The following is a 72,089-nucleotide window of genomic DNA, read 5'->3' as shown; positions in this document are numbered from 1 at the left end:
GCTTAACATCTACAGAGGGAAAATATCTGTCACATGCAGGTGCTTCTTCAGTATAACATCTACAAAGAAAATATGTACATTCACATTTTTTATTCATACGCTTACGTATAGAGATCGATGATTACTTGAGCTGGTTTTAATTAACGTCCATTTTTTAATTATTGAATAATTGACTAAAGGTTCGTACGTTATAGATAGATTTAGTGTTCGAGGTAGGCATTATGGTGTAGCGTTTAAAGTCTAGGTTTGGCTTTAGACTAGGCTTAGGGGTTAGGCTTAGGTTTGGAATAAGGTTTGGAGTTCGAAGCTCAGTGATCACGTATTCTTTTCGTCTGGAACCAATTATGAAAAATGTTTGCCGCGCTCTGGTACAATGTTGAAGATTATATAAGGTGCAACTCGCATGTCAAGGTGTAGATCTCGTACAAACGTAGATTCCTGAGGCGAACATACGTCAAATTGGTGCCAGGGACGCTTGCCTTTTTTATTTCAGATTTGACCTAGTGCCGGATCCATCCAAAAACTCACACGGCTCTCCATTCATCACGCATACCGCCTGTTCCCTATCCATCCTCGTCGAGCGTTGAATCTGTAATTGGCAGCTGCTCGATTCAGATTGACAGCCTGACTTAAGTACTACTCCTCCGACATCGTTTTACCGGCTGCGACACGACGATAGCACTTAGCAGCAAGGCGAGGGCAGTAGGACAGCGCAATTCGATGGGGGAGGGGAGGTTCGTAAAAGAACAAGTCACGTAAATGAACGGCGAGAATAGGTAAGATATTTCGACTGGAGTTGATCGAAAGTGCGCAGATATTCTGCGTGGTGGAATGGCGCGGGGTTCTTGTAAAGAATAGTGTGAGATGGATACATGAGTAGATATGAGGATACGGGAGGCATAGTGAACAGTAAAGAGAAAGCATGTAGGTATATATGTGTGCAGTTTTTTTTTGGATAGTAGATAGCACATGTTATTTGATAAAATCATAAAAAATGTCTAAGTTTTACCAGAGCTAACAAAATATTTTATTTAAATAAATATGATACAATATGTGCTCATCTTTGAATTAAGATGAATCCAGTTTATTATGTGTTAGATGTATTCGTCAATCCCGCTCCGAACAAAGGGTATAAAATTAAAAGCCTTTAAACTACACACACACACACACACACACACACACACACACACAAACACACACACACACACACAAACATATATATATATATATTAATGCAAAATACTACGCCGATTTATTCGCTAACCAATATTCATATAGATAAACAACATATTCATTGCTTATTCTTTCGACAACGAAATAATGCCAAAACTGTTGATAGGCCGTAAAGCGTATTTGGGCACGAATGTTGAGTATATATTCGTCGCCCATGGCAGAAGATGTGACACAAGTGCTGGAAAGTAGGATTGTAGAGCCAACGTATCAGAGGAGACCAATTCAGTTTACAAAAATATAATGCTTGTGTAGCTACGTCGTAATATCCTTGGTAGAGTGCCTCAAGCGATTAGCAATAAACGAAATACTTCAGAAGAAGAAGATAAAGGTTTGGAGATTGGACTAAAACTGCTTAGAACCAGCAACATGAAATTGAATTTCAGAAATAGTCTAGACTGTGGAATTTGATAGCGAGAGAAAAGTCTTGTAAGTGATATACGAGCTGCCTTCAATAAGTCTCCAACATTCATTGTGCAGGTATTTAAAATTGTCGCTGACTGTTAAAAATTCAGCCTGTTATTGCTATGGATATTTTGAGATCACTGACCGATTTCTATGATTTAAGGTTCAAATGAACAGCAACACCAGGAAATGTAATGCATCCTACTAAAGCCCTAGCACGTGAATTAAAATGCAATCTGAATGTGAGGACACTTTGAGAAACGATATGCAATAAAATTCTGTTTTAAACTTCGAAAAATGCCAGAGAAACCTGTATAATGCTTCAGACTGATTTGAACCATCTTGCATGAACCGAGCATAAGTGTTTGAGTGGCATAAGAGATTCAAGGAGGGTAAAAAGTTAGTTGGGGATGGTGAGACGTGTGGAATGGAGTAAGGAAGTCAAAAAACCAGAATTGATTGGCGAAATAAAAATTTCATAGATCAGCACCGTTGTTTGTCTGTATACATTATATATATATATATATATATATATATATATATATACATATGTATATATATATATATATATGTAAGAACAAGTAGTTAATAAAACACCTTTAACCTAATAAGTTTGTTTTAATAATTTTTAGACAAAATGTTTAGATTTTAATATAATATTAATGCGACAAAAAATTAAACTTGATATATATATATATATATATATATATATATATATAAGCGAGATAAGACACTGATAGAAATTCAGATGAAAAATCCTGATAGATATTACTTGAAGTAATACTTTCAAGGAGATCCTAGCTCAAAAGGAAAAGCTTAATATTTAAGAATACTGCAATATATAAGTTTGGTGGCTAAATTTTAAATTCTAAAAAAGCAACATATAGTGACATATATTCGATTTCAGAATTTATTGCTTGACAAAAGTCATACATAGAAAGGGTTATTTTAATTTCCTTAATCCATGGATTTTCAACAATGGCTCATATTATCAGCGGAAATGAAATGTAGTTAGCAAAATTTTCAGCACAATTATTCAAAATAGGTTTTTGAGTGGTTGAGGAGAAAATTATATGAAAAGAGAAGTTGATACAACCTGGGTAATCTATTATAGGAAGGAGTCCAATGTCGTTCGGGGTTATAAATCCAAGTAGGCAGAAAATAGGTCCATGGGAGAAAGTGATATTCCCATATAGCGAAAGCGTATTGTTCTTTTTGATTTTTCGAAAAGTATAACGGGCAGCCTTATTCGTTGTTGCGTTGATTGTGTATTGGTTGCTGTAGTCCAAATGCTTTCTCGGTGTTGACAAAGTATATCCGAAATTCGGTGGATATACCATTCCATTGTAATTATCCCCGTGAGTAATAGAAATTGAGCATTTAATTAAGTGTGCAATGGACCTCGAAATCAATATGTAGTTATCAAAATAGCAAAGATAGCAAAATAATCCTAGATATGATATTCAGAACGGTGCGGTTGAGTTCTTTTAATTTTGAGTGTATATTTAAAGGTGATTTGGTTAGTTGAGATAAGTCAGTTAAATACGTTTGGTGTCGTAGTTTGATCTGGTTTAATTATGTTTGTTTAAATTTCATTTAAAGTACAAATATTTCTGTTTGGAGGCGATCTATAGACGAGTTTGTTTTGTTGTTCATTGAGTTGGAATTGCTGTTTGAGTGAGTGCTTTATATACTGTGGTTAATTAGATATTTTTATAAAGGGGAGAGTTGATTTAAATGTGGGCTGGGTATGTGATCGCCCAAGCGTGGTTAATTTTAACTATTTATATAATGATTACTTGTATATCCATCTGTCAAACCTAAACATAAGTGCAAATATAAGCAGATATATGCCCACAGACACACATACATACGTACATATACATATATAGGCATACACATATACATATAGATAGTACAAACTTACGCACAAACACCGATCCATACCATGTTTACATAAATACAGACTTATATACATACGCATCGTTATACTAATGCACATGTGCACTACATTATATATATATACAAATCATAACGCGAACACGCATATAAGAGGACAAAATATATATAGGTATATGTCATTGTGTTTATATGTGTGTAAATTGGTTCCGTCCGGATTTTCAAACGGCTAGGCCAATTTCTATTACATTTCACACAATGATATTTTATGTGCCTAACAGTATCTTTAAAAAGGTTTTCCATCGGAATGTTTCCGATAAGGATCGATAATCGAAATATTTCGATGAAAGACAGAACATGCGATTTTAACAAACGTTAATACCTTACACAGTCAAGCATTACAAGTGTATTTGAGAAGTTTTATTACCACAAAAACTGAAAAGCACAAGATGTAAAACCATAGTAGGTTCCTCGATATGATAGGGGCGAACGTGTCTGTTAAAAGTAGAACTGAAGCATGATACCTGACTTTCTCATTATAAACTTAAACTCAAGGCTTTCTCACAGCACAAGCAGTAAGGCCAGGCATATAAAATCAATAGTAGATTATTTGATATGACAAATACGCGTTGGAAATTAATGTTTCTGTTTAAAGCACAATTGAAGCGTAATACTTGACTTTTTCATTTTAGACTTTAATACAAGCTATTATATATTAAAAAATTATAAAATAAACAGTAGTTTCTCTATAGTGCAATGTAGACCTAAATGTATTGTGGAGTACGTCACGTTTGGCAGACATGTAAAGCTTCGTCCTGGTGCACCGTGATGAGCACCCAACTAGAGCAGGAAATTACTGGATTTGGATAAACAATGGGCGATTTTATCGGTTTTGTGAGAATGGTGTGTGAAATATTCGTTGATCATTATTCAATCTCGAGAAAAGTTGGCTCTCCCTGCTAGTACACACACACACACACAAATATATATATATATGTATATATATATATATATATATATATATATATATATATATATATATATATATATAACGAGGTTAGATAGAAGAAGAGAGTAAATTCAATTCTATACGAAGAGACTTAGCTCAACAAATATCAATGGAGCTTATATAGAAGACAATAGGAGCAGAAAATATATTTTCCAATATATAGTATTTTGGAATTCATTTTACACTCCAACTGTCTTCTCTCTCTTTCTCTTTCTCTCTCTCCCTCTCTCTCTCTCTCTCTCTATATATATATATATAGATATATATATATATATATATATATATATATATCCGTAAAGCTGTGACACAGAGTTATAACCCTTGAAAATGGACACAGAGAAAGTTATATAATAGTAACGATAATATTGATATATTTCATTTTTTTTCAGTAAACAGAAATGCTAAGAAACTAAAAAAATGTTGTGCCCCACCGATGCTGGGCTAAACAGAGGTTAAAGATAACGAATGTTTTATGTACGATATGAAAAAAAAAGAATATTATGAAAATGTCCATTATTTCTATAAGTATATGAGCAACTGAATATATATATATATATATATATATATATATATATATATATATATATATATATATATATATGGAGAGAGAGATAGAGAGGGATATATATATATATATATATATATATATATATATATATATATATATAGAGAGAGAGAGAGAGAGAGAGAGAGATAGCCGGTGTTTCCATTTCGAAACATATTGCGGCGCGGAGTGTTTCATCACCTATTATTTACTATACACTCAATATCTTAATTCATATTAAGATCCACTGGAAGTAAACCATATGCTAGTATTATAAGAACATTAAACACACTACTCTTCGTCGAATGAAAATGAAGCTGGCAATAACTTTCCGTTACAATTTTACAGAAATTGTCTTATTTATTAGCGCTTCTTCCGTAAGTAAAATTATCTTGTATATACAAATCCATATCTCTTTCTGTTTTATCAATTTTTTTCAAGCTCAAATTGGGTAAAATGATTGCATTTTTGTGAACTGTACTTTATGGATTATTAGCTGGTAAGCATAACACCTAAGGAGACACAATTATAAGAAATTGAAACTTGACAGATGTAACTCGACTTGAATTATCTTTGTACGCATGCGCATGTATATACATTTATACGTTACCGTTTTCCCCCCTTTAATATACAACTAATGGTTGCTGAAACGATAACTGCTAAGACAGGAGCGCTATATGTTTTGGATTCGATTTTAGCTGATGACACCAAAGCATACGCATTTATAATAAGATTCTTAATTAATGTAGAAGGTGTTGCAACCTCATTGTTGTATATGTTATGTTCGTTAAATTAATAGACATGGTTTGAATTGCGGATTTTGATTAGAATGGAGGTTGAGCCAATGTATGAATGTGTTTTAATTGGTACTGTTGAATATTAATTATATGAGTACTACTATTAAAATTAGGCAAAGAAAAGCCGTTAGTATTTGTGTTGTTATGGATATTTCGGGCTGGGGTGGTGGTTGTAGGAGAAATCGTTATTGAGAGTTATTTAAGTTGCTATTTGAATTGGATGAAGAATCTAGACTAGTTCTTTTTTGTGTCATATTATGTGTGTTTACGGAGTAAAAGCGCTTCGGTGAGGGTGACTTTAATTTTCTTAGAATATCCTAAATTTAATAAGGCATTATTAAAAAAGGTGGAGTATTGGTCGACAGGTTTTCTGCCGGCTGATAACTTAGAAATTCTGTTTGAAACCGTGGGGACTATTGATTTTATAATCGAATTAGGGGGGGTTGAAAGTTTATCGAAGAGAGTTAGATTAGGTTTATGGTTGGGGCTAAATGATTCTGAAATTAAGTTTAGGGTGACGTCTAAAAGTTTGATTTTTAAATTATCAGGATCTTTTGTTATAATGAGGCCGACGTTATTGAAAATGAGCTTAACTTCTTAGTGGTATCATTATATTCCTTAGGTCTATCTCTAATAATGACTGTATCATCTCTATACAGTCCTCCGCGATTAGATTTAAATACGTGCTTGAGTTTTTTTTAACAAATATAGGCTTACTATATATATATATATATATATATATATATATATATATATATATATAGAGAGAGAGAGAGAGAGAGAGAGAGAGAGAGATAGATAGATAGATAGATAGATAGATAGATAGATAGATAGATTGTGTGTGTTTTATTTCGATTCATCGGACTACTGTTCTCATCTTGTGTGTGATTTTCACAACGTTTCGGTTCGAGGTTAAATCGACCGAAACGTTGTAAAAATAACACTCAAGATGGGAACACTAGTCCGATGAATCCAAATAATACGAATAACCAATCCTCATCTAAAGAATTAAAAAAATATATATAAATATATATATTAGCATAGTACATATATTGCCACCGCGAACCGATTGCTCCGCCGTATCACCGAATTTTAGTGTTGTTAGAATACTATTAATTCAGGCTTGTTCGTAATCTGGTATCTTTTTTTTTAGTGTCCGAGATTCTTTTGACTATGGCATAAACATATGTCAGAAATGAGAAATCTTACAGTTTATAAACTATATCACACATTAAAAAGAGGTATATTCTTTTTCACGGAGAGCTCAACATTATCGTCCACGGTAGTGCTCAAGCTAGAAAGATGGGGCGGATATACGTAGTCATCAATCGGCAAACTCTTTGGCGCTTCACTTTTATTGGGCGTTTCTAATCATGCAAATCCTTCAGGACAAGATTTCAATCATGTTCTTTTTTTCTTTACAATATGCTATCGGCAAAATCCGAATAGGGAAATATTACTTCTATAAACGATATCAACTGCCGAAGACTGTTTATGAATAGCTTTATATTATCGATAATGGAGGCCGACGATAATACTTACAGCATTACTAAATATACGATATAAGTAAATAATGATGAAGTAAACATATTGATTTTATTTTCGAATACTTGTCTATAAAACGATCATGTTTCGTAGGAATATTAAGGAAACACTTAATAGATTTACGGGGCTAGGGACATCCACAAAGAGAAACATGAAACCCGTGTAGGATTCGGACATTTGCCTATGAAAAACACTTTCTTTGTTCAGAGAGAGAGAGAGAGAGAGAGAGAGACAGAGAGAAAGAAAGAGAGAGAGAGCGAAAGAGAGAGGGAGAGAGAGACAGACAGAAAGACAGACAGACTGACAGACAGAGACAGAGAATGGGTAGAGACAAATATACATCTTTGCTTATGGAGAATGGCTGTCTACGTAAAGAGAGTAAGAGAGAGAGAGGGGGAGAGAGATTGGAGGAAGTAGGGAGGTATAAAATAGATACATTCACAAATAGTCAAAATATATGTGCTTTGAACGTCTGTTTGTGGAACGAAAGAGAGAAAGAGAGAGAGAGAGAGAGAGAGAGAGAGAGCGAGAGCCGTGAGACATAAAGTAGAAGAAATCACAAGTACAGAAAAATTCTTTACTTATGAAGAAGGGTTTTCTATGTGAAGAGAGCGAAAAAGATAGTCAGAAAGTGTGAGAGAAGTGGGAGTAAAACATGAAGTAAAGAGACCCACATGTGCATATAGTAATCTATGATAAAATACAATCATGCCAACCATTAACTGGTACAGCCCTTAGTGCATATCTTTCTAGAGTATAACACGCCGTCGACAATCGGTCCGACAGAGATGGGGTCATTTTTGAATAGGGTATGACGTTTTAGTGCAGTTCTAGGTGGTTAGGTTTCTTAGCGTGTTACCTTCCTACTTTAGAAAAGAGGTTAATTTATTGCTAATCGTATAAGCGGACGTATATCGAAATGCCGAGGGGACAGCTAAGGAATATTGTAAGCCAGTGTGCACTTCTAGTGTGTTCTCCTTTAAAAACCTTGCCCGGTCTCGTGTCTAATATTCAGGGGAACTAAAGATTTATCGCAAGGACTAGAGACTGTAAGATCGTCTGCTAATCGAAAACTGAATTCTTTTAATGTGTTTTTATTTATATGAGTAACATATTTCCTCTGGTTGTGTGTCAGGCAAAGAATAAGATTGCCTATGATCAAAAATATTTTTACCGTAGGATAAATAACGGTTTATTTAATAATCGTGATAGTGGAGGAATAAAATCTGTAAGTTCACAGATGTTATCGAAGCCTTGTTTGTGCGAACTCCCGGGGCGTGTTGTGAGATTCTTATGAGCAATCATTGGGTAGATCTACTTACCTAGTCAGCCGCTTTCAGATGATTTTTTTTAATAACAGAAAGCATTTGAATATCAGATAAAATAATTTTATGGACATGATGTTGATTAACAATTGCTATTAAAAACAGTCTTATATGAAAGACACACATATATATGAGAAGAAAAAAAGAAAGGAAGGAGGAATTTAAAATAAAACACAGTTTGTATTGTTTGGATTAATCGAATTATTTTCGAATTATTCAGTATAAGTTGCCATGTAAAACATAAAACATGGCGACTTATATACATTAAAATGATCTAAGGTTACATCGATGGAAACGTATTGCAAGAAACATTCAAGATGAGAACAGCAGTCCGATTAATTTAAATAACATAAACACTAATTTGCATCATAATAATTCAGAACTACTTTCTATTTATTTGAATGTTTTCATTTTTTGTTTATGAATATTTGCTTTATTTCGCCTTTTCATCTTGTTTTTTAATGTTTACTACACGTATCTACTATAGTCTAATAACTTTGGTTTGTCCCCTGTCTCTACCTAAAAGTAAAGTGCAATATGTGATGCTACACATAATCTCATTTGTTTTCGGTTACCGACGGGGAAATCCGTCTAGAATGGGGTAAATTTTATAACTCTCTCAATGCAGTGTTCCCTATTGGTGATTTAGATTCCGCCTGCATTGAAAACTAACAATGTGTCTAACTCTTCTCTCGTGATAGCAATCGGCAAAAAATGGGGAACAACCTTATTTCCAAATATGGCAACCTACATACCTGGAAAAGGACGGAGGTTGCTTGAATGAAGTCGGATGAAACATTGTGCAAATAGAACTCTGATGTAATGGAATAATCTAACATCCCTTCATAGATGAAATGAACTATACCCTGTCACGTGACTGAGAGAGAAGGAAAAAACAGGAAGAGAATAAGACAAGATGTCGAGTAACTCTTATGTCACCTGTATTCCCTTGTAAATAAATTCCTTTATCTTTCACACATAACCTTGTGTTTCTTGCTGTATTCTTATTTAAAGTAAGGATATAACAAATGGCGACAGGATTCGAACTCACAAAAAGGGAACTTTCAGCCAAAAATATTGGAAAAGGAAGAGAAGAAAATACTGCACGGATAAATTCAACTACTGACAAAAAGCTAAGACACACAAAATGTAAGTTATATTTTTTAAAAATTCACTCTGTTACGGTCCTACTGAAAAAAAGAGAAATTGACATTTCACAAAGCATTGAAAGGAACAATTTTTGGAAGTCTCCATTTTAATTTTTTTTGTTTCATAAGAAGAAAAAATACGTCGGAAAAAGACACATGTACGCTTTGCTTCAGTGTCAATTTCGTGGGTGTTGCAAAAACATTGTCTACAAAAGAATGTTTTTTGTGGTTTAAAGATAAAAACTATTCAGCGAATTTATTTAATGCTTTGTGCAGGTACTGTTAACCTTGTTTTATTACTGTGTTTAAAAAAAGTTCTTCAACATGGAACAACTAGCCGAGTTTTCCAAACGATACAATTAACACTGGCAGTTCAGAAAAGTCACATGGAATTTTTACAAAAAAAAACAGTTAAAACAAAATGACGTATTAAAAACAATATTAATGAAACAAGAAATAAGAATTGATTGTAGGTTTACTCCGGACGGAATTGCAAATTCGCGTACAGAATTTCTATATGAACCAACTAATGACTCAACGTTTCCAGCATATTATCGTAGATACGAAAATATTTTTCCAAACGATGTCAGACGTGGTCGGATGAAGAAAACATTATTTTACTGTTGAAAAAACTGGGTTCCCATGAAAATACCAAGTATGCAAATTTTATACTCCTAAGGAAATCCGAAGATATTTCTTTTAAAGAGACTATAAGAATTTTATCGAACATTTTCGGGGAATGGGATAGCTTATTTTATACTCGTTATAGGTGTTTAAATATTTTGAAACAAGATGATGAAGACTTTATCGCCTATGCTGGGAGAGTAAATGCACAATGCAACTTATTTAAGTTGCAAGACCTAAAAGAGTGCATGCTTAAATGCTTGATATTTGTGCAAGGGTTAACATCTTCGAAGGATAAGGAGATTCGTTGTAGGATATTATCCATTATGAACCAAGACATAGAAATAACCTTACAGCAAGTTACTGAGGAATGCCAGAAACTGTTAAATTCCAAACAGGATAATTCTAGTATCGAAGAGAAAAATGTTGACAAAATACAAAGGTAAAGGCAAGGTGACCACTATGTAAAAAGATACTGTAAGACGTATGGAGGAAAGAATCACTTCACAAAAAAGGGCTACTTCAAAAGAAAAATATGCTATAAGTGCGGGCGTAAAGGACAACAATGTGCAACAAGGAGAAATATTTAAGTAAAGACCGTTGATTCTAAAAAAGAGTCCATGTATGGTAATATATATATATATATATATATATATATATATATATATATATATATATATATTGAAGTTAGAATCAATGGCCGGAAAGTAAACTGCTTTTTGCATACTGGAAGTGACATATCCTTAATTGATGAAACAACATGGAAGAAAATTGCTTTTCCAAAGCTGCAAAACATAAAGAAAATTGCCAGAGGAAGGTCTGGAAATAGATGAAAATTTTAGGGTGAATTTTATACTAATGTGACCCTGAATGAACAGACGTTTAAATCTAAAATGTATGTGATACCTGGAAAAAATTCTAATCTATTCGGTATAGATTTTAGTATTCTTTTCAATTTATGGGAGAAACCAATAAACTCATTTTGCAAAAGAGTAAATGTAACTGGATCTGAAAGTCCCAAACTGCCAGGAAACTTTGTTGAGGATTTGAAGAAGGGTTTTTAAAATGTATTTTCTGAAGGGTTGCTGCACTAAAACTGAAGTGAAATTTTAACTGAGAGATTAAGAGAAACCGGTGTTTAATCTCAAAAGGAAGATTCCTTATACGGCATTAGAAACAATCGAGAAAGAATTAAATAGACTCGTAGACATCGGAGTAAAAAATGGACTACTCTGAATAGGCATCACCCACAGTTTATGTGAAAAAGAAAAAGAAAAAAATCAGGGTATGTGGACATTTTTCAATTAGACTGAGTGATTCCTTAAGGGATCATAACTATCCACTCCTTACCCCTGAGGAAATATTTTTTAAGTTAAATGGAGGAAAATTTTCACAAAAATGGACTTGTCAGAAGCATATTTGCAAGTCAAAATCCACGAAAATTGTTCTAAATATCTGACAATGAATACTAATAAAGGATTATTTTCCCTAAAACGATTGCTGTTTGGGTTGAAAGTAGTACCAAATATTTATTGCAACAAATTATGGATGACATGCTAGCAGGCTTGGATTTTTCAATGGCTTGTTTAGACAACATTTTGATAAGAAACAAAAATGTTGAAGAACATAAAAACATATTCGGAAGGTATTCGATAAAATAGAAGACTACGGATTTAAAGTGGCTCTCGACAAATGTAATTTTAGTATGGACAAGATTGAAAATTTGAGACAAATAATTGATTGGAAAGGTAGAAGACCTTGCTCAAACAGTACAGAAGCAATTAGAGATATGCCTAGACCAGACAATGTAGTGAAGTCACAGTCATTTTTGGGTCTAGCAACCTACTATAATTCTTATATCCCAAATATGCATGAAATAAGAGCACCATTAAATGAATTATTGAAGAAGAATAAAAAATGGCTCTGGACAAAAGAATGTGAGGAAGCATTCCAAAAAATTAAAAGATGTTTGTTATCGGATCTAGCGTTAGCACATTACGATCCGAAAAAGGATCTGATTGTAGCGGCAGATGCGAGCGAATACGGTTTAGGAGCGGTGCTTCTACACAGAATCGAAGATGGATCTACTAAACCAATTTCTCACGCCTCGAGGGTTTTATTATACGCTGAAAGAAAGTACAGTCAGATCGAAAAAGAGGGTTTGACGATTGTTTATGCCGTGAGAAAGTTTCATTGATTCATTCATGGAAGATCTTTCGTATTGGAAACGGATCATAAGCCATTATTATCGATTTTTGGTTCGAAAAAAAGGATTCCTAATTATACAGCAAATAGATTACAGAGATGGAGTATTATTTTGCTTAACAACGATTTCAAAATGAAACACCTAGCATCTAGTAAAATTGCACATACAGATGGTTTGTCGAGATTGATCCCCAGTAAAACTGAATTTGAAGAAACTGTTATAGCAGCACTAAAAAAGAAAATGAACTAATAGATATATTGATAAATACTGTTACGGAACTTCCTGTTACACTTGAGGAAATAAAGAAAGCAGCGAAAACATATAAATATTTTAATAACATAAAAAAAACAAGTGGGACAAGACGAAAAGAATAGAAAAGGATTAAAAGTGTTTCCATTTTCTATGTTTGATTAAACTCTGATGTACGCAGACAGAGTGGTAATACCGCAAGTATTACAAAAGATAATCCTAAAAGAATTCCACATGGGGCATTATGGAATCTCCAGAATGAAGGCCCAATGAGAGGATTCGAATACTGGCCTGGAATGAATCAGGACATTGAGAAAATGGTGAAATTATGTAGAGGTTACCAACATGCCGCAAAATTCCCCCACCCATACGGACGCAACCTTGACCTAAAACAGATATACCCTGGACACGCATCCATATCGATCACGCAGGACCTCTGAAGGGATATTATTACCTAGTAATCGTAGATAGTATGTCGAAATGGCCAGAAATTTTTAAATACAAACACCCTACAGCGGCAAACACAATAAAAACGCTGGACGAGGTATTTAGTCGGTTCAGAGTTCCGAGAACAATTGTTAGTGATAATGGCACTATGTTCACAGGTCAAGAATCCAAGCACTACTGTGAGGCACCGGCCATTTAACACATCAGAACACCAACTTTTAACCCTCGATTAAGCGGACAAGTGGAAAGATTTGTCGATACTTTTAAACGGGCTTTAAAAAAGAATAACATCGACACAGAAGAAAAAAACATTAAAATATTCTTAGCAATATATAGGATAACACCAAATACAAATGCTAAATTATCCCCAGCTGAAATTATGTTTGCCAGCAGCTACGTTCAGTGTTCGACCGGTTAATCCCAAGAGAAAAAGTAACAGTATCAAGGATAATGTAAGGTACAAGACTTACACTAACGGTGAAAAAGTTTTCTTCAAAACTTATTGGGCACGGAAGAGTTTTTTAGAAGAAGGCATAATCTCAAGAAGAATCAGGAGAATGGTTTACATTATAAAAGGGCAGACTTTTTCCACAAAAAACATGTAAACCAACTGAGACCCCGATACATAGAAACAGTCAGACCTCAAGAAGTGCTATATGATACTTTCCATATACAACCTCCAAGCGAGGAAGCACCAGTAACTTAGAAATCCAGTCACTTTCCAAAGGTAAACATTTGGCAAACACAAATAGTGAGGAGAAATGGAAGGAAAAGGAAAAGGACCGAATTGTTTGGACAAAGTCAAAAAGGAAAAAAAATTGTAGAAGCAAAATTCTATGGAAGAATTTAGCTTGAAGGAAGGGGATGTAATGGAATAACCTAACATCCCTTCATTGATGAAATGAACTATACCCTCTCAGGTGACTGAGAGAGAAGGAAAAAAAACCAGGAAGAGAATAAGACAAGAGACAAGTAACTCTGTATTCCCTTGTAAATAAACTCCTTTGTTTTTCACCCATAACCCCGTGTTTCTTGCTGTATTCGTATTTAAATTAAGGATATAACACACTCACTATGACAACATTAGTCAAATTAATATAAATAATACAAATTAAAAACTGTAAAACAGGGTTTATTATAAAAATAACAAAACAAAAATTGTTATCTGCCTCTATTTTTGGAAGCCTCACACAATTATATAACGATTAAAACCCAAAACGAAATACGTAAGAAGATATGAAGTTAAACGCTTAAAAGAAGTAAGCATTTAAAATATCCGATAAATTCTACAAATCTTAGAAAATGATAAATTAATGTTTTAATTAACTCTGAAAAACGCTGAGAGATATTAATAACAATTCTGTTCAGCATAACGAAGTGAAAGTTTTTTCTCTTCGCATATCGCATATAGCACAAGTATTTTCCCGACAAGTATATTTATGGTAAGCAAATAATCTGCTGCAGCAAAATAATATGTAACTGGATAATATAATAGCAATTGTGCATGCGAACAGTTGTGGAAGTCTCATATCCGTTTGTTTGAGTAGAACTACCTATTTAGTCAACTGGAAGTTATAAAATTATTTTGTTTTTTAATGTAAAGTCCTTGTAAATACTGTAAAAAGAAAGAGAACAAAGACTGCGTGTTGAAGACTACTATGTAGCTATGGAAGTGTTCATTTATTATCAGAGATGATATGCATAAGGTGTTATTAAGTTTGCTATTTTTTTTAGTTATATATAGCTTTATTCAAATGGTAGGAAAAACGAGATGAAATCGCTTCCTAAAAATCCGAATGTTTCCGAATTGTCTGAAATTCTTAAAAATACGTGCTAGATGTACATAAATAAACGCGTTTCAGGGAACATTATCACGAATGGCAATTTTAAAATTATAATATTGTACTTTGTTTCTTAAGCTTTTAGATGGGGATTGGTTATTTGCAATATAACTGTTGTTAGTTTGAGTGTTATTTTCCAAACATTTCGGCCGATGTAACGTAACGTCTGATCTTCTTTAGGTATATCTTGCTGTACTGCATAATTGTTCTGCCGAACTCTGGAATCTACACGCAAATTAAAACGAGATTATTTATTTAATTCTCGGGTTGTCATGCGTTCCTTCCCTCCGCCGTGATTGAGTGAGCGTATTTAAAACTGCGATATATTTAACATTTTATAGCCGGTCATAACTGACGATACGAAAGCAATAAACCCGTATGGATTAAATAAAACGTTTCGCTTCAAATTCTGTGTAGATTCCTAAGTGCGACAGAGAGATTCTTGCGTATGATACCTGAAGAGGGTCGGAGGTTACCTCGATGAAAACGTGAGAATAACAGGGAAAATGATTGCAGCAATTCGAATAATTCAAATACCAATATTCTAGATTTGCATTGACTTTGATCCATAGTGATTATGCATAATTAAGAAAGATTCACTAGAGTTGAATTTCTTTTTTAAGCCTTGAATTTTAAATGTTTGCTCGAATCAACGTAATATAATGGATTTTGATGAAATTTGGAATACAATATCCACACATGATTTTAATCTACGCGAAACACAGGAACTTCTCTAGTTCTATATATGTGAATCATTTATAACTTATTCAGTTCTTAGAAAATGATGCGTTCCCAGCGCTCTCCAGCCAAAAACAGACGCGACAAAACTTGTAGAAAAATAAATGTTTTTATTTCTTTTCCAAAATGCTGCGACTACTGAAATCAATTGTTCACGTGTAGCAACGAGAAACTTAGCGACGACGTGGAATAGAGAGGGCGCTGGTTGACGGTGGTCGGTGGATAATCGAGCTGTGTCCCAACAACCAGGCGCGTGTCTGTTTTCTCTTTTACTGCTTCTGACAAGCTACCAGCTTTGTTTATATCAGTCTCGAATTCCCCGAGGCACCTGTGATGTCAACGGATTTAACCTGTGACCCCACCAACATATACATCCGGCCTCCGCTATCGTTGACAATCCAGCACATGCAGATGTTTCCGCACAATGCACTGTGCGACAAACACATCTCTTATCGTTTGGCATTTCTCTCCTGAAAATTAAAATGTACTAAGTTTAAAAAACACTGAAGTAGGCAGATATAAACGAAAGCTAGGAATGGATCAATCATAATATCTAATCAATTCCAAAGTCTCCCTTGTAGCTATTAGTTTCCCTGATATTTTCCTAGTCAGAATTTTTGTAGAATGACATTGTGTACATACGGGACGGACAACGAAAGAGTTGTCAACGTCCTAAATGAATATGATATTTGAAGAACGTATTGCATTCGAACTTAAAACACCCAAGTTAACAGACGGTATCGCCATCAGTCTGTGGATGTGCAAAAAGCCTCTACAAAACTCTTCTCTGATTTTTGGCCTGCAGAGACAAAATTTGGTATATAGTGTATTTAACTATTTAGTACAATTTCGATTTAATTTTGGCCGGCGAAAACAGTTTGTAAAGGGTTAACCTTGAAGACAAACAGTTCAACTTGACAGTATATCGACTAACTTGGGAGCATGCATAATTATACATTGTAAAGCTTGAATTTGCTTATTTTAGTCCTTTCTTAATCCATCTGCTGATAGCTCATACGATAGCAGCGAAGCCTAAAACACTTAATGAAGACTAAGCCTGGAACGTTTAAGTTTTTGATTTTAATACAAGCCAGTGAAGCTTTACATTTTTAAATTTTGGAATCATTACTGCTTCCAACGTAATAGATGTATGAAAACTAAAGCCGTTTTCAGGACTGCCAGCAACCATGGTAAGAAAGTAATAAAGAACGCAAGAGAGTTGTATGCTCAGTCCGTCAAGTCCAAAGTAGCTGAGCAGTGACTTGGTTCCCACGAGTTTTGGCAAATAGCAAACAGAATCCTGAACAGAAGCGTGTTCTCTATTCCAACTATCACCAATGGGCCTGAGGTAATCGCGTAAGGATCAGACAAAATCAAACTCTTTACCAAGAACTTTGCAGCTAATTCTACGCTTTTCGACCAAGTCCGCCAACCCCCATTATTTCCTCCTGTATCAGAAAACACGCTATGTAATATACAAATATATGTACGTGATGTTGCTTAGCTAATCAAAAACCTTGATTCCATTAAAGCAAACGGCCCTGACGGTATTCCAATTATAGTACTCAAAAACCTCAACCAGAACTAGCGCCCATACTTACAAAAATGTTTAAACGTTTTATTAAGGAGAATTGCTTCCTATCATCCTGGAAAATCACATCAGTATGCCATGTATTTAAGAATTAAGGTGATCACTGATGCCCCTTTCAGTACAGGCCAATAAGTCTCCTGTGCGTCATGAGTAAGTTGCTGGAATCTGTGTTAAATAGAGAAGTAATAAACCATCTCAGCAAAAAAAAACCTTCTTAATGACACTCAATATGGTTTCCGTTCTGCTAGATCTACGGCAGGTGTGCTTAAAATTATAGGATTAGCGAATCTCTCGACAAAGGCAACCTTTCTAGGGCTATTGCTCTTGACATATCAAAGGTCTTTGATAGGGTATGGCATAAAGGTTTACTTCACAAGATCTCCAGCTGTGGTAAAGCTGGAAATGTCTTCTCAATTATTAAATCATTTCTCTCTGATAGGTTCATAACAATAGTAGTTGATGGGCAAACATCGGAAGCTCACAGTATTAATGCTGGAGTCGCTCAACGGTCCATCCTGGACCCAACTCTTTTCTTGATCTATGTTAATGATCTTCCAAATCATATCCTTACATCATTCGTAGACATTTTTGCTGTTGACACTGCCATCTATGATAGCACATCTAAGACAGTAAACGACCAATTTCTCTCCGATTCTCTCCCCTCTGATCTTGATCACTTGTACAATAAGGAAAAGGAGTGGCTGGTTACTTGTAATGCATCAAAAACCAAGTTTCTATCCTTAAATCATCAACGTTCTGATCCCCATCTGACATCAATTAAAATGAATGGCTCTTGTCTTGGGGAGGCCTCCAGTTTTGTACAAGCTTCTGGGCTTGACCTTTAATCCTGATCTTAAATGGAATACGTACATCAAATCTGTTGCCAAGGCCGCTGGAAAAATGTTCGGATCCTTCTATCGATCCAGTAGATATCTCACATCAAACGGTCTGAATTATCTCCCTTTAACTGTTATAGGAAATAAAAATCAACCCAGTTCCCAACAGAATTGACTAGTAGCAATTAACAACATCATTTGATTATCTTCCTTCATAATTGTCTTTAGAAACGATATGAAAACATTCAAGTGGAAAGACAATAAATTTTAAAACATTAAATAATAATAAATAGATTAGAAAAACTCACTCGAAATGTTATACAAGGATTTATATATATATAATACAGCCTTTTTATTTATTCTGATATTCAATGAAACTTTAAACCTGAAAGGGTCTTAAATCTAAGTACTATAATAACGATAATCTGTAAATAGTACTTGCCACTAATACAAAACTAAAATTAACCGTAACGCTATTGCAAGTATGTTACGGCCATACTATAAATGCTGTTCCTTTAAGGGAATTTTTCTTCTTTTTTTTCTTTCTCTCCAAAAATGTTCTATTGTAAAAAGTGTGTTTATTCATGAAGTCTGAAGAAATGCTGGTTTTGGAAAATTTTCAAACGATATAATGTTTGAAATTGTTCGACTGGACATGTAAACAATTATAACGTAAAATGAAATACACTTTTTGTTGCCATCAACACACTTTTTGAAGTCTTGATTTTGCTTCCACAGTATATATATATATATTATTATTATTATTTTCTATATCTACAGAAAATTTTATGCAACTATTTTAAGTATTTACTTCGACAGTTCTAGATACTTAAGTAGAGCTAGTTAGTAAGTTTGGAGACTTTACATAGCAATTAAATCACACGGAAATTTCCGCTAATTTTTGCTAGCGAATACCCTGGCGAATACTCCAACTATATATATATATATATATATATATATATATATATATATATATATGAGAGAAAGAAAAGTAAAAGTATAAGTTTAAATTTACAATCACAATTTATTGTTTTACAAAATCGTTATTCCGCGTTGTAATGAGCTGTATTCTCTGTTGCGTAATGAGCATTTTTAATAGTTTGATATTAAATCATTTATATAGTCAAACTGGTATTTCTATTAGATTGAAGTTTACGATTGTGTATATTAGGAAAACACTACATCCTTTTGATGTCATAACTATATATATATATATATATATATATATATATATATACTTTTACACGGTGGTCACCACTTATCAAGGCCCGGAGGCCACTCAGAGATAAAGGTTATTGCAAGTACAGTACGTTTGTGTTGAGATTTGATGAAGTGTTTACTTAAGGGAGCGGTTCATAAGGAATTTGTTTACGTAGGACTTGAACACATACAAGGTGTAGTTAGGTGGGAAGCAGGCAGATGGAACAGAGTTCTACAGGCGTGCATTTCTAAGAAAGAAGCTTTGTTCATGGAATCCAGGTTTTGATTTAGGCACAGATAAAGAGTGATGGAAATTTTTCACAATGGATTCAGCTAGACGGGTATTTTTCGTGAAAGATTGGCGAGGGGGGACCAGAGATTGGAGTTCAGACGAGCACCTGCCATGGAAATAACGATAAAACAAGGATAGGCTCGCAACGTCTCTTCTGTGGGAGAGAGATTGCAGGGTAGAGAAAAGGGCATCCCCCACTAAGCCACGAAGTCTATTTTGTACTCTATCAAGGCAGGATAGGCTTTTTTAGCAGCTCCGGCCCAGATATGGCCCCAGTATTCCATCCTTGGACGTACTTGGCTTTCATATAAATAGAGAATTGGATCAGTAATGAGATATCTTCTGGAGCGGTAGAAGGATCTACCATCTTTTCAGCGACCTTGGCAACAGACGATGTACGTGTTCCATTTCAGATCAGGGGTAAAAGTCGAATCCAGAAGCTTGTCAAAACACGGAGCCTCTCCCAGACGAGCGCCATCCATCCCAATTGATGCCAGATTGGGATCAGAACGTTTATGATGTAAGGATAGGAGTTTGGTTTTAGATGCATTAAAAGTAACCAGCCACGTCCTCCCCCACTGAACCACGCGCTCGAGATCAGAGGAGAGAGAATCAGAGAGAACTTTGTCATTTACAGCCTTTGATGTGCTGCCGTAGATGGTCGTGTCATCAGCATAGATGTTAACGAATGATTTAAGCATATTTTTAGAGAGGCCATTGATGTAGATCAGGAAGAGAGTTTGGCCCAGGATTGACCTTTGAGGGGCTCCAGCATTAATACTGCAGGCCTCTGATTTTTTCCATCGACCACTACTCTTATGAGCCTATATATATATATATATATATATATATATATATATATATATATATATATATATATATATATATATATATATATATATATATATATATATATAATCTATTCCGGCATTTTCGATGCTCCAGTGTTTGAAAGGATACTATGAAATATACAGTAAAAGCCAACCGGAGATAAGTAAATCATTATTTCGCAATGTTATTTACTTGAATATTTTCCGAAATTCACCAATTTGATATTTTCCCGAGTGTTCAAAATAAGCCGATAATGAAATAAATTGAGTAAGAAATATCGGTCGGTTGCCAAATCTTTTTTTTTTCTTTTTTACCATATCTCTTATTGGTATTTTTTATTCATTTCTTTTAATTCTATATGCTGATACAAACTCTTTTTTTTTCTGTGCCATCCATTTTGAGTTATGTTTTCTTATTATTATTATTGTTTCATATCTGTTACACAGTTTTTATACATTTTTTATATCTTATTGTAACTGCCTGTATTGCTATACATCTACTTTTTTTAATGAGGTGTTATTGATTTTAATTTATGGAATTTTGTTTGTTTCCTGTCTATTGATTTTCTTTGTATTCTTTTTGAATTTTCGCATGGCTCTGTTTTTATTCAAACATTTTCCGATATTTCTCTCAATTTCATTTTATTTAATTATACTCCCTTTTAACTCTTAGCTAATGTTACCGCGTTTGTATATATATATATATATATATATATATATATATATATATATGTGTATATATATATATGTATATATGTGTGTGTATATATATGTATATATATATATGTGTTCTCTCTTCTTTAATACTTACTCTTATATATCTATATATCTATAAAAGTGGGAATATGCGTGTGATCACAATTCTCAACTTAGATACTCAACATTTTCTTATGTACAGGCTGGAAATTTAGTATATATAGTAATCAGACTTGTAGAACACTTGTTAAACAGTTCTCACCCAAAGTAAATTCTTATAAATGCGTTAAATTTACGATAAAATAAGAGGTTTCATTTAATTACGCCGCAAATCATTTCTTCATTTACAACTAAGCATTAATTAGAAGTAACTTTTCCAGAACATTCATCGTCAAGTCCAAATATAAGCTGAAGTGATATTATTGTTAAAATGTTTTTTGACTCCTAATGAGGCTAGAGATTTCTTTGCTGCCAACCTCAACAAAATGTGGCACAAGGCCGGAAAGTTGGAAACCAGAAGGCTCCCATAAAGGAGGGCACTCCTTCAATTGTAAAAATTGCCTGAGTAACCCCGTCGGCATTCCCCGGTCGGGGCGCCTCCGGCAGTAAGCGATAAACTTACTCCACTAGAAAGCTCAGTGGCAAGGCTTGGGAGGGTGGACCTTCTAGTTATTACCCAGGCGGTGTAACTCAGTCCGACAAGTGCTAGTCCGGTTCCCGGCCCTCACCTATCGGGCTGAGTGTCAAGAACGGATCCTTGACGAGTACTTCTACCCTATCTCCCTGCAACCGAAGCCGCTAGGAGACCTTCCCCATCAGAAGAGTGGTGGTGGCAGTTATGTATTTGCTGCCCACCTCGGCAAAATGTGGCACAAGGTCGGAAAGTGGGGATCCAGCAGGTTCCCCTAGAGGAGGGGCACTCCTGCAATTGTAAAACTTGCCTTAGTAACCCCGTCGGCATTCCCCGGTAGGGGCGCCTTAGGCAGTAATCAATGAGCTTACTCCACCGGAAAGCTCAGTGGCAAGGCCTGGGAGGGTTGACCTCCTAGGTATTATCCAGGCGGCGTACCTCGGTCCAACAGGTGCTGGGCCGGTTCCCGGCCCCTTACCTATTGCGGTGAGTGTCAAGAAAGGATCCTTGACGAGTACTACTACCTGTCTCCCTGCAGCCGAAGCCGCTAGGAGACCTTCCCCATCAGACGAACTGGTGGGGGTATGACACCAATGATCTAGACCATTGTTTTTTATAAACACAATTATAATAAACAACCAATTAGAAGCTTCCAAAGTTACTATAAAAAATGTCAGATTTCGGATTCAATCAATTCGCCGTCGTCTCCGTCACGGACCTGCATTTGATTATTCGCCGCCATATTTGTTACTAGGAATTACTTAGAACTCAAGATCGGAACTGCAATGAATCTTCGCCGCCATCTTTGTTACTAGGAATTACTTAAAACTCAGCATCTTCACCGCCATCTTTATTCAAAATAATGTCTCAACACTTAACAATTATAAATAAACAAAAACAGAAATTTATGAACAACATTATCATTATTATTTTTTAATTTTTATAATTTTTTGCGAATTAGTTCACAGGGAAAATATTCCTCGTAGTACATAAAATTCAGTAGAGAATTGATTCTATAATAATACAAGCGCAATCTGCATGAATTAAAATATCATGTTTAAGGGTATTATACAACCAGGCAACCCTGGGCATTCAGCTAGTATATATATATATATATATATATATATATATATATATATATATATATATATATATATACACTAGCATTTCAGCCCGGCGTTGCCTTGCCCGGGTGTTTTGGAGGTGTATGTTGAGAAAAAAAAAAGAAAAAGAAAAAGCGGTCAATTTTTTTAAAACTTTTACCCCTATTATGTCCCCTTAACATTTATTGTTTTGGACTCAAATCAAGTTATTAAGTTATATCCATGTCCAAGGAACCTATATCTAAAATTTCAAGTGTTTAGACCTACAATTGGCGGAGGAGTTTTGTAGAATTCTCAAAGGTCAAATCGTTGAACTTTGACCCCTTGCACGGGTGTTTGGAGGTGTATGCTGTGCAAAAATAAGCAAAAAAAAAAAAAAAAATGGTTAATTTTTTAAAACTTTGACCCCTATTATGACCCCTTAAAATTTATTGTTTCGGGCTCAAATCACTTTATTAAGTTAGATCCATGTTCAAGGAACCTATATCTAAAATTTAAAGTGTCTAGACCCAAAATTGTCGGAGGAGTTTGGTAGAGTTCTTAAAGGTCAAATCGTTGAAATTTGACCCCTTAACAGCCAAATTTCTGGCTGACACCCGTCACATCGATTTTCCCAAATCTCAGTACCCGGTATTTCAAATTTCGAGTCTATAGACTAAAAATTGACAGAGTTATTGCGTAGGGAAATGTACACAGACAGACACACAGACAGATAGACAGACACGTTCACTTTTATAGATATATAGATATATATATATATAAGGTAAGCGATTTGTAATGATGATTATATTATAGTAAATGTAGAGTTCTGGCATTGTCATATTTCATAGGGTTACCATGCTGAGGGAAGGTTAACACCCGCTTACTTCCATAAACGAGAAAAATATGACATCAAATAAAAAACAAACAGATAGTCACGGTATCAAAAACAAAAGAACGGCTTCCACACCCCAATGTTTAACTAGCCAACACGGAAGTTTTAAGGATTTTAAAACTATCGTCGAAATGCCTATGTCTATCAAAACAACCCTCCAACTATCCCTTAATTGAGAGATTTCCCACAAATTAACTAAAAGTTTTGCTTAGAAACGAATGTGTTAGAGTTACTGGCCATTCCACATGTTAAATTGGCATTTACTTTACGTGTATAAACGCTTTATCGCTTATCAATGCTTAAAGGACACACGTGGATAAGTGTTAATGATTTTCTCAGGTGGACAGTGCGAGAACATAGTGAGAATTGGTGACGATGGTTGATAGTTATTAGAATTTGGATTACGACTCTATAAAATTTTAACCTTGAACTGGAAAATGAGCATGTTGTAGCCAGCTGAGAAGCGGTCCTGAAGTATCGTGTTATGAAATTAAGTTTTTGGAATGGAAATTTGCTCGTTAACACTAAACGCCGGTAAGATAAATGGTGTTGGACTTGTAAAGGGTTATAAAAAATAATCTTCATTTCATTATTTTGACTCTCGAGTATATATCAGTTTATATCTTATATGTTTTTATGTAAAATGATGTGGTTCTCGATTGATTAACTGTATCGAGCTGTGTCAGATATATACTCGAGTCACGATAATGATAAGAATATTCTCTTGTCACTGCCCTAGACATGTATGAGTATATCTTGATGGTGCCGCAGTTTTTCTTTATGTAATTTGATCCGATTGGAGAAATGATTGCGACTTTGAAAAGTTTTTGGGTGGTTATGGAGGTCTCAAGTTATATATTAGAATAAATTTATGAATTCAATTTAAAAGCAGTGTTTTTCATGTTTTGTTTTTTGTTTGTTTTTGTTTTGTTTGTTTTTTTTTTGTTAATTTTCTTCCAGGAATTAACTAATATTATTCATTAGCAAATAAGCATTTTTAAATACGATTGTCATAAGTTTTGAAGTAAAAACTTCGCCGTAAATCCATTTTTGGTAATGCCCTTGTAATGGTACAAGTTAATCTCACTCCTTTCAGTATATCGTTAAAATATTGGAGTAATTCAGACGTCCACGTACTGATAGCGAAGCTTAGAAGTAAACAAATAAAATTCCTTGCTGTTTACTTAGGTTCATGATGAAAAACATTACCAGCGTTATAGGGAAAACAGTAACAGAGACATAAATATAACAATATAGAGACACTGCTATATATACATATGTACCATTCAAAATGCGAGTGGAAGCGTAATAAAAATATCAGGTCACATCAAAATTGACTATTATGCTTTCTTTACATTAGACATAGTTTTGACTGTTTCTCTGTAAGATTACAAACATCTCCTGGTGCAGATGAAGCGTGCAAGTTTGATTATGATATTTTTTTTCAATCTTTCGTAGTTTTTCAATATGGTGAAAGAATTTAAATCGAACACTAAATCGTTTTTCTCCTAAATAATTAAAAAGGTCAATATTGATTACTTTTTATTTATTTTTATAAAACATTGACGATAGATTTAAGAATAAAATATTACTCCTCGCAACGAAACATTTTAGAAACAATCTATTATTAAGCTATGCTTCGTGTGTGTGTTCCCTGGATAGAGTTTGAAAAATCTACATAAGATATTAAAAGCGTATTTATATATAAGTATTTCCGATAAAAATAATAGACGTGATCTCAAATCTTTACTTATCTTGTAAGGGAGTTATGGAGGAGAAACGTAACCCTCGCAAGGACCATAGCAGATCGTGAAAATAAATAACTTCTCGACTAATTCTTAACAACACTACCCGAGGCTTGTATGGCGGACTTTGCTAACCTGACTACATACATGAGATATAAAATAATGGTTTCTCTCACCATAAAATTACGCCCCTAAACCGGACCGCCCTTAGTAAAAACGATTTAAATCCATCATAGATCATATAAGAGAGTCCTCCTAGTGTAAATGTTTTTCTCCCGCCATGATGAACAGTGCGCAGGCAAATACATCAGGAATTCATCCGATTCATGCGTCCTGGACAACTATAAAACTACACGATGTATAACATCAATCAACCACTTTAACGATATAATGCCTACACATGAAAGAATATATGATGAGATGACCAGAAACCACACTAATTCGCAGAAATTAAAAATTGCGACTTCTGAAAAATCTTTAATAATATATTAATAATGATTTATCATAATTTCCCTACGATCCAATAACAATGAGGTTCTCGTGCTGTAATGAACTGCTTGGCCAGCGGTTAACCTAAACCTACACCTTGAATTTTACAAAATACCTTTTAACTTTCCAGTATGTCCAAGTACTACACCTTGCGTAATATCATAAACTACTTGATCACTTGATCCTATCACTGCTATCAGAGAAAAGTGTTCTGCTGAGCTGGCCAATGTCCTCTTTAAACTATAGTAAATGCCTTACCGAATCTTGCTTCTTTTTTTTTTTTTTTTTTTTTTTGATGCGTCGAAATTGCTTCTGTCATACAAGAGTTCAAGAATGTGTGTGGCCAAATCTGCACAAGAAATCATCGGTTAATCAACCATCTGCTCTTCGCTAAAACATTTGGATGATAAGTCAATCAGGCAGTAATCGAACAACTCGTGAATTCTAAACTTCATTTTTGTCTAACAGTATAGATTTAGGGAAGCAGATTCTACTGCAGATATCTAACAGTAATTTCTGAGAGCATATACCAACACTTGATGGCGCAAATGAAGTTAGGACCAAAAGTGCTTGAACTTTCTAAGGTCTTTGACAAGTTCTGATACGAATGATTTCTCACAAAACTGAATTTTTACCGTTTTGCTTCGCACATATTTTACATAAGCAGATCCTTCAAAGCCGATTATTTTTCTAATGCTCCTCAATGGCCATAAATCTGAACAACAAGACGATTGCGTCACAGAGGTTGACGTTTAGAGTTTTATTTTTGGTGTTCATATACAATCTCTTTGATTCAATTACCTTCTGTTGCAATCAATAAAAACAGCCAATCTAAGAGTCGCCCAAACATAAACAGATTACATGGACGGGACCAAATTCATACGTAACATCGGCCGCAGCCGAGATTGAAGTTACTACACGAGTTTGTCGTGTAATTCGCACCTTATCAGTAGTTGAATACTTAATGCTTCGCTAGGACTATCAAAGGTATCTTTACCGTGACGCCATCAAAAGATAGATTGCCTACCACGGCTTAAGAGAGGTTCATCTACCCTCGCGAGAATGATAGACCGTGCCAGTTTCCCAACCTGGTATTTTACCTCGCGGTGCATATAACGCCTGTCCTTCCTAAATGGTCACCCATCTGATACTGGTCAGGCTCGACGTTGCTTAACTGCGGTGATCAGGCGAGAACCGGTGTGTCAACGTTATTGTGCCGTATGCATAGAAATGCATAAGCAAATCTCTCGACAGAGGGAACCTTTCTAGGGCAATTGCTCTTGACATATTAAAAGCCTTTGATAGGGTATGGCATAAAGGTTTACTTCACAAGATCACTAGCTATAGTATAGCTGGAAATGTCTTCTCAATTATTAAATCATTTCTCTCTGATAGGTTCATAAGAGTAGTAGTTGAGGGGCAAAAATCAGAAGCTCACAGTATTAATGCTGGAGTCCCTCAGGGGTCCATCCTGGGCCCAACTCTTTTCCTGATCTACATTAATGATCTTCCAAATCACATCCTTACATCATTTGTAGACATTTTTGCTGACGACACTACCATTAATCGTAGCACATTTAAGACAGTACACGACCTAGTTCTCTCCGATTCTCTCTCCACTGATCTTGATCACGTTGTACAATAGGAAAAGAGTGGCTGGTTACTTTTAATGCATCTAAAACCAGGATTCTATCTTTACATCATCAACGTTCTGATCCCCATCTGGCATCAATTAAAATGAATGGTTCTCGTCTTGGGGAGGCCTCAAGTTTTGACAGGCTTCTGGGCTTGACATTTACTCCTGATCTTAAATGGAATACGTACATCAAATCTGTTGCGAAGGCCGCTGGAAAAATGTTGGGATCCTTCTATCGATCCAGTAGATATCTCACTGCTGATGCAATTTTCTATCTATATAAGAGATATATGCGTCCAAGTATTGAATACTGTTGCCACATATGGGCAGGAGCTGCTAGAAAAGACTTGTCCTGCCTTGACACGGTTCAAAATAGACTTCGTGACCTGGTGGGAGATGTCCTTTTCTCTTCGCTGCAACCTCTATCTCACAGAAAAGATGTTGCGAGTTTGTCTCTGCTTTATCATTATTTTCATGAAAAGTGTTCGACTGAGCTTCAATCTATTGTCCCCCCCTCGCCAAACTTTCAAAAGAAACACTCGTCTATCTGAAAACACTATCAATAAGTCTCCCCACTCTTTATCTGTGCCTAAACCTAAACATAGATTCCATGATAAAAGCTTCTTCCTTAGAACTGCACGCCTGTGGAATTGACTTCCGTTTTCCTGCTCTCCAGCTCTCTATAATATGGTTGTCTTCAAGTCCAACGTGAACAAGTTTCTGATGAGTCGTTCTACTTAAGTTAATAAATTTACCGAACTTCCATTCCTATCGATTACTATATTGTCTTTTTCACTGCTGTACACTCTTTAACCCTTATCCTTGAGTGGTCTATCGGCCTTGATAAGTGGTGACGCCTATGTAAAAAAAATATTGTGATGGCTACTCTAAATGATGTGGCTTCGTTTACAGAAATAGAAAACATCTCATGCAAAATCTTATATTTCTACGTTACATTATATATCGCTTAACACCAGAAGACTTGAAATCTGCAAGTGAGTAAAGCCGTATGAAAAGTTGTTAATAAATTTATCTATTGCCACCCATTATGGTATCGATAAGATACAGTGATATTATAATATGAGATAGTTTTTACTTTTGTATGTTATGCGCTTATAGGCTGTCCAGCTACTTAAATGATGCATATCTGGCAAAGAACTCTTATCTATACGTTCTTTTATTATTTTACAAGAAATCGTTCCTATACTGTAAGCCACTGTCAGAACGGATGGTTTATTGTAAAACAAGAAAAAATAATTACATATACAAAAGTAAGGCCTCGTTTATTAACTAAAAAAATAACATGTTTAAGAGCTACATAGACGGGAGTGATACCATTAAAACGAGATACCTTTTGTGCTCCAGCATTTACTTTTCTACATCGTCACCACCGTTCTCAATCCATTTTTCTGGCCTCTTTTGGTGTCTTGACCGCAAAAATTCTGGATACCTCACTCTGTGCACTCATCTCTGTAACTATCCTAACTCACGCGCGCACACACATTAACGGAAACACAGACACACATACAACTCATTGACTTGTTATCGTCTGGTAATCTATATAAACTTTGTTCTTGGAAATATGTCCAATCTATCTCGCTGAAATATTTTACTAATACAATAACAAAAGAACATAAGTAATTTTCAATGAATTATGATTTATAAGAATGGGCTGAGAAGTTTTGAATATAATTTTCCTGAGTCCTGAAACTCCCGGCTCTTAATGTCTCAGCTAATGAATCCTCCTTGTTTTTACAAGAACTCTAAAAATATTCAGGAACCTTCTATGTGTTCATATTGCTGTAAACCTCCTATTTTAAACATATATAAACTATATTGTGAATATATGCCTTCTCAATTTATTATCTTGTTTATTTGTTCAATGTATGACAATGTGCCTCGTTTTCCCCACTACCTGTCTATCTAATCAGGTTCATTGTTCGGACTAATGTGACTCTCTCTCTCTCTCTCTCTCTCTCTCTCTCTCTCTCTCTCTCTCTCTATCACACACACACACACACTCTCTCTCTCTCTCCATATTTCCCTGTCTTCCATCAAATGCCTCAGATCTTTAGGATTACAGTTGACATCATGTGCAATTTGCTGAATGTATGTGGATCTACGTCGTCCTATTCTCATGCACCCATGCCCTGGAGTCCACAGCAATCCAATTCTCACCAGCCTTTGTTTGTTCTTCATACAGTGATCGGCAGGTAGGTTGCCATAAAGTTGCTGCATCGTGGCATGATCTAGCCAAGTTTCATTTAACACTGTAGCATATGAGTGTTTTTCATGACCCCTTAACTCACGGTTGTTAATGAACCGATATAAACTTCTTTTAATCTCAGCTAATAAATCTAGTTGTTTTACAAGATTTCTAGAAATATTTATGAACATGCTATGTTTTCCTATTAGTGTATACCTTCCATTTTAAACGTATACAAAGTATCTCTTTTGTGAGTATATACCTTCTTAAAACATTATTTTATTTTGTTTATCGTATGACAATGCCTCTTGTTTGTCTCACATTGGATTATAAAACGCGCACATCTTTTTCAGTGAAAATATTTCTTTGAATCCGGCTCACGCCAAAAATATCTCCAGCTTTATATAAGTTATCCTAAAATAAAATCTCCAAAACATCTTTCGTTAAACATTCTGTAAAAACCAATGACTTCCTCCTCCCCATATCTCAGATATTCACGAGGGAGACATCAGAAGTGAATTGCGAATGGTTGTGACCACGCAGAAACAATTATTTCTGGAGCACGACATTGATTGTATTGATAATTGTGCTATTGTCTTCGTAGTTCTTTAATTGTTTTAATTTCCTACGACATGCTCACGTTTACACACCGGTTCCCGCTGGATCACTGAAGTTAAGCAACGTTGTACCTGGTCAGTACTAAATGGGTGATCAGTTGGGATCCCAGGTGCTATGTGTGGTCTCTGCTTATCTCAGAATTATTTCCAGTCGTCCTGAACTTGTCCTTGCCAGTGGACTCAAACAGTGTCGATTCAGGAGAGGTGTGGTTGGAAATTGTGCAACCCCTACTACACAATTACATGCTCAGCTACCCTTGTTCGGGGTATCCTTTGTTTTTCGAGACTGAACGGAAGCATCGATAGATATAAATGCTTTTAGTTAAAAATAGGAAGCTTTACTTCTGGAACAATTCTCGTACTATATTAAGGTGCTGTCTCCCTTTACCTACTCTTTTAATGATTATAATATCTTTTCTTAATAGTTTTTGAATATTTTTTTTCATTTTATCTATTTAGGCATTGCATATTTTTTAGATTAATGCATACCACCCATTTACGGGTAGCATTTACGTATCGACTACAGTACACAGTAGATAAGATGCAAAGAAGACGATCAAATACAATGATTATTAGAAAAAAAAATCTTAATTTTTACCGCCTACTCCTATACTGCATATCTGCAATGCTTTACAAGAGCTCCTACTGCTACTTTTGTTTCCAACACCCATCTTTTTGTTTTAAAACCAGATCCAACATGATGTTTGCTCTTCCGATGTTTGCACATCAGCCATAAAAATATTTCGTATTTACTTATATGTTCGCTCAAAATAACAGCTAATTCGCAGTATGTTCATTAGCTTCCGATCGACATATCCTCGAGCTAATACAGCAATATATTAATATAATACATTCCATGATTTCCTTTTACCGGCACTCGCTCAATAGATCATTACCTAGCTTGTCTTTTGGAGTTGCAAAAGTATCCTCTCAGAATACAGCCAGCTCCTACATAATTTCAACGTTCTTTTTCTCACTCCACAAGTCAGAGTCTGATCTTTACCGTGTGAAGATCAATCGATATTGGGTGTCAACTGGGAGCGCAGAAAGACCTTGCACTCTTTATTAAGGTAACTGTATTCTTCAATTTCCAGCTTTATGAACATTCATCTTCTTTATATTCTCTAATCTTGGATGTTATATTTTATTTAACATCTCTATATTATGATGTAATATATATATATATATATATATATATATATATATATATATAAATATATATATATAATATACATATATATGTACTATTATATAAAAAAGACTGTGTTTCTATGAGTTCTTCCTTATTGGTTCCCAAACGTCTTTTGCAACTTTTACACAGCAGTAATTTATACGTCTGGCAGTGTTCTTAGATATGTTTTATGTATTTTAAGAAATTCATCTAGTAAGTTTCCAATATCGATAAACTTCGATATTGAAAATAGTCTTTCTCTATTATTGATAAAATAACTTTTACAAGGGAATATTTTACGTCACACCGAACAAGGGAAATAATAAATTCTTGGCAAATCATTTCTTTATAAAAACATATTTATTGTCGTCTGAAAACATAGCTCAGTGGTAAAATATTCGACTACAGATCGAATGATCCCCTTGTTACAGACCCGAGTCTCCCTCGCAATTTTATTTTTCTTATAAATGAGTTCAATTTACAATAAAAGAGGAGGTCCCATTAAAAATCGCCGGGAGTCATATTTCCCTTTGCATATTTTCAAGCAAAACATTAATCAGAAATGATTTTTTCACGGTATTAATCGTCAAGCTCAAATATCAACTGACTTGATATTGTCAACCAGCATGGACGAAATTGATGAACAAAACTATTATTTATGTATTTATGCGAATTAGTCCACGGGGCAAATTATTCCTCGTAATATATAATAGTCAATTGAGGATTGATTCTATAAAAATGCATTCGCAATCTGCATAAATTATGATATCATGTTTATGTGTATTGTACGACCGGACTGCCAGCTAGTACACCTGGCTACCAGCAAGTACACACACACACACACACACACACACACACACACACACACACACACATATATATATATATATTATATTATATCATTATATAGAACATTTTAATGAAAGATGTATATTTATTCATTCATTTTAATACAAATTAATTGCTAGTGATAGGTTTTCTCACAGTACTTGAAAGATACGATTTCCTGTAAATGTTAGATTGGAATCTATCACCAATCCTCCGTTTATTTATGTAGAATAGAGAAACACCTTAAAGTAAGATACTCAATATCGTCATCCATGTGGGAGCGCAGAAAGACCTGTTGTAGAAACCAGGCGCATAATTACCCCTCTCGGTGTGCTGGACCTGTAGATCTTGTCAGATCATCCATTTAAGAGAAAGAAAACTCTGACAATAAAACTACGGGAGGGAGGCCTCCTCAGACATGAACGCCAACCTTCCTAGAGCTGGTGACAAATTCCCGGTTTGCAAACCTAACTTGCTTAAGGAGTAGGTAGGCTCTGCTTATCGCCGGCTTTCACACTCCTTCTTTGTCTATTAGCCAAGCGTACAATATCAGGTACTCCCCTGAGCCACCCTGTGCTTGGCCTTGTTTCTTGATTGGGACAATGAACGCCGTTTCCCAATTCCCTATTTTAAATTTCTCTCTTTCTCTCAGAAACTGAGCAAATTGGTTTTGCTTGCATGCCACTTGTGCTCACTTGGGCCAGTCTTGCTTGAGAGGTTGAGGGTACCTAATTGACAGTTTGTCTTGCTGATGTTTCCGGCAGGTGGCATAACTCTTTTGTAGCACTATCATTAGTTGTATAATATCAGGATAGTTGCAGTGCCATGTTCCGCATGAAAAAGGGCGCTGCTGCTATTCATGGTGCGCTTTCACGAGACCACAATTTTCTAGACAGGATTCGGCTAAAGAACCACTGTATGTATACTTGGCGTCAAAACCGGCCCACTTTGCTCCACACTGTTCCCCTCGACTCGGATAGATATATGCACGGGCTTTGAGTCTATATCCCTAGCACCCTTCCTTTAACTAGAGAGGAAAATCTTTAATCCCATGACCAGATTTTTATGTGCTTTCGGCTAACATTCCTCACTGCGTTAGTTATTTTTCTCCTGCTCTCCCTCAATTCAGGATTTTATCTTAATCGACCAGGTCTCTGGTAGTATAGATGCAGCACTCTCCTTAGATAGTAACGCTCGAATACATGTGTTTGGTGATTTTAATGTCCATCATAAAATTAATTTGGTTTCTCAGGTTACATAGATGCAACTGAACGCTCTACTTATAACTTCTCTATAGCCCATTTCCTCACACAAAGAGTAACGTTCCAACCCCGCCTACCAGATCGTGAAACACACCAGGTTTCACTTCTATACCTATTTCTCACCACAGTACCTGTGGATTGTGTGATTGTGTGACTAATGCCCACGTCCCACTAGGAAACGTAGACCACATAGTGGTATCAGTTGACATCACATTTAAATCCCAATCTCAAGGTGAGGACCATTTCTCAAAACAGCAAGCTCCTACAACAGTGTTGAGTGGAAAGCTATTAGAGAACACATCCGAGATGCCCCATGAACCGATATCTTCTCTTTTCCTATTGATCAGTGTGCCAATGAGACAACTGAATGGTGCAAAGTGAGCATTGAAGCACATGTTCCCACACGGAAGTATTATAACACGCCCCACTCACCTCCATGGTTCACTGCAGATTGTGCAGCTACCAATCCACAAAAACAGCATGCATTCCGCCGGTTTGTACGTCATAGGTCAAATACAAATAGGCAAAAATTCGTACACGCTAGAAATCCTTGTAAGAGTGAAATAGCAACAGCCAAAAGAAAGCAGGCTGAAATAATCAAAGAACGCATTTGAATCGAAAAAAAAAAGAAAGACGTGATTTCTGGAAAAATCTATAATAGTGTAGTGAATAAAGGGCAATCAATAATTCCTCAACTGAGCAACAACCAAAAGGTTGCATTAACGGCAATGGAGAAGGCGGAACTGCTTGCCCGGAGATTTGTCTCCAACTCCAGCTTAGAGCTAACAAGTAACTCCCTCCTAAATTTCCCTATACCGACTGAAGCCGCATTAGATTATGTAAAAATCACCCATTCTCATGTCCGCAATATCATGAAGAACTTAGACACCCCAAAGACGTGTGGACCTGATCACAATACTGGATTACTTATTAAGAAATGTTCAGCCGAGCTAGCTCCCATATTTTTCAAGATCTACAATAAATGCCTTGCTGAATCTTCCTTCCCTAATAGTTGGAAGATGGCCTCTGTGGTACCAGTGTACAAGAATTCTAGTGAGAGAACAGACTCTCTCAATTATTGCCCCAATAGTTTCCTCTCAATCTTAGGTAAAAAATTTTAAACCTGAATTAATCAAACACTAGTTCACCACCTCGCAAATGCAAATCTCTTTGACAAACAGTATGGATTCAGGCAATGTCGTTCTACTGCATATATTTTAACAGCCATCTCTGAATCATTTACCATGTACTGACTAAGGCGGGCGAAGCCAGAGCTGTAGCCATTGATATATCCAATGCCTTTGATAAAGTCTGGCATAAATGGCTGCTAATGAAAATTAAATCGTACGGTGTTACTGGACGTATACTAAATATAATTAGACCCTTATCACACAATTGAAGCATAGAGGTTGTCATTGATGGACGTACATCCGAGCAGCATAAACTTAATGCGGGAGTGTATCAGAAGTCGATCCTTGAACCATTATTATTCCAGATATTCATAAACGAACTCCCTGATAATATTGTGTCCGAGATGGGTATATTTGCTGATTATACAACGCTCTATAATATGCACGAGGGAAGAACGGATGTACATAAATATAAGACAATGGCAGTATCGTAAGAAAATGATCTCCAGACTATAGTAGAATGGAGCTGCAAATGGATGGTAATATTTTAGCTAGTAAAGCTGAACTACTAAACTTTACAATTACAAGACGCCTCTCCAACCCCCTATATCCATGACAAATAGCACCGTACCTGAAAATTCTACCTTCAAAATCCTCGGCCTAATATTTGAAGACAATATAAACTGGAATAACTACATAAAAGACATTGCAAAGGTTGCTGCAAAGAAGGTGGGTTCCCTCTTTCGAGCTAGAAGACTAATCATGCCTGGGAGTATTCTGTACTTTTACAAGGCCACCATCCGCCCATGCATGGAGTATAGTTGCCACATTTGGGCTGCTGCATCTAGCAATAGTCCCTGCTTCTTGGCCCTGTCGGTGGGGCATTAGAATACGCCGACTGCCTCCCTGCAGAGGGTAAAAGTCCCTCAATGGGGGGGTCCTGGATATGACCTTAAAATATATCCAGTGGTGAGGCCCCAGCTTGTGGGCTTTGGGGAGTTTGGGGCCACCCTTAAATTACCATTGCTCCCAGGTCCACTCTGAACTTGAGTGGTAGTACCTGTTAGGGTCCCAATTATGGGTTGAATAGAAACCGACGTGAAAACAACAAATATATTCTATTAAAAAATGTTTCTTCAAAATCTTTGGATTCGGTATTAAATAACTCGAAAAGTTGATATGCCGTAAAACAAAAACAACCAACAACCCTCCTTCTTAAATAAAGTCCAAAAAAGACTTGTCAATCTAATCGGTCCCACTTTATCAACTAAGCTCTAGTTCCTGTCTCATCGCCACAATGTGACATCACTGTGCCTGTTTTACAAATATTTTAATGTAATGTGTTCTGATGAACCTGTTTCACTTGTACCCCCTCGACGTACATATCCCTGACAAACCCGCTTAGCAATAAGATCTCACCCCTTCACTGCTGTTGTCCCTAAATGCCAGAAAGCTTTCTATTTTAATAGTTTCTTCCCTCGAACACCCAGACTTTGGAATTCTCTTTCTGGTGCGAGCTTCCCTGGCTGTGTTGATATGCAGAAGTTTAAATGTAACATAAACAAATATCTTGTAAATCTTTCCTAGATATGGACCCAAATAGTAGCCCCTTACATTCAAGTGGCAATATGCTTTGTAAGGGGTGAACATGAGTATATATATATATATATATATATATATATATATATATATATATATATATAATTATAAATAATTATTTTTATAATCACAGAAACTAGCGACTTCAGATTAATCAATGCAGAAAACTGTGGTTGCCACCAATCGAGAGATTCGAGCCAAACCGCGAATCATATGTTACTACATTAGCAAGGACCATCAACCTCAGAAGAATTAAGTGAAATTTACATTTAAACTAAATACACGCGTAAACGTTAATAAGACGATCTACGGTGATCAAGCTACAGGAAGTTAGCAATCCTCCATGAACTTTAACTTAATGACTGTCATTTCACAGGCTCAACTGTTAAGAACTTACTACAGGCACTAGTGTTTCATCCTTTGGAATCATCCCAATAGCCGTTTACCATCGATTTCTCGCTGGCAATAATAATAATAATAATAATAATAATAATTATTATTATTATTATTATTATTATTATTATTATTATTATTATTATTGACATATTGAGTGTAGTATTATTTTTATCGCCGATGATTTGCTGATCATAACAAATGATCATAGAATATCAGCATAGTTCTTTTAGTCCTCCAACAGTTTTCGCAAGATTCTGGCACTTCTCCACAGGGCAGTCATCTGAATACGCTAACATAACAATGGATCCAAATTTTCTCCATAAACTTTTGCCAAATCTTTTTGTAACGAGTAAATCAATGATTATTGCCTTTTTTTATTTTTTTTTTCGGACAAGACTAAATCTGATCTCTTTGCTCCAATCACATTATCACATAGGTTATTAATATCCCACAATAATTTCACATTATCATTTTTTACTAACCTTTCTGCAATATGTTCGTACTATTTCGTACTGCATTCCCACCCACTTTTCTTGCATACATCCCAACGCCGTCTCTTGTACATTTTTGAGTTTACTTCTTACAATTACTTGAAAAGTGTTATGCATTTTTACCTCTTGGGTCACACCGTCGCTACAGGGGAATTTCGTCTGTTTCATCAATGTGATATTTCACATAATTCGCCTTGTGCAAATGTTCTTATGTTGCACATAATAAGGTGTCTGTCCCAAAATTAAAGTCATATTTTGACAACCATTGCCAAGCCTTTTTTCATCAACTGACACTGGTAGATCTCTACTGAATTAACGATGCATTTCCTTCTTCAATCTAACTGTCTTTTTATTTTATGCATTTATTCCACTAAAATCCAATGCTTCTTATTAATTTGCTCTCTTGCGATTTTTCAAAATTTGACATACCTTTTATAAGTGTAACAGTTACAGATGTACAATTTCAGACTATTTTCTTCTTATTTTATACATCGTTCTGCACTTATTAATCCTTGTTTTTACTCTTATCTTTTCAAATACAACCTATTGAGATCACTCTTTGGCAAAACAGCTCAATGTCTTGTCAGCAAATTTTCTTGTTTTTACTGCCCATATTTTTCAGCTCACTTTCTTTCCATTGAATAATATCTGCGTGATATTAAACTATAGCTATTGTCCATGTGTTAACTGCGATATTTTGTTTCTTCCATTCCATCTGGATCATGGAACCAACTGTATTTTAATGTTGTATTCTTTTCTGTCTATTTCCTTCATTTCAGCTTTCTTTATTTCATCTAATTACACTTTCTTCTTCAACCAACGTTAGAATTTCCCCAATCAAAAATTTTATTCCTGTACTTTCAACAACCTTTTTCTCTTCAGTGTCAACGCACGACATTTCTTCATGACAAATTATATAATTAAACTTCTTTTAACCGTAATACATTACTTCCTGACCAATTCCATAATTAAGGTTTTTTTAACCGTAATATACTTATCCATGAAAAATTCCAAAGTTAACCTTCTTTGAACCATAATATACTTCTTCATGAAAAATTCAATAATTAACCTTCTTTTAACCTTAATATACTTCATGACAAATGTCATAATTAACCTTCTTTTAACCGTAATATACTTCTTCATGGCAAATTCTATAAACCTTCTTTTAACCGTAATACACTTCTTCATGACTAATTCCATAATTAACCATTTTTTAACCGTAATACACTTCTTCGTGACAAATTCCATAATTAACCTTCTTTTAACCATAATATACATCTTCATGACAAATCCCATAGTTAACCTTCTTTTAACCGAAATACACTTCTTCATGACAAATTCAATAATTAACCTTCTTAAAACCGTAATATACTTCTTCATGAAAAATTCCATAATTAACCTTCTTTTAACCGTAATATACTCCTTCATGACAGATTACATAATTAACGTTCTTCAAACCGCAATACACTTCTTCATAAAAACTCCTTAGTTAACCTTCTTTTTACCGTTATGCGCTTCTTCATGACAAATTACATAATTCTCCTTTTTTAACCTTTATACACTTCTCTATGAAAAAATCATTAGTAAACCTTCTTTTTACTCTAATACTCTTCTTTATGACAAATTAAATAATTAACATTTTTAACCGTAATACTCATAACATGACAAATGCCATCATTAACATTCTTTTAACCGTAATACACTTCTTCCTGATAAATTCCATAATTAACCTTCTTTTTACCGTAATACACTTCTTCATGACAAATTCCACGATTTTAACCGTAATATATTTTTCATGACAAATTCCATACCTTAATATGACAAATGCCATAATTAACCGTGTTTTTACGGTAATAAACTTCTTCATGACAAATTCCATAATTAACCTTCTTTTAACCGTAATACACTTCTTCATTAAATATTCCCTCAATTAACTTTCTTTTAAAAGTAATATACTTCTTCATGACAAATTCTATACCTTAACATGACAAATGTCATAATTAAGCTTCTTTTTACCGTAATACACTTCTTTATGACAAATTCCATAATTAACCTTTTTTAACCGTAATATACTTCTTCATGACAAATTCCATAATTAACCTTCTTTTAACCGTAATATATTTCTTCATTGCAAATTCCATAATTAACCTTCTTTTAATGGTAATACACTTCTTCATAACAAATTCCATAATTAACCTTCTTTTAACCGTAATACACTTCTTCATGATACATTCCATAATTAACCGTCTTTTAACCTTAATAAACTTCTTCATGAAAAATTCCACAATTTACTTTCTTTAAATGTAATATACTTTTTCATGACAAATTCCGTACCTTAACATGACAAATGCCATAATTAACCGTAATATACTTTTTCATGACGAATTCCATAATTAACGTTCTTTTTACCGTAAACACTTCTTCATGACGAATTCCATAATTTACCTTCTTTTATCCGTAATACACTACTTCATTGCAAATTTCATAATTAATCTTCTTTTAACGGCAATACACTTCTTCATGACAAATTCCATAATTAACCTTCTTTTAACCGTAATACACTTATTCATGACAAATTCCATAATTAACCTTCTTTTAACCTTAATATACTTCTTCATGACTAATTCAATACCTTAACATGTGAGCAGTTTTTATAAGCAAATTTAGCCGTTATTCTTTTATTTGCCTACAACTTTAAGCCATCCATAAATAAGGGCATTCGATTGTATTCACTTTCTGTTTGTATTCTACTGTTCATTTTCTTTGTATTGAAACATCTTCTCCCCATATCGAAATATAGCCACTTTCTGTGTGTTTACAGGCAGTATTTCGTTTTCCATTCGATTTTGACCTAAAAACCAATCATAGTTTTCTCTTGTATTCTTTTATTTTGTTATTTACTTTCAGTTCTGCTTTTATTTTACAATTTCTTAGTAAGTCACGTTTCCCCAATACATGTTATCATTTCACCGTTCAAAAACGTTAAGCTTTCCCTTTTGAACAATCTATACAAGGTATGATATGTGCCAATTATTTTACTTATGTAATTACTGAACGTATGAACAGATCTCACAAACATACTTAGCTGGTCTTTTTTTTCATATAACTTTAAGTTATCCTAAAATAATAAATGGTTTATCCGGTACTCTTTCTATTTCCACTCAAACTATGCTTTGTTTGTTTTTTTCGAAATATGAACAGCAAGGCAGCCATACGTAAAACAAGCAATAATTACCACCAGCTGTCCCCCTGAAAAATCCTACTCTTCACATAGTTTCCAGTTTAATGTCAATGCCACTTTTCATACTTTCATACTTCCTTTTAAGAAACTTCATACATCCAACGTTATTTCAAATATTTCCATAGATTCTTAGGTTAAATCATAGGGAACCAGATCATACGCTTTGCAGTAATCTAATCACTATTGGTATAATTTTGTTAATATTCTCTGCCAATCCCTAAATATTGTTCTATCAATAAACAATTGATCCTTGGTCCCTCTACTACTTTGTACTATACCCTTTGCTTCTTTAGATAAGATATCTTGCTATGTCATGTATTGGTAAATCTCATCTGCTAAAATACCTATCAGCAGCTTCTACATCTAGGGAATGCAGGTAATGGGTCGATAGTTATAAACCGCCGTGTTTTTATGCATCATTCTGGCAATAAACTCTTTGTCCACGCTTTCTCCATTTTAGAATTACATCTGACGTCAACATTCCGTCAATTCGAGATGCAATCTTTACATTTAAGATAGTAAAGTTTATCCAATATATTTGTATACCAACTAATCCGGGAGTCTTCCAATTTGCAATGTTTTTGCATTGTCCTTTACCTTTTCTTTGATAAGTTTCATTTAAAGATTTCTTCAGTGCACAGGTGGGATTTTGCTGCTTGTCGAGATTGTCTGTGGTGTTTACGTTTAGAGGGTACAACGGCTTGTCGTTCGTCGGAGCACCTACCATTACACTACTTGTAAAACAAACAGAGGCATGCCACATGTGACTACAGTTAAAGCCTAGCTGATAACGCGGAACCTATTATGTTGGCGACTCTTTTTTGGACTCTATCTAAGAGGTAGAGACTAGTAGAAGATGCACCAGTCCAAAGGTGGCAACAATACTCCAAACATAAACGAATGATGGCTTGTAAAGATACAGGGTACTTTCAGGCGAAAGTATCTTTCTATTACGATAGTGAGAGTATACCTTCTTTACAGCAGCCTTGGTAATGCACAATGCATCTGTTCCAACTCATGTTCCCGTGGACGTTAAGCCGAAGAGTTTGAACGAAGTACTTTCAGGTAATGTATCATTAGCCATGGCTATTAGTGGTTGAGGAAGTTTCTTGTAGTGATTAAAGGAAAGAAGCTTAGATTTGGCTGCTTTGAATGTTACCATCCATTTTTGTCTCATTTTCACCACAGACGGGAAGTCCCCCTCAAATGCTTTCGCCATTGCCTTGTATACATGTTAATTTGTTTCCTCTCGTGTCTTTTATAGAGCGTGTTTTTTTTTTTTAATTATTATTACATTTTCACCCCAAACAAGGCAAATTGCCACTTTGAATCAGGGGGCTACTATCAGGGGCAACAACTACTGGGGTACTATGTAGGGATTTGGGCAGCAAGGTGTCGGTTCACGTTACACTTGAACTTCTGCACGTCAGTACTGTTGGGGAAGCAGGGACCTGGAATGGAATTCCAGAGTCTTGCGGTTCTGGGGAAGAAACTATTGGAGTAAAAAGATCTTTTACATCTAGGGACCTCTACAGTGTGGGGGTGGGATCTAGTAGCCTGTCGGGTTTGTCGAGGGTTCTCGCGTCGTGGGGGCACAAGTGATTGCAGTTCGTCAGAGCATTCACCACTAAAATACTTGTAGAAAAGGCAGAGGGATGCAACATTTCGTCGATGGGACAGAGGCTGAAGCTTAGATGCCAGTTCAGGGCCTATCAGGTTTGCGACTCTCTTTTGAACCTTGTCAAGGAGCGAGAGACTAGTAGCAGGTGCACCAGCCCAGATGTGGCAGCAATACTCCATACATGGGCGAATGGTGGCCTTATAGAGGTACAGAGCGTGGTATCGTCAGCAAATATATCCATATCAGAGACAATTTTATCAGGGAGGTAATTTATGAATATCAGGAATAATAAACGGTTCAAGGATCGACCCCTGCGATACACCTGTATTTATTTACGACCATTGAGTCCAACCTGGATTCTTCTCTTACTTAAGTAAACATTAATTATGTTAAATATTCGACTATTAATACCATAGGATTTAGTTTCCATGATAAAACTAACGTGTCTACTCTGTCAAAGGTCTTCTGCTCTAGCCTTCCCTGCTTTATTCAGTGTATGGCATATACCTTCAGAGATAAAAGTTAAAATATCTGAGAAAAACAGGCCTTGCTGTTCGTCAGACAGAAGTTTCGCGGCTATGAGGTGGTGAACTAGAGATAGATTAATTATGGACTCAAATATTTTGACGAATAGAAGGATAAGGCTAATGGGCGATAATTAAATGGGTAAGATCTTTCGCCTAAATATTTTAAACTGGTACCATAGAAACTATTTTCAGCAGTCAGATAAGCAAGGTTTATTAAGGCATTGTTGAAAACCTTAAGAGAACTACAGAAACTTCAGCTGGGCATTTTTCCTTATAGTAACAGCCGGGATGAGACGAGTTCCATATGCTTTTGAGGTGACTAAAGTTTTATATCATGTACTCGAGAAGGGGTGATTTTCATTTCATTTTTCATGGTTTCTGTCCGTAATGGAAAATCTAGGAAGAAATTGTTTACTGGATGAAAACTAGAGTTGCAGGCAAGCCGACAGGCAAGCAGATTAACTTTATCGGTTGCCGTGCAAACAACTTCACGATTGTTTGATAGTGGGGTATCATTGATTGCCAATTATTTACTGTTATAGTTTTCTAGAAGACACGAGTTCCTAATTTTTGCGCTTCAATGCGTTGTCTGGTGGTTTCGGCACATTCTCTCTTGACTATAGCTATTTCCTTCTTACAATGACTGCTACTATAAACTTTTGTCTATTTGTATTGGGTTTATGTCAGATAAATCTGCGGTATGCATGTTGCCTTCGAGTAATGACAGCTACACAAGTAGCAGTAAACCATTGGGGAGAGTCGGGTTTGCTATAGAATTTTCGTGTGAAAACACTTCTATTGTCGCTTTGAACCATTCAGTTGTCTCGTTTGCGCACGGTTCTGCAGGAGGAGAAAAGATATTTCCCCACGGAGCATCTCTGATGTGTTCCTTGGTGGCATTCCAGTCAGCTTTAATGTAGTACCTTGTTTTTAGCAGTGACTCTTCAACTACGGGTCGAGTGTCTATGATTATCACAGCGTGATTAGCATATCTGAGAAGTGATTGAACATTTGTTACACAATCCTCAGGAACTGTGGTCAGAAATATGTTCAGAAGTAAGGATGTTGGTCCTGACAGTCTAGGAGACGGGTCGGGAACGTTATGGTCTGTGTTAAATAATGATATATAGAAAAATTATGTGAGAATTTACCAGCTGTGTCAGTGTAGTAAAATAGGCCAACTCAATTACTATGTTGGATATAAAAGTCGGCAAATACATGTATTTTAACGCTAGTTCTAGGTAGAGTGCTATATTTATAATGTCAAGCACGTAATTGATTAGAGTACAGTTTTAGGTCGGGTGCGATAAAGAAAATATAAGTAGCTAACGATATGTTGTAAAGTAAGTCTGAAGCACATGAAAACCTTGTTTCAGATTCTAGTTTAAACTCCTTAGTTATGGGGACGGTCTTACGAATATAGACTTCAAGTCTGTAAGGCAAAGTGAAAGATAACCAGAAACTTTAAAGTGATTAGAAGATGGAGGAGTGCAATATTCGGGGTGTTTCCTTGGAGAATCATTCTGCATGGTCTCGGTTAATTCTAAGTCCAATGATATTTGTAAGTGTGAACCTCAATAATGTTCAACTGTGAGTCTGGTTTGGTCCTTATTTTGAGCCATCATTGTTATAGTTTAAATTTAGGGTGAAAGGTGCTAGGAAAAGTGATTGCAGATTTCTTCCATCAGGGAACATGAGTTGACAATCAGCTAACTCCTCATCAACAAGAATGTCCACCGAAGATGAATGCAGGGGCTCTTTTCATGCGCGTTATGGCACTTTAACCATCCCGATATTATACAACTGATGAAAGAGCAGCTGCTTTAAGCGCTATGAAAGGGCATCTGTAACGTCAGTTGGACTACAACAACCACTTAAACCTGGTAAATCAACAAGAATGGCTCATTCCAATCATGTTACCATATATGGTAAACAAGCACTCCAAGATGCCCAGTTTTAGGAAACGGGAATGAGGCAAGTGTGACACATCGTTCATTGCCCTACTAAGAAAACATGGTACAGCAATGATGGTCTCTAATGAGTTTGTGTGCTCCTTGTTTATGGGCAAATAAGGAGTATGATATCCGGGCGATAGACAGGGCCTACCTACTCCTTAAAAAGTTTATGGCTTGAAAACCGGCGATTTGGTCGAATCACTAGCTCTAGGGAGGTTATTAAACAGGACTGAGGAGCCCTTCCTTTCCCGTTTTTTGCCAAGACCTATGAGATCAGTGGCACAGGTTAAACATCGGGATTTTCCCTCTCCTAGATGAATAACCTGACGAGATCTACAGATCTATCTGAACCTAGAGGGTAAGCCTCATGCCTGGTTTAAAAGCCAGGTATTTCTACGCTTCCATGTGGGTAGTTAGGATTAATGATGTTAGTATAAAATCTAGTTAGTACCTGCTATGACACTTCTAAATAATAAGATTAGGATTGGAAGATGTGATTATTCAGACGCTATTAGTGGAAAGGCTTGGAAATATGTATGAATAAAGCGTGTAGGTGTATGGTTATGGTTAATATCTACTAGGCTTAAACGAAGATTAAATATGGTTTGTGGATTAATAAAAACATTGAAAAAAGTAAAGTCTAAGGAGATATTATAATTATTACCAATTACCTCTTTCGGTGTTTCCTCTCCATTTCATGTCGCTCAATTCACATTGCTCTTCACTCTATCTCCTTTCCCAATCTGTATATCTTCTTCGTTGTTCGTGTCATTCTCTATTACTTCTGTGTTCACCTGTCTTTTTATGACCTTCAATTCCAGCTTTGATAACCGTCGTCTTCCGTATTGCTTTTGCCTAATTACATACACCCTGCTGTGTTGATTAAAACATTCTTAGTGCTATTTCTTCAGGAAACATACGTCTTCTCTTCCTCCGAAAAACTTCCGATTTTAATCATGAGGATTGCTTCTAACGAACCTGTCCTTATGATTAACTTTACTTCGCTTCATTCTAGTAATTGCAGGACGACTACCGGTTCTCGTTGCTATTCCAAGATACACTTACCGTACTTGAGCCTTTCGCTTTGTTTTAGTCTTATTCATGCCGTTATCCTCAATAATTTGATTTGATAAAATATTTAGTGAATTTAAGGTTACACAATCACCAGTATTTTTTTTCTAGACAATATCTTTAGTGGCTTCAAATCGTTTTTTTTTTCTTTCTCTTAGATGGGCGGTTTAATCGTAGTGTAAGGAATCACTCATTAAGAGCTAGTGGTTTTAGGCTGCCAATACGTCTTTTTTTTTCTTCTTCTTCTTCTTCTTCTTCGTCGTCGTCTTCTTCTTTTTCTTCTTCTTCTCTAATTATTATTATTATTATTATTATTACACATGCACTCTCATATCATAACATTATCATTGATACTGATGAAGGTTGACAAAGTTCATTTAAAATATGTTAATTATATTACAAAAATACAGAAATTCTGATTTTTTTAAATTATTTCTTTTCATATAATTTATTTGTCTTCAAAATATTCTCGGGACAGTTATTTACAACCAAAGATATTGGATGTGCGAAGAGAGATTAAAAAAGCATTCGACAATAGCAAGAACTAAAAAAATCGTTTGAGAAAATTTACATTTTTGTTTCATTTTCGTGATTATACATTAGATATGATGCTAAGCTGAGTGTATCCCTATATTTTATCTATAATACCTCTGACTACGTCGCCAGTTTCTCAGGAAAATTATCTTTTCGTTTGTCAATATGTTACTTTAATCAAAGTAGAAACATAGTATATATATATATATATATATATGTGTGTGTGTGTGTGTGTGTGTGTGTGTGTGTGTGTGTGTGTGGAGAAAGAGAGAGTAGATGTGGTTTTATCTTTTATCGTAAAAACAAATGATGAGTACGAATATAACATAGAAGCTTTGAATCTGGAGAAACAAAAAAATTAAAAATCCACAGTTGCCTTCTTTCAACAGAACTTACACAATTAGGGTTTCGGTGATTAATACTAAAAACAACCCCACTAGAAATTCCGGTTTCTTGAATAAACTAGTACGCCGGGAAGATTTCTCCCATCGTAATTGAAATAATGCTTTTGAAATAAATTTTAAATAACAACCCAATCCTCAAAGTATAGATGCTACACTTCAAGTTTTTGTTCTCTGTCAGTGGAGGAGATATCCTTCACAACTGAGACAATTTTTATTTTTGTTCCTTTTCTCCACATTAAAAAAAGACGCCGGTGTCTAACTCTGTCCCGTGAGGAGGCATTGTAAATAGGAACGACCCAATCATAAGGAAAAAGAATTCTGAGGGAAATCGAAACGTAACATCGTAGAAAAAAAAATGAATAACGTCTAGAATTGCACAGGGATCGGAAATATAAACAGTTAAATGTAATCTGAAGACGCCACCTTACATTCATAAATTTGTTTAATATAAACCTAATTGAACTAAATAAACAACTTAGGATGACTTATAATACAATTAAGAGTAGATTTTGGCGATTAAGATGATTAAAATACCAAATACCGTTGACTTAATAAATAAAAATTAGCAATTAAGGGTTATCCCCCCTGAAACTTATTTTAATGATTATTTCTCCGAAGTGTAAACAAAAGATTACAATAAGTACCAATATTCAACATTCGAAGCATTAGTAGGTAGTATAATTTTTTTCATTTTATTTTATTTTATTTATTTGATTGTACAGAAAACTATTATATTGCAGTAGATTTGTAAGATCAATAGACTGTCAAGATTAAAATTAAAATCAATATGTAACACCCTAAAAGCACAGGATACGAAACCTTTTTGCTGGGAGAATTAAGAACATGGAAAAACGTGAAATCCAGCCAAATTACTTCGACTTGATAAGTAAATTAAACACACACAAAAAAAATGATGAATTAAATGAATAAACTAAGGATTTCATTAATTCAGAATCATGTCCGGTTTCAAGTTTACAATTTTCACTGTAATTAAAAACATAAATAAGAAAATAGGTTCCCCCAAAATTTTATACACACCGGCAGAGAATTTATCAACACACGAAGAGACAGGTCACACTTCGGGATACCGTTACTAACACGAGGAAAGCTTACTCAGATACGTATTAACGTTGTATTTCTTTCAATAAGTCTGATGAGAAGCCAACTTTAAAAATATAAAGTTTTAAATGGTCTAGTTTATGTAACATTCCAAAATTACAAATATGATGTAATCTTTTTATTTGTTGCTTTGGTTTTTGCAAGTATATATGAATGCTCGATTACAGAAATGTTAATCATGTTGCTTAATATTTGAGACAATTTACTTGGCTTACCATTTTATTGATATATGTGCATTGCTGCTGGCGAACATATTTTAATATTATTATTGTTGCTTGTTTTTGCGGCATATCGTCTCTTTTTTTTTCTTTGTTTTTATGCCTTTTTATGTGTGACTGTATGGTAAACGTCAAGCATTTATTTTTTTTTGTTTGCTTGCTTTATTCTGACGTTCTGTTTTTTTTTCTTTTCTTCAAAGAATCCTTTTTTACATAGGCATCACCGATTATCAAGGCCAAGAGGCCGCTCGAGGATAAGGGTTAAAGAGTGTACAGTAGAAATTGAACAATATACTAACCGTTAGTAATGGAGATTCGGTAAATTTGTTAACTAATATGGAACGGTTCATCAAGAACTTGTTTACGTTAGACTTGAAGACAACCATATTGTAGTCAGCTGGAAAGCAGAAAAATAGAAGACAATTCCATAGGCGTGCAGTTCTAAGAAAGAATCTTTGCTCATGGAATCTACGTTTAGGTTTAGGCACAGATAAAGAGTGGGGGAAAGTAGTGATAGTGTTTTCTTCTAGACGGGTGTTTCTTGTGAAAGTTTGGCGAGAGGGGACCACAGAATGGAGCTCAGCCGAGCACCTGCCATGAAAATAACGATAAAGCAGAGACAAACACGCAACATCTCTTCTGTGAGAAAGAGGTTGCAGGGAAGAGAAAAAGGCATCCCCCATAAGTCTATTTTGAACTCTATCAAGGCAGTATAAGTCCTTTTTAGCAGCTACTGCCCAGATGTGGCAACACTACTCCATCCTTGGACGTACCTGGCTCTTATATAGATAGAGGATTGCATTAGCAGTGGGATATCTACTGGATCGATACAAGGATCCTACCATTTTCCCAGCGGCCTTGGCAACGGATTTAATGTATTTGTTCCATTTAAGATCAGGAGTAAAGATCAAGCCCAGAAGCTTGTAAAAACATGAGGCCTCCTCAAGACGAGAGCCATTCATTTCAATTGGTGACAGATGTGTATCAGAGCGTTGATGATGTAAAGATAAAAGCTTGGTTTTAGTAAAAGTAACAAGCCACCTCTTTCCACATTGTACCACTTGCTCAAGATCAGAGTAGAGAGAATCAGAGAGAACTTGGTCGTTTACGGTCTTTGATGTGCTACCATAGATAATAGTCTCATCAGCATAGATATCTACGAATAATGTAAGGATGTGAATTAGAAGATCATTAATATAGATCAGAAAGAGAGTTGGGCTCAGGATGGACCCCTGAGGGCCTCCACCATTATTACTAAGAGCTTCTGATTTCTGCCCATCAACCATTACTCTTATGAACCTATCAGAGAGAAATTATTTAATAATTTAGAAGACATTTCCAGCTATACCGTAGCTGGAGATCTTGTGAAGTAAACCTTTATGCCATACTCTATCAAAGGCCTTTGGTATGTCAAGAGCAATTTCCCTAGAAAGGTAGCCTCCGTCGAGAGATTCGCTAATTCTATGAGATATAACTGTAAGCACATCTGCTGTAGATCTAGCAGAACGAAAACCATATTGCGTGTCACTAAGAAAGTTATTTTTGCTAAGATGGTTGATTACTCCTTTATTCAACAAAGATTCCAGCAACTTACTCATGACGCACAGGAGGCGTATTGGCCTGTATTCTAAGGAAGATGAGCGATCACCTGAACTCTTAAATACGGGGCATACTGATGAGATATTCCAGGGTGATGAGAAGCAAAAGACGTTTAAACAGTTTTGTAAGGATGGGCGCAAGTTCTGGTTGAAGTCTTTGGAGTACTATAATTGGAATACCTTCAGTGCCGGTTGCTTTACTGGAATCAAAGTTTTTGATGAGCTTGGCAACATCATGTACAGATATTTGTATATCACATAGCATATTTTCTGATAGAGGAGGAAATATTGGAGGTTGGCAGCCTTGGTCGCAACGGTTAAAATTAGCTGCAAAGTTCTTGGCAAAGAGTTCCGCTTTGTCTGATGCTGACGAGATTACTTCAGGTCCATTTATGAGAGTTGGGATAGAGCACAGGCTTCTGTTCAGGATTCTGTTTGCTATTTGATAAACTGGTGGGAACCAAGCCGCTGCTCAGCTACTTTGGACTTGACGGACTGAGCATACAACTCTCTTGCGTTCTTTATTACTTTTTCACAGTGGTTGCTGGCAGTTCTGAAAGCGGCTTTAGTCTCAGTACATCTGGACGCAACGGAAAAAAGTGATTTCTACACGCAATGGCAGCAGCACATTCCGAATAAAACCACGGTTGGCTGTTAGGTTTTTGCTGGAATTTTTTTTAGGGTATGAAACGGTCTATACCTACATTTAACCATTCTGTCAGTTCTGATACTATAAAGGACACATCCTTTTTAAACATGGAACGCAGAGGTAGACCTGATATAAATGTGCGGATGCTATCCCAGCCAGTGATTAGTGTATCGATATACTGTACAATGGAGAGGTACATCTGAGGAATTATTACATTTCATTTGTATGTTAACTGATACAACTGAGTGGTCGGAAGATCTGAGAGGAGACAGAACAGAAGCTGAACACAGTTCAGGGCAAGTTGTGAGAAAGCGGTCTAGGAGGTTTGCATACTGGCCGTCAGTATCGGGAACACAGGTGGGTTCGTGAACTATTTGTTACGTTTTGTGATATGGTTCGTCTTTTATTCTTGCAGAATAAAATGGGCTCGGCATTCAAATTATGAAGTGTTACATAGTCGGGGTACTTATTGGAGGCACATATAACGGTAAACTCAAAACAGAAATAATGGCATTTATATTCTCAGAGTAACATTTATAACAGAGCTAAGGGAAATGCGAATTAATTATTGAAATGTGATACAGTTCTTTTATATCAGAGGGAAGATACTCTACCGAGTGAGGAAGGGACAGAGAATTAATACTTGGAGGGGGTTATACGCAGTTCATTTACAATGATAGACAATGAACATTTACATTTTCCTTTTTGGGTGGAATGACGACACGAAGACAAACAGTTACAAAATATACATTCCTTTATTCACCAGCCGGCCGATTGATGACTCATAAATTCAAGCTTTTATTTTCTGCTCTCTGCCCTTCGCCTCTAAGGGCATCAGCTCTCACGAAGTCGCTGTCCGACTCTCGCCTGTGACTGTGGATGTCTGATTCTCTTATTATTCCTCTAACCTCAAAACCCATCTCAAAATATTGAGAATCTCCTTTGTTTATGACGTCAGAGGTGTGTTGTTTACAAATGGACCTAAATTTTACGTGGATTGTACATGTCTGTCCAAACACACTTTTAGCAAACAAAGTATTCCCAATTTCCATTGTTCAACATTTAACCTATTTTTAATCATTATTTATAAACTCGCATTTTCCATTTTTTTTAATTGGCATATTTAATATCCAGTAATTTCTAAACTAATTAACAATCGACTGCATCTCTAGGATTGCAATTATCAATTATCTTTTAACACTTGCCTACAAGATTCGATTCTAGCCTTTTCCTAATATCATTTTCAGTTATCTTGTCTGCCGTCTTACTTATATATACATATAAGCCTGAGGAGTCCTAGTGTGGATGAAACGCGGAATATTCAGTGTAGCTTAATCGCCATATATATTTTATAACTTACTAACTAGCTCAACCTACCTATTGAGCACTTTTTAAGTAAATAATTAAAGTTTACGCATAAAATCATACTTTCTTATATTAATTTTATGTGAGTAAATGAAATAGTTATGCACACACATACATGTATATATATACAGTGATGATCATATTTATTGGCACGGTAAAATAAAAGTTAAATTTTGTCTAATAAATTCTAAAAAAGGGATTAAATTAAAGAAAATAACAAAGTATATTATGTATTTTTAACTGGCCTTTCCGATGCAGCAATCGGATTTTAGAAAAAATAAATAACAAAGGAACAACAAACATAATTGCAAAAAACCCTTGTTCAAAATTATTGGCACGATTTATTTAATAATCAATTGTATAGCCTTTGGCCTTGATAACCTTCCTCAGTCGCTTTTCATAGTTTACATCCAAGTTGTTGCACTCTTCAGTAGTAATTTTAGCCCACTCTTCCTGACAATAATCCTCCAATTGAATAAGATTCTTAGACTTCCTTTGCATTACCCTCAATTTTAATGTTCTCCATAAATGCAACATCTTTATCAATATGACGTTTTGCAAAGGCTAGCCTTGCTTTCAGGTGCATAGGCTTCAATAAGGGAGTCTTTCTCGGACGACATGCTTTTAAACCAGCTCTCTTCAAAACTCTACAAACTGTATGTCGAGATACATTCACTCCAGAGGTGCTCTGTTCATCAACAATCTCCCCAACAGAGATCCTTGGGTTTTGTTTTACTTGTCGAACAATTTTCCGTTCATCTCTTGGGGAAAGAATCCTTTTTCTCCCTTTACCCTCTAAACTCATAACGTGGCCTTGCGATTTGAACTTGTTTATTATGGCTCTAACAGTGGATTTGGGAAGGTTTAGCTTCTTTGAAATCTTATCATATCCCTCCCCATTGGTATGGCATGCTACAACAAGCTTCCTGACGTCTTCGCTGTGTTCCTTAGTTTTAACCATGGCGATTGAAAATTATAATTTAGTCACTTATAATAGTTTAAATAAATCGCTATCTAAAAATTATCTGAAAAAATTATTCACTGAATTAGCGTTAAACAAGCATAATATGGCTATAAAAAAGTTCAGAAAGCACGTAAACCGGAAATTGATTGATATTATACTGATACTAAAAGAAAAACAAAGCCGTGCCAATAATTTTGAACAAGGGTTTTTTGCAATTATGTTTGTTGTTCCTTTGTTATTTATTTTTTCTTAAATCCGATTGCTGCATCGGAAAAGCCAGTTAAAAATACACAATATACTTTGTTATTTTCTTTAATTTAATCCCTTTTTTAGAATTTATTAGACAAAATTTAACTTTTATTTTACCGTGCCAATAAATATGATCATCACTGTATATATATATATATATATATATATATATATATATATATATATATATAGTCTTTGAAGTTTTTAACATTTGAAACCACACAAAAAATTATTTTTTATCATTCATTAAAAAAAAAAAAAAAAAAAACATCTAGTCAGTAAGTCATTTAATCACCTGCAATCACTGCATCAACTCTCAAATTTACTATAATACCAATTTGAATATTTTTTAAGGGATCATCAGTTGTTTACCATGAAAAACTGTTTCGGGGATTTAAAAACAAAACAGTGTATTACATCATGGCTCCCCAGCAGTGTTGATCAAACACCACCACCCTTAATCTTAGGAAGAAGACAAGTTACAAAAAAATTTTTTTCCCCAATTTCCTATTCTTAATTGTAATTACTAGCCTTTTCATAGTATAAAAATACTGATACTAAAAGAAAAACAAAGCCGTGCCAATAATTTTGAACAAGGGCTTTTTGCAATTATGTTTGTTGTTCCTTTGTTATTTATTTTTTCTTAAATCCGATTGCTGCATCGGAAAAGCCAGTTAAAAATACACAATATACTTTGTTATTTTCTTTAATTTAATCCCTTTTTTAGAATTTATTAGACAAAATTTAACTTTTATTTTACCGTGCCAATAAATATGATCATCACTATATATATATATATATATATATATATATATATATATATATATATATATATATATATATATATCGTAAGAAAAGTGCATATAATGAATATAAACAATGCACATATATTTCCATATATTTTGGAGCGGTACGAGGTTAAAATCCGAATTATTCAGTTCCGAAGTTCGACACTCTTTATTACTATTGAATCATTAATACTGATGATTGTGCATGAAGGTTAATCATATATCTGCAGATATTTAAACATATATTTATATTGGGATAATTATTACGCAAAGTTTAAGTCGAGAAGGTTAAGAGAAATATAATAAAAAATATTTAAATTTTGCCGGATTGTGTGTTCTTATATATATATATATATATATATATATATATATATATATATATATATATATATAACTACTTCGTTTACTCACATAAATTAATATACGACAGTATAAATTTACGCGTAAACTTTAAGTATTTACTTCAACAGTGCTCAATACGTATGTAGAGCCAGGTAGTAAGTTATGCGTAAACTTTAAGTATTTACTTCAACAGTGCTCAATACGTATGTAGAGCCAGGTAGTAAGTTATAAAATATATATGGCGATTAAGCTACTCAGAATATTCCGCGTTTCATCCACGCTAGGATTCCTCAGGCTTAGCGTGGATTTGTAGCTTAATCGCCATATATATTTTATAACTTACTATTTATATATATATATATATATATGTGTGTGTGTGTGTGTGTGTGTGTGTGTGTGTGTGTGTGTGTGTGTGTATAGTTAGTTTGGAAAATATATATGGTGATTAAGCTACACAGAATTTTCCTTGTTTTCTTCTTATGATGATTTGTCAGGCCATTGCAATAGCTTAATTCGAATATATGTTTACACAACTTAGTGTCCATCTTTGCTTACCTGCCGAACAAACTCAAATTAAATACTAAAAACTGATTCATATTATTTATGCAAATACATATAATGATATATAGATGATCATTCTATTCATTTATATTAACGTGTATTGTTTTAGTCATACGAATATATTAGGTCTTATATGCACGAATAATTGCTGTCTTGCGACTCCTTGCTTCGCAAATGTGACCTGAACGAAAATTCCCTGGAACTGGTTTGATCAACTATTTCATGCATTATAAATTTAAGAGAGAGAGAGAGAGAGAGAGAGAGAGAGTAAAACTATATTTAAAATTTCCATGTACCTCACATAGCAAAATAAGGACCACACATATGGAAAACAAAAAAATCCTACGCCAGAATTATGATATTTTAAGTAAACAACCTTTCGATTCGATTCTTTTTACTGAATATGCACTTTGGAAGAATTAAGCTAAAACAAGTAAACAGATGAAGCTATATATGTTCAAGAGAACTTCCTTAGAAGATCATATAACGTTTCAAAACAACTATTTTTCACAAATTATTATAATACTTATTATTTTATGGTAATTTATTTGTTGGTTTCTCGAAGATTATCTGTATACTTAGTTTTTGCTTACATTGGAATTTTCCCAAAGAATTTATTTAACGCATTTGCTGTCTTAAAAAAAAAACATAAAAGCCGTTTGATAAAATTCCATCGCAAAGTGTGTATATATATATATATATATATATATATATATATATATATATATATATATATATATATATATATAACTACTGAATTTACTCACAAAAAATCAATATACGAAAGTATAGATTTATGCCTAAACTTTAAGTATTTAGTTCAAAAGTGCTCAATACGTAGGTAGAGCTAGTTAGTAAGTTATAAAATATATATGGCGATTAAGCTACTGAATATTCCGCGTTTCATCCACTCTAGGACTCTTCAGGCTTATGCGCATAAGCCTGAAGAGTCCTAGAGTGGATGAAACGTGGAATATTCAGTGTAGCTTAATCGCCATATACATTTTATAACTTACTATATATATATATATATATATATATATATATATATATATATATATATATATATATATACATACATATTAGGGACAAATCACGTTCAAACCGAAAAGACAATCCTTCTGGTTACATGTGCAATGAATTTCAGCGGTGACTCATTTTCTATCCTGAGTCACTCTCATTGATTATTTTATTTGAATGTCTTGGAGACTATTCACGTCCGGTTAAATAGACCTTCGCTCTGTAAGCAGGATTATTGTCTTTTGGGTTTGGAAGTGATTTGTCTCTAAAGCGTTTTCTCCTCAGTGTAAAAATAGCATAACGATAGATTTATTTTAGTCGTTTAGAGAGAGAGAGAGAGAGAGAGAGATAGAGAGAGAGAGAGAGAGAAATAAAAATGAACAAACCGTTTCATCTTTATTTCAACGTTTCATCTTTATTTCGAGACTTGCTCTGAGTGACCTTGATGAGCACATAACCTTTTTTTTATTTCTCTATTTTGTCGAAATATTATTTGTATTTTTCTCATCATGAATATATATATATATATATATATATATATATATATATATATATATATAAAACGATCTGTCTGTCTGTCTGTCCGCCTATCTTTTTTCTCCTTATCTTCAAAGTCTATTTCCTCCGAAACTAAATGTCGCAAAGCGACGCTAGGGGCCTCAAGTGATTGGATATTTTTACGGGCCGTGTTTATGGGTCCTTAACCTGTTTAAATAGTTCTTAGCAGTAAAAAATTGGTCGAAAATGAAAAAAAAAACGTTATCTATTTTCCAAGTTGATCTTATTTTATTTTTAATTGTTTGATTTTTCTCAATTATTATGCATGCCTCGTTAACGTAATAGTAACGTCATCAGCTTTGAATGGTACAGTTTTATGTTCAGTTTATACTTTTTTTTTTTTACTTTTTAAATCACGACTCCATTATAATATATCCGAAATCTGGACAAATCAAAATTTCATATTAAAGCGTATTTTACACCCGGGCAAAGCCGGGTGCTCTCCTTCCCATAGGCTTATATAAAGAAGGCTACATGTCTCCCTGTCTGTCTCCATAGTTTCAAACTCTATCTTCTCAGATATTAAAAGTTGTATAGAAGCGCAAGGGATCTCAAGTGATCGGATTTTTATGGCCGGTTTTTTATGGGTCTTTAGCCGTTAATAGCGTGTTTAAGGGGTCAAAATTGAAAAGAAATCTTTATACATTTTGTTCATTCATGGTATTTCATTTTAAATTTCAACTTTTAATTAGTTCATATGTGGATAACGTGGGTACATTTGCCAATTCATCAGCTTTGGTGCTATAGTTTCGGTTTCGACTTTAGCTGATGCCACTCAATTGTTTTTTTTTATTATTTAGAAATCACGAGTCTTTGATAATATACGGGGGCGTGCAATAAGTAATGCCCCTGATCCACTTCCCATAGCAGTAGAGCAACAAAACTTGGCACAGTTATTAGTCTTTCTCTACATAGGAAACACCCAGAGTTATGCATTTCTCCTATCGTTTGATGCAGCTCTGGAGATCGTTTTTGTAGAACTCACCAGGTTGGTCCTCCAACCACGATGTGACTTCAGAGATCAAGGCTGCATCATCTGGGAAACACTTTCCTTTCAAAAAAAAATTTCATGGCTGGGAAGAGGTGAAAGTCAGAGGGTGCAAGGTCAGAAGAGTAGGGAGGATGAGGGAGGATTTCATAACCACACGTCCGTGCTTCTGATCTGGCGACATGCGAGTTGTGGACCGAGGCGTTTTCCTGATCTTTGCTGATCTTGCCCAGCCTTTTGATTTTGATAGCTTTCCTTAATTTCCTCAAAAGTGAAGCATAATAGGCTCCTGTAATTTTGGTACTGTTTGCCAGGAAAGCTATATTTTTTAATGTCTGCCTCCATATTTTCAAACTTTATGTCTTCCTTAGGTAAAAATCGCAGAACGGCGCTAATAGCTACAAATTATCGGATTTTACGAGCTGTTATTTTATGGGTTGTTAGCCGGTTAAAATAGTTTTTAAAGGGTAAAAATTGAAAAAAATCGTTATTTATTTTGTACATTCGTCTTAGTTTTTATTTTTTTAATTTTGTAAACTGTTCTAATAACTGTAACGTTTGTTCAGTGGTAACGTCACCAGCTTTCGCTGGTGTTTCGATTCTAGCTGATGGAACCAAAATCCTTTCTTTTACTTTGGAAATCACGACTTTATAATAATATGTACGAAAGCTTGATAAATTAAAATAGCATATTTAAGCGTATTTTACGCCTGGGCAAAGCCGTGTGTTTCCCCGCTATTATATATATATATATATATATATATATATATATATATATATATATATATAGTAATTTATAAAATATATATGGCGATTAAGCTACACTGAATATTCTGCGTTTCATCCAACTATAGGATTCATCAGGCTTATGCGCATAAGCCTGATGAATCCTATAGTTGGATGAAACGCAGAATATTCAGTGTAGCTTAATCGCCATATATATTTTATAAATTACTAACTAGCTCTACCTACGTATTGAGCACTTTTGAAGTAAATACTTAAAGTTTACGCATAAATCTATACTTTCGTATAGTAAATTTATGTGAATAAATGAAATAGTTATATATATATGTATATGTATATATATATATATATATATATATATATATATATATATATATATAGTAGATGATATTAGATATAAGATGAAGCAAGTAACCAAATCTTTACGAGATTCATGAATGACTGAATCAAGCAAGAAAAAGTCAAAATAAAAAGAAACAATGGAGCAAACGAAAAAATTAAAAGTAAGAAACAGCAAATGAAACCAAGCTAATATAAAAGAAAGAAAGATGAATTAACGCAAGACAGAAAGAAAAAAAGACGAAGAAAATCTAAGATCTAGAAATTTTTAAACAAGAAAAAATGGGGGAAAACTTATGAATCTGTATAGAAAGCAAATAGTTGGAAAATCTAGTGTTTTCGTATATTTTCCAGATTCAAGCATTTGTAATTTTTTCATATATTTGTTTACTTCTTGCGGTCTATTTATCGATCTATTGCCCACTTTCCGCAAAATATATACATTCTATGAAAAAAAAAACCTTCCGACGTCAGTTCCGATTTTCTAAACATTAGCTCTACACTTATACTAACTATAATACTTAATAGTTTTCTTATCTCAAATAATGAAAGGCATTTTGGATGCACTTTTGACAGCATAGAAACTTTTATATAGCCTGTTTTATCCCTAAATCTCCATCTTCAACGAATCAGCGATGTTTGTAACAAACAGGGGAGGGTTTTGTATGCTCCGTCGGCAATTTTCTGCCTGTGGTTGCTAGAGATGACTAAATTGTTTTGTTTCTGTTCTTGTTGACATATCACTTATATGGGTGCTGAAGGTAAACATTTTACTGGGTTTATATCATCTGCTTGATAGTAAAGACCTCGGACATTGGAGTATCTCCTGAGGATACTGACATATCAGCGTTGAAAATGCCGACGCTTCCGCATTTCATTTTGTGAATGAATTGCGGCATAGTAGTTGTTTGTGGCATCTTTCGATCCGATATTCGAGGCAAATGATACGGCGTTTCCTCTTCGTTGGTCTGCAAAAGTTTTCCTGCTTTACCTTTTCTTTCGTCCCTCATCTATCTCTCTCTCTTTTTCTCTCTCTCTCTCTCTCTCTCTCTCTCTCTCTCTCTCTCTCTCTCTCTCTCTCTTGTAACCCCCCAGCCAGGATGTATACAAATCTGTTTACCTCTTCCATAAACCCCTAAATATAACCATGAAAAATTCAAACAATAAAAACATGAGAAAACTCAGAACCACAATTTCTTACGCAGACTTCAACGGCAAGGTCTACTTCTATAACATTAGGGGTTTAAGTTCCAACATTTTATTAGTAGAAATACAATTATGAGAAATTAAGCGTGCCTGCTGTACTTACAAACTGGCCTTAACTCAACTGCTTCCTTGGCCGGTTTTTACATCAAAGCCAATTCTAACTTCACATCCAAACCTGACCCTCACGATCGACATGGACATAGAATACATGTATACATTAAATATAACTTCTCCACGTTCAAGAACATTGCCAAAAGACACCAATCATACCTACATGTGCTTTAGAATAACACTTACCCACAGCACAGTATTTATATCAGACTAACACCGCACTCACAATGACGGAGTAACTTTTACAGTACTGCTAAGCAAATTAATCATACCCCGCCTGCTCATCTTCAGCCAACATTTACTTTTGTGGACATTTTCATGCTAAGAATTGTGAATGAATCAGACAAAACAGATGGCGAAGAGGCATTTTGTTATGATTTCTCTCTAGCGTATAACTTAACACATATTGTTAACGATCCAACTCGGCTTTATGATACCGACGGACTCTTTGCATGGTTTTTAGATTTTCGTATAAAAAATGCCCTGAAATATGCTCGTTACTCGTTCTGGCTCTGCTAGGATTATATGATCACTCGATTATCTCCGAAAAGATAAAAACAAAGTATAGCAAGATTCCTTATATCTTTCACCATAGAACAGTCTATCGATACTCCATCCGAGTTAGACGGATTCCGAACTTTTGTATTGGAACTAACTATATGCAGCACGTTTAAAAGGCCTGTGTCCGCTATAGCATCTGATTATCATATTACTGGATAAACTCAGACATTTTGGTTAAATGCTGGCATAGACAACTACACAACATCCAATAAATTCTAGCAGAAACAGAACAGCCAGCCATGGTTCATCTCTTAACGCGCTGCCGCCATTGCACATAGAAGCATGTACTTCAATTCCTTTCAGCGTAATATAGGTTTAGAAAAGAAAACTGTCTTTAGGACTGCCACCAATAACAGTAAATGGATTATAGAAAAGGAGAGAGTATCATATGCTGTTAACGAAGTATAAAGTAGAGGAATAAATGCCTTCATTCCCAGGATTATTGGAAAAAACAGTCTTGATCAGATACCTGTCCTCCATCTCAACCACCATCAACGAATTTGTGATGTTTCCGTATCTGATTGAGCAAAACTCTCTGGCAATACCTTTTTACCAAACTCAAGTCTATGGGGCCAATTTCCTCTAGTATTTTCATCCCTAGACCGAAAACATTCTTAACCACATCCACATATCTGTCCAAGATTGTACCACACTTATCCAGAATCTCGATGCCAGTAAGGTAACTGGTCTGAAAACATTTCAGTCATAGTATTCCAAAGAACTTCAACCAGAAATAGAACCCATCTTTACAAAGCTATTCAATCGTTGCCTAAGGGAGAAATGTTTCCCAAAACTTTGGAAACCTCATAAGTCTATCTAGTATGTGGAAATACTTCAGATCGGGCTTCAACATTTAATACAGACCAATTAACGTTTTGTGCGTCATGAAAAAGTTGCTTAAATCCGTGTTGAAATGAAGAAATTTTAACCATCTAAGCAATAAACAAGTGTGAAGCAATAATTTTGCATCCTGTGAGGTATACAGTACTGACTGTGATCTAACATAGAATTAATGGAATTATCGGTGGGGTTTCATCTCAAAAGTAATGACCTCTAACATATCAAAGGAATTTGATAGCGTTTGGCATAAAAATCTACTTCACAAGATATCCAGCTATGGGATATCTGAAAATGTCTTTCTAACCATCGAATCTTTTTCTCCGATAGGTTTATATAAGTTGTCGTTAATGGGCAAAAGCTCGAAGTTCAAAGTATCAATGCGGTGTCCCTTTCTGATCTTCATCAATGATATCCCAAATCACACTCTAAGTCCATTCGTCGAGATATACACAGACGATACTACCATCTTTTGAAACACTTCAAAGTTCAATAATCATGAAGATATCTCCAAATTTCTCTCCTCCATTTTTGAGCACGTTGTGTAATGGAGAGAAAAGTGGCTGGTTAATTTTAACGAATCAAAAACCAAGCCCCTATCACTTTTCCACCCACGTTCTAACCTAAGCATATCCGACACTGATATAAATGCCACTCGGCTCGAAAAAGTTCGCGTGTCCGACATACTTGCGTGTCTGATAATCACTCTTGCCCTGAAATGAAATACGTACATCAAATCCGTAGCCAAGATCGCTGGAAATAATTCGTCCACTGAAGAAGTTATCTCACTTCCGACGCAACCTCTATCTGTAACAGAAACAAAATCCTAAGAAAAAGTATTGTTGCCACATCTGTGGAGGTGCCGCTCGGATCAGCTTATACAGCCTTGACGGAGTTCAAAATCGGCATCATAATCTAGTAGGTTACATCTTTGTATTCTCCATACAACTCCTTTGACGCTGCTTAAACTTTACTTTAATGGCATTGTTTGAGTTCTAACCTGTGGCCTCACCTGCATAACTAAAAAGATAGCACTCATCTAGCTACAACCAGCACCAACAATTACCCTCACTCTCTATCTGAGCCTAAATATAAACATTAATTCCATGAACAAATCTTCCTTTCTAGAACTGCTTTTCTGTGAGACTCAATTCCGCACACTGACTTCACGTGACTATAACATGGTAATCTTCAAGTCCTATGTAAACAAGTTCTTGTTAAGTCACCTCCTGAAATAATAAAATTCTAACAACATTTCCACCTCTAACGATCACCACGTTATTGTCTCAGAAATCATCTTTAGGCCTTGATAAGTGGTGACGCCTTTGTAAAATTAATGAACAAGTGTGGTTTGCAGCAGTAACCTGTAGCTATGGTTACATCAACAGAGAGATGAAAATTTCATATGAGTTCCGTCATCATGACCGTACAATATGACCAACAATGTTCCAGTCGGGCGAAATGAATATCAGGAAGTATTACATTTAGAAGGTCTCTCGTATATTAAAGCGAACGTTATTAAACCCGGGCTGTTTCTGCTTAATTAGAAGTTTTACTTGTTTTTTAAATTGTTTTCCGATAGGTAATCGAAGATTAAGGTTTAATTGTTGCATGCCCTAATCTGATTGTTTCCTCCATTCTTTACACGCACTTTCAATGGATTCATTCAAATCAAAACGCAGATTCCATGAACAAAGCTTCTTTCTTAGAACTGCACGCCTGTGGAACTCTGTTCCGTCTGCCTGCTTCCCTCCGGACTACAACTTGGATGTCTTCAATTCCAATGTTAACAAATTCCTAATGAACCGCCCCCTTAAGTAAACACTTCAGCAAATCTCCTCACTAACTTAATGTACTTGCAATAACCCTTATCCCTGAGCGGCTTCCGGGCCTTGATAAGTGGTGATCACTGTGTAAAAAAAAAAAAAAAAAAAACATCTTTAGGAGAGTCAGCTCAGCAGAGTTTAAATCATTCCTGTAACGATCTGATCCCTGTCGATTGCGGGGTAATGCTGTACCTGTTCAGTTCTCGGAGGTCCACCCTCCTAGGCTATGCCTTCTCTCTTTTAGAAAGGGTTTAATTTATTGCTAGTCGCCTGGGGTGACCTCGCCAGGGAATGCCGACAAAGCTGCTCAGGCATGTTTTGCAGGTCAGAGTGTCCCTCCTCGGGGGCGCTTTGTTCGCAATCCCACTTCCCGAAACTAGTGTCTATGTTTTTGCAATGGACGAGAACTAAACATCTTTAGGATTACAGTTTGTTTCTGTGGGTTTAAAATTGCCGTGTTTATCCAGTAATATGATAATATGGCGGTATATACGTGTGTGAATAAACTATGTGTGGGTGGGCATATACATTATCTATCAATCTATCTATCTATCACTTGCTTTCTCTCTCTCTCTCTCTCTCTCTCTCTCTCTCTCTCTATATATATATATATATATATATATATATATATATATATATATACACCCATACGCATGTGTTGTTTATGTTGCAAACATGCATTTTTACAATGTATACTTGGTTCTTGTTCAATCAATCGTTAAAAAAATATCCATGTCTTACGGGTAAGAGGCCGCTAGAGTTGAATCCTTTTATGTGTTCTGTGAACCTTTGAATATCAAAGAATATTCGTTTCGTTTCAAAGTTTTGGCTTTTGCCCGCACCCTCTTGAAATGAAAATAAAAAAGAATCGATTCGAACGATTGGAGTTTTTTTTTTTTTTTTTTTTTTTTTTGATTTCTCAGTTTTGCTTTTTTGAAAAGAAAAATATTTCAATGAAGAATTTCTTTTTGTTGTCAGAGAAGTTTTCAGTTAATGTATTTTCTGTGTTCATTGCTTTCTTTGTTTGCTAGTTTGTTTATTAATATTTCCAAATACAGGTATTAGGTTTATGAAATTGGTTGGACGTTATGTAAAACAAAACAAAAAAATCTCGCTTAAGATCTTTCATAGTAGGCGTGATGATGAGATTTACTTCTAAAGGTATCAAAATAAACAGAATTACATTCATAGATTAAAACGGTTAAAATATAAACATCTTAGTATTGGAAATATTTATGCACACACATATATCTATATATCTATATATATATATATATATATATATATATATATATATATATATATAAGTGAAAGTGTCTGTGTGAGTGTGTGTCTGTGTACATTTGTCTACACGATAACTCTGTCAATTTTAAGCCTACCTATTCGAAATTTGATATACAAGGTACTGTGATTTGAGAAAATCTTTGTGATTGGTTGTCGGACAGAAATTTGGCGATTAAGGGGTCAAAGTTCAACGATTTGACCTTTGAGAACTCTATCAAACTCCTCCTACAATTTTGGGTCTAAACACGTGAAATTTTAGATATAAATTCCTTGGATATGGATCAAACTTGATAAGTTCATTTGAGCCCAAACAATAAAATTCAAGGGGTCATAATAGGGATCAAAGTTTTAAAAAATTGACCGTTTTTTTGTTTGTTTTGCTCAGCATACACCTCAAAACACCCGGGAAACGCCGGGCACAAATGCTAGTGTGTAAATAAAATAAATGGAAGTATAATATATATATATATATATATATATATATATATATATATATATATATATATATATATATATATATATATATACCTCCCTAGATGAGTTCATAAGTAAAGGATACTCTAACTTAGCATTTAAATCTGACCCCAAGATCGCCATGGGCATGTAATATGTGCCTACATCAAAGATGGGTTCCCATGTTGCAGGAATATCTCCAGAGAAGACCCTTATATACCTTACATATGCTTCCGGGTTGCATTTGCTTACACCACCGCATTTATATTTGCCCTCTATCGCCTCCACAACAGCGGATGTATTGTCTTTAAGAGTATATCAGAGATAATTGACCACATCCTGTCTGCTAATCCATTGGCTAACATTCACATTTGCGGTGACTTTAATGTCCATAATGTGGAATGGCTGACCCATTTAAATAAGACTGATGATGAGGGGAGGTTCTGTCATGATTTTGTCATTGCCTATGACCTCACTAAGATTGTTCCAGAGCCCACCCGTGTGCCCGATACTACCGGTCAGTACGCAAGCCTTCTATACCTTTTTCTATTCATTTCCCCTGAGTTATGCTCATGTTCCTTCTATCTCCTCTGGGATCCTCCGATGGCTGCGTCGTATCAGTTAAGATAAAAACGAAATATAATAAATCTACAGACGTACCCTACAACCGTACTGTATACCGACACTCTATGGCGGACTGGGATAGCTTCTGTACATTCATATCTGATCTACTTCTCACTTCCATGTTTAAAAAGGATGTGTCCTCTATAGTATCAGATCTGAACGAATGTTTACGTGTAGGTATAGACCAATTCATACCATCCAAAAAATTCCAACAAAAACCTTACAGCCAGCCATGGTTCTCCCCTGAATGTGCTGCTGCTATCGCACACAGAAATCACTTTTTCCATAACTACCAACGTAATAGATGTACTGAAACTAAAGCTGCTTTCAGGACCGTCAGCAACCACTGTAAAAGAGTAATAAAAAATGCAAGAGAACTATATGTTCAATCCGTTAAATCCAAAGTAGCTGAGCAGCGGTTGGTTCCCACCAGTTCTGGCAAATAGCAAATAGGATCCTCAACATAAACTGAGGTCTATCCCAACCATCATCAATGGAGCAGAGGTCATCTCGACAGCATCCGACAAGGCCAAACTATTTCCTAAAAACTTTGCGGCAAATTCTACCCTGTGCGACGAAGGCAAAAAACTCTCCGTATTTGCTCCTATAACAGACAACACGCTATGCAACATACAAATATATGTGCGTGAGGTCGCCAAGCTAATCAACAACCTTGACTCCAGTAAAGCAACTGGTCCTGACGATATTCCAATTATAGTGTTAAAAATTTCCAACCAGAAATTGCCCCCATACTTACCAAACTGTTTAAGCGTTGCCTTAAGGAGAGGTGCTTCCTAACACCCTGGAAAACCTCATCAGCATGCCTTGTATTTAAGAATTCATGCGATAAGTTATCCCCCTCTCAGTACAGACCAATAAGCTTCCTGTGTGTCATGAGTAAGTTGCTGGAATCAACAATAAATAGTCAACCACATCAGCAGAAATAACCTTCTTAGTGACACGTAATATGGTTTCCGTTCTGCTAGATCTACAGCAGATGTGCTAACGATTATATCTCATAGGATTAGCGAATCTCTCGACAAAGGCTTAATTTCTCGGGCAATTGCTCTCGACATATCAAAGGCCTTCGATAAGGTTTGACATAAAGGCCTACTACACACGATTTCCAGCTACGGTATAACTGGAAATGTTTTCTCGATCATTAAATCAGTTCTCTCTGATAGGTTCATAAGAGTAGTGGTTGATGGACAGAAATCAGAGGCCCACAGTATTAATGCTGGAGTTCCTCAGGGGTTCATACTGGACCCAACTCTCTTCCTGATGTACATCAATGATCTCCCAAAACACATACTAAAATCCTTCGTTGACATCTATGCTGATGACACGACCATCTATGGCAACACATCAAAAGCCGTAAATGATGATGTTCTCTCTAAATTATCTCTCCTCTGATCTTGAGCGCGTGGTACAGTGGGGAAAGAGGTGGCTGGTTACTTTTAATGCATCTAAGACCAAGCTTATCTCTACATCATAAACGCTCTGATCCCCATCTGGCATCAATTGAAATGAATGGCTCTCTTCTAGGGGAGGCCCCATGTTTTTATAAGCTTCTGGGTTTGAGCTTTACTCCTGATCTTAAATGGGAAACATAGATCAAGTCTGTGGCCAAGGTCGCTGGGAAAATGGTGGGATCCTTCTACCGCTCCAGAAGATATCTCACTAGTGATGCAATTCTCTATCTGTATAAAAGCCAAGTACGTCCAAGGATGGAATACTGCTCCCACATCTGGACAGGAGCTGCTAAAAACAGCATATCCTGCCTTGACAGAGTACAAAATAGACTTCGTGACTTGGTGGGGGATGCCCTTTTCTCTTCCCTGCAACCTCTTTCCCACAGAAGAGATGTAGCGAGCCTGTCTTTGTTCTATCGTTATTTCCATGGCAAGTGCTCGTCTGAGCTCCATTCTCTGGTCCCCCTCGCCAATCTTTTTCAAATAATACCAGACTAGATGAAACCACCGTCAATAATTTTCCCCATCCATTATCTTTGCCTAAATCAAAACGTAGATTCCACGAACAAAGCTTCTTTCTTAGAATTGCACGCCTGTGGAACTCTGTTCCGCTTGCCTGTTTCCCTCCCGATTTCAACCTGGATGTCTTCAAATTCAACACAAACAAATTCCTGATGAACCGCCCCCCTAAGTAATGACACCTTATCAATTCTGTAATACTATTGCTACACTATCCCATTGAGTAGTGTACACACAATAACCCTTATCCCCGAGTGGCCATTGGGCCTTGATAAATAGTGAACTCCATGTAAAATATATATATAATGCAATTTATAAACATTATCTTTCATCTAGCAATTAATGATATAGATATAAAATTTTCGATGACTTTTTAAAAAGGTGCAACAGAATGTACATTACATACAATAAATCTTAGGTCATTTTTTGATTCAATTTAAATCAAATTTTGTACCTTACTTTGTAAAATTGATAAAAGTGCACTTTGAAGATAAAGAAATTTCAAATTGAATCTTGTACCTTTATTTTTAAAGCCTATAGTAAAAATATTTTGTTTAACAATTTTCTTACCTTGGATAAAATGCTTTTCTAACTTTCTGCAGCGTTTGAAACTCCACCACTGAGCCAAACCACACTAATAATATGTGCATCGGCATTTTGTTAGATATAATTTACTTGTTATTTTTCCTTCAATATATATATATATACTTTCGAATATATATATATATATATATATATGTATATATTATGTATATATATATATGTATATAATATATATACATATATGTATATATATACAGTGATTTATAAAATACATATGTCGATTAAGCTACACTGAATATTCCGCGTTTCCTCCACTCTAGGAGTCTTCAGGCTTATGCGCGAATTTTGTTGTTGTCTGTCGTTATTATATACGCGCCTTCTACTGAGATTTTAGTTAGTCAATCCTATCAGCCAATGAACATGCACTTACAAGACAAAGGCCCACTTGACCTCTGGTTGACCTGATTCTTTGTGTGTGTTCTATTTAGCCTGGATATCTAGTGTCTTGACCTGTTTTAAATCTGGGCCTTTGTCCTGTAAGTGCATGTTCATTGGCTGATAGGAATGGCCCGGTGGATACTTGAAAGCGTATTGGCTAACGAAAATCTCAATAGAAGGTGCGTTTATAAAAACGACAGACAACCACAAAATTCGCGCATAAACCTGAAGAATCCTAGAGTGGATGAAACGCGAATTATGCAGTGTAGCGAAATCGCCATATATATTTTATAAATCACTAACTAGCTCTACCTACGTATTGAGCACTTTTGAAGTAAATACTTAGTTTACGTATAAATTTATACTTTCGTATATAAATTTTATGTGAGTAAATGAAGTAGTTATATATATATATGTATATATATATATATATATATATATATATATATATATTTATAGATATTATAAGCTACGACTCATAATTTACAAAGAGAAGAGTTAAAAACAACGTGTAAAAGATGAGCTTTTATTTTTAATTGAATATAACCGTAGTAGAAATGGCTGACGATTATTATTATTATTATTATTATTATTATTATTATTATTATTATTATTATTATTATTACCAGGTACACTCCGGATGTAAATATGATCAACGAATATTTCACTATTCGATTAAGGCTGACGTTTTTCAAACGCAAAGCTCTTTAACAGTTTGCATTTTTAGATTGGAACTTTTTCGAGATAAGTCGTTGCAATATTAATTTAAGTGTATCTTTTTATTAAATTAAAATGTTAATAACTACATTTTATTTCAATATCTAATTTATATTTTTATTTTTTTATTAAATAATATATTTTCTCGTCCATAAATGTTTTCTTATATCTGCGAAGTTGATTTTGAACATATCATAGACTCAACAATTATATTCTCTTTACCGCCCCCCTCTGCTTTCCTTTATCTATCAATTCCTTAAAATGTCACTAGCCAAAGTTCGGAAGAAGATCACGTTTTCAACGGATAATTTAAAAAAACTTATTTGAACGCTCAAATTTGGAAAACTAAAAGCAATTTAACAGTTTGTCATTGTAAAAGTTGGAACGTTTTCGTGATATGTTGTGGCGATATTAATTTTAGTTTTATCTTTTTATTAGATTTAAATGTTAATAACTACATTTTATTTCAGTATTTAATGTATATTTTTATTTTTTATTCTTTTATTTAATAATCTCATCTATCATTTTTTATTCTTTTATTTAATAATCTCGTCCATAAATGTTATTATATCTACCATGTTGATTTTAAAGGTAGCATAAATAGATTAGGCAATTCTATTTATTTTCAGCAAGTGAGAGGGGAGTATATCACCATATCACCCTTAAACACGTCAATTAGACTTAAATTAATTACAATACTTAATATAAATCATATATATTTTTTAATGGACACTGCATTGTGGAGGCATTATAGGCTGCTCCCATTACTTTCGCTTCTCTTTATTTGTCCGTTAGTTCTCATTTTTTAATGAGTAATTTTTTTCTGGCAAAGGGAGAAGATAAAGCTGTATTATAGGTCGGTAGTATTTTGCGTGAACAATCGAAAGAGATGTCGGAAATTTTCTGTTTCTATGTCCTTGTGGCCATGTCACTAGTAAGGGAGGAAAACGTTTTATCTTGGCTGACGTTATCCGTGTGATAATCAGGGACCCGAACCTAAGGAGGCTGTCCTATCAGCAGGTGCAAAGTACTGGGGCTGCTGTATTGCCATTTAGTGAATGGATTCCGGATCATGCAGTATCTTCTGGTGGGGCTTCTCGGTGCCATATTAGTGCGAAATTGTTACGGCTTTACTTTATCCTGTGCTACAACAATATATATTTCTTCGTTTATTTTTTCTCTTACTTTCCCTCTCTGCCCTGGTCTAAGCAAGTCCGTCGAGCTATGATAAAAATCCCAAAACTCCATCGTAAAATGTTTCCAGCATAAATACACGATTAAACCCAAATCTCCAACTTCCAACGTAGATCCCACTACCATGCCTCCCCCAACATCGGAGGAGTCTACGTTCTATCCTTCCAGTAGTTGAAACCGAATTACAGAAGACAAAACCAGACATAATATTTATCAGCAAAACTGGCATTGGATATACTATTTTCCTAGATTAGTTCCTAATTAAAGGATACTCAAACTTAAGTTTCAAATTTGACCGCCAGGATCGCTATGGGCATGGAATATGTGCCTACATTAAATATGGCTTATCATGTGGTAGGGCCATCTCTAGAAAAGAGCCTACCCTATATGTGCTTCCAGTTTGCACTTGCTCATACTACTGCGTTTATATTTGCTCTCTATCGCCCTCACAACAGCGGAGTTATCATCTTTAAAAGCATATCAGAGAAAATTGACCGGGTCCTGCCTGCGTCTCCTTCAGCTAGCTTTCACGCACGTGGAGACTTTAATGTTCACAATGTGGAATGGTTAGCCCACTCAAACAAGACCGATGATAAGGGGAGGTTCTGTCATGATTGCTCCATTGCTTACGACGTCACTAGGATTGTTCATGCACCAACCCGTGCCTGACACTGATGGCCAGTATGCAAGTCTCTTAGACCTTTTTCTCACAAGTTGCTCTAAACTATGTTCAGTTTCCGTATTCACTGGGATCTTCCAGCATCTCTATTGTATCAGTTAAGATAAAAATGAAATGTAATAGATCCTTAGATGTACCTCTCAATTGTACAGTATATCCATACTCTATGGTTGAATGGGATAGCTACCGTACATTTATATCTAATCTACCTTTGCGTTCCATATTTATGAAGAATATTTCCTCTATAGTATCGGATCTGACTGAATGGTAATCGTAGGTATATACCGTTTCATACTTTCGAAAAATATCCAGAGAAAACCTAACAGGCACCCAGAGTTCTTTCCAGAATCTGATTCTGCCATTGCGCAGAGAAATCACTTTCTCTATTGTTTCTAATGTAATAGATGTACTGAGACTTAAGCTGCTTTAATGACTGCCAGCAACAACTGTAAAAAGTAATAACGAACGCGAGAGAGTTGTATGGCCAGTCCGTTAAGTCCAAAGTAGCTGGGCAGTTGCTTGGTTTCCACCAGTTTTGGCAACTAGCAAACAGAATCTTAAACAGAAGCGTGCGCTCTATCCAAACTGTCATAAATAGACCTGAGTTAATCTCGTCAGCATCTGACAAAGCCAAACTCTTTGCCAAGAACTTTGCAGCTAATTCTACCCTTTGCGACCAAGGTCGCCAACTTCCAATATTTCCTCCTCTATCAGAAAACGCGCTATGTGACACGAAAATATATGTACGTGATGTTGCCAAGCTCCAAAACCTGGATTTCCGCAAAACAACTTGTTCTGATAGTATTCCAATTATAGTGCTCAATAAAATTCACCCAGAACTAGCGGCCATACATACAAAACGTTGTCTTAAGGAGAATTGCTTCTCATCACCCTGGAAAATCTCATAAGTATGCCCTGTAATTAAGAACCTAGGTGATCGGTCATCTGTCTCTCTCTCTCTCTCTCTCTCTCTTTCTGCACGGGCCAATAAGTCTCCTGTGCATCATGAGTAAGTTGCTGGAATATGTGTTAAATAGAAATGTAGTCATCCATCTTAGCAAAAATAACTTTCTTAGTGACATGCAGCATGGTTCCGTTCTGCTAATTCTACAGCAGGTTTGCTTAAAATCATATCACAGA

Source organism: Euprymna scolopes, chromosome 19, assembly GCF_053919585.1.
Source record: "Euprymna scolopes isolate OS-2025 chromosome 19, ASM5391958v1, whole genome shotgun sequence".
NCBI lineage: Eukaryota > Metazoa > Mollusca > Cephalopoda > Sepiida > Sepiolidae > Euprymna > Euprymna scolopes.
The sequence above is the reverse complement of the archived record's forward strand: the minus strand, read 5'-3'. Positions refer to the sequence as shown.